The sequence below is a fragment of the Cnephaeus nilssonii genome, assembly GCF_951640355.1.
Source record: "Cnephaeus nilssonii genome assembly, chromosome: 5".
Taxonomy (NCBI): Eukaryota; Metazoa; Chordata; class Mammalia; order Chiroptera; family Vespertilionidae; genus Cnephaeus; species Cnephaeus nilssonii.
In genome coordinates, this window is record NC_137076.1 from 18247895 (window position 1) to 18309813 (window position 61919).

At 52.8% G+C, this 61919-nt stretch overlaps 3 protein-coding genes across 3 annotated transcripts; all 3 read left to right on the top strand.

The window, feature by feature from the left end:
* The first annotated feature begins 10009 nt into the window (after positions 1-10009).
* On the top strand, positions 10010-20930 carry LSM4 (LSM4 homolog, U6 small nuclear RNA and mRNA degradation associated). The gene is made up of 5 exons (XM_079770554.1): positions 10010-10126; positions 13882-13923; positions 15261-15359; positions 18135-18318; positions 19740-20930. Exons 1-5 carry the CDS (start codon positions 10124-10126, stop codon positions 19829-19831), a joined length of 420 nt encoding a protein of 139 aa, XP_079626680.1. The 5' UTR covers positions 10010-10123; the 3' UTR covers positions 19832-20930.
* Positions 20931-34211: 13281 nt separating this feature from the next.
* JUND (JunD proto-oncogene, AP-1 transcription factor subunit) lies at positions 34212-36087 on the top strand. Its single transcript, XM_079771910.1, has one exon. It carries the CDS (start codon positions 34377-34379, stop codon positions 35415-35417), a length of 1041 nt encoding a protein of 346 aa, XP_079628036.1. The 5' UTR covers positions 34212-34376; the 3' UTR covers positions 35418-36087.
* Positions 36088-50740: 14653 nt separating this feature from the next.
* IQCN (IQ motif containing N) lies at positions 50741-59313 on the top strand (the record flags this gene model as incomplete). Its single annotated transcript, XM_079772437.1, has 2 exons — positions 50741-53899; positions 58387-59313. The coding sequence occupies 2 exons, from the start codon at positions 50741-50743 to the stop codon at positions 59311-59313; spliced, it is 4086 nt and encodes a 1361-aa protein (XP_079628563.1).
* Between the last annotated feature and the right edge of the window lie 2606 nt (positions 59314-61919).

The window sequence follows — 61919 nt, forward strand, 5'->3', positions numbered from 1 at the left end:
GTTGCTAAGGAGGCTGATGTGGCCCAGAGACCTCAGCCTCTCCTCCCTCTTATCTCCCCACACTCACCCCAGGGGCTCTACATTTGCTGTTTCCTCTGCCTGGAACACGCCCAGCAGTTACCACAAACCTAGCCTCTTCCTCCCCTTCGGGGCTCAGCTGGAATGTCACCTCTTCCTAGAAGCCCTCTCTGGCTGTCACCTCCTCCTAGGGGCCCTTCTAACGGGCTGAACTCACCACCACCCAGGGGGTCCATCTCATTTCCTTATTTCACTAAAAGAAATCATTCCTTTGATGGGTGCAGCTTTCCTGGTTTATTTCCCATTTCCTATAACATAAGGGTTAGAACTTTCATGCTAAGAGTGTGTCTCTATTACATCTGTGTCCCTGCACTCAGCACAAGCCTAGCACACAGTTGATCTCCCACCAACCTTCATCAGAGGTCACAATTCCTCCAAAAACAGCCAGAAAAATAAAGCTGTGTTTCTGGCCACATCCTCAGAAACAGGGCTGCACATTAGACATGGGTCACTGATGTCTCATTCCAAGCAGCTTGGCTCTGATGAGCCAGGGTGCTGCTCAAGTACCAGCTGCCTCTGGCCCAGGCCTCAGACTACCCAGGGCAGAGGTCTGTGGATGACCCAGAGCCCTGTTTGCAAGCTCAGACTGGAGGTCACATTCTCGGTGACTATTTGGGTCTCTGGCAGCTTCAGGTAGAATTCAGAAAATTCAGAGCAGGTCTGGTCTGACCTGGGGAGTGAGACCCAAACCAAGTGGGAGAAGAGAACAGAATGAAAATCTCACCCAGAATCCAGTTTTATAGTTTAAACATGTAGTAAGTGTCTGGTAGAAAGTGCACATGTTGCTAGAAGCCCAGGATGTGAAGAGAGGGAAGTCACAGTGGGTTTCATTTTTCCCCAACAAAGGGAGGAAACTGAAACACCCAGCCTCAGCCCTGATGGGGGAAACTGAGTCCCATGCTGCTGCCAAGAGTGATTGGGGGTAAAGGCTTGGGTTCACTGGTACCTGAACCATCCATGGATCCTATTCAAGTGGATAACTGGAATTCTCTTTTTAAACCTCCCAAAATCCTTAAAGGGACTAGTCTTATGCCATTTTGCAAGTGAGAAAACTGAGGCCCACGACAGCTAAGCCACTTGTCCCAGGTCACATATGGGAGGGGTTTGGGATTTGGATTAAGAGCATATGGGCATATCCTTAGGGGAAGGCAAGCGCGCGCGCGCGCGCACACACACACACACACACACACACACACACTCCTGGCTGGAGCTGCCAAGATGTGTGCTCAAGGATGGGCTTTGCAAAGATGTAATCACTAATGCAATGCCCATGCAGGTTAAATGAAGGCTCAGAGAGGAGGATGGAGAACTAGAAACGAGAGAGAGAGAGAGAGAGAGAGAGAGAGAGAGAGAGAGAGAGAGAGAGAGAGAAGATAGTTACATTGGAAAGCCAAGCGCAATAAAATGGTACGGCTTCAGTGAAAAAATGTTTTTTGTTTGTTTGTTTTTTAAATATATATTTTATTGATATTTTTACAGAGAGGAAGGGAGAGGGATAGAGAGTTAGAAACATCGATCAGCTGCCTCCTGCACACCTCCTACTGGGGATGTGCTTGCAACCAAGGTACATGCCCTTGACGGGAATCGAACCCCGGGACCCTTCAGTCCGCAGGCCGACGCTCTATCCACTGAGCCAAACCAGACAGGGCTCAGTGAAAAAATGTTGGACAGCCCTGGCCAGTGCGGCTCAGTTGGGTGAGTGTCCTTCCGTGTACCAAAGGGTCACTGCTTCCATTTCCAGTCAGGGCACATACCTAGGTTTCTGGTTCGATCCCTTACCAGGGCATGCACCAGAGGCAACCGATGGATGTTTCTCTCTCACATCGACGTTTTCCTCTCTCTCCCTTTCCCTACCTCTCCTTCTAAAATCAATTTTTTAAAAAAGTTTGGCAGTTCCTCAAGAAGTTACACATAGTTACCACAGGGCCTAGCAATCCAATGCCTAGGGATAAACCCCAAACAATGGAAAGTATTAGGTGTTGAAATAGTTGTAATGAATGTTCACAACAACACTATTCACAATAGCCAAACCATCCAAATAAAATGTCCATCAAGGGATGAATGGATAAACAAAATGTGGTTTGCCATGAAATATTACTCAGCCATAAACATGAACGAAGTTCTGATAAATGCATGGATGAACCTTGGAAACACTGTGCCAAGTTAAGGAAGCCAGTCACAAAAGGCCACATAGTGTATGATTCCATCTACATGCAATGTCCTCAACAGCAAATCCATAGAGACAGAAAGCAGATTAGTGGATGCCAGGGGTAGGGGAAGGGGTATGGGGAGTGACTACTAATGGGGACAGGGTTTCCTTTTAAGTTGATGAAATGTTCTGGAACTAGCTAGAGGTGATGGTTTGCAGCATGGTGATTATATTTAATGCTACTGAACTGTACACTTTAAAATGGTTTAAGTGCTGTTTTATATTATGTATACTTTATCATAATTTTTAAAAAGCCAATGTGAAAGCATTTATGAATGAGAAACAAATGCAAGAGAAAGACAGATACACACAAATATAATTGCAAAGGCAGCAAAAATCTCAGGAAGGAAGAATAAGAAATTGATAACACTGGGTCCTTTGGGGAGGGAACCAGAATGTGGGAAGGGAGGTGAAAATGGGGGTGGAGGGGAGATACCGCCAACATTTCTTGCACCATGTACACATATCAATTACCCAGAAATAAAGACAATACACACTTTCTTTTTTAAAACAAACAAACAAAAAACCCCACACAAAACACCACTAGAGTTTTAAAAATTGTGGTAAAATACCCATAACATAAAATGTACAAAGTAAGTATACAGTTCAGTGGTATTAAATATATTTACATTGTTGTGCAACCAATCTATAAAAAGTTTTTTCTCTCATAACGGTTAAACTATAAAACTTTTTTTCTATAAAACTTTTTTTTCTCTCATAACGGTAAAACTCTGTCCCCATTAAACACTAACTCCCTAGCCCTCAGCCCCTGGCACCCACACTTCTACATTCTGTGTCTATGAATCTGAATATTGTAGGTATCTACACTAATAAAAGAGTAAGATGCAAATTGACCGTACCTTCACAATGCCCACCAGCCAATCAGGAGTGAGTATGCAAATTAACCCAACAAAGGTGGCGGGTTAATTTGCATTCGCAGGGACCAAGTGGCTGGGGGTGGGGCGGGACACTTGTGTCATCGCCATGGCGATGACACAGGCGTTCCACACTGCCCCAGCCGCTCCGGGCCTCTGGGCAGCGTGGGAAGGCGGAAAGGTGGCTCTGGGCCAGAGCGAAAAGGTGGCTCCAGCTGGAGTGAAGGTGGTGCTGGCAGCCAGGGGAAGGAAGGCCCATTCTTGCACGAATCTTCGTGCATCAGGCCTTTAGTCTCATATAAGTATCCTATATAATTTGTCCTTTTGTGACTGATTTCACTTAGCATAATGTCCTCAAGGTTCATCCATATTGTAGCAGGTGTCAGAATCTCCTCCCTTTTTAAGGCTGCATAATATTCCATCATATGGATGGACTACATTTGCTTCTCCATCTATTCATCAGTGGACACTTAGGTAGATTCCATGTTTTAGCTATTGTGAATAATGCTGCTATGAACATGGTTGTGTAAGTATCTCTCATAGACCCTATTTTCAATTCTTTTAGTCACTCAACTTATATGACTTTTTTTTTCCAAAACAGTGTAAGACTGATCACAAAGATGAAAAAAAAGTAGTGCAGTTTCCATAAACCCTCTTCTCAGCTTCCCCCAGTGAAATAGTTTATCTTACTAAACCATTGTCAAAACCAGGAAATTGATACAATGTAATGGACTCGGGTAACACAACTTATTCCCCAGAGTTGTAAAAAAAATTTCATTTGGCCCTAACTGGTTTGGCTCAGTGGATAGAGCATCGGCCTGCAGACTAAAAGGTCCCAGGTTTGATTCCGGTCAAGGGCATGTACCTTGGTTGTGGGCACCTCCCCTGTAGGGGGTGTGCAGGAGGCAGCTGATCGATGTTTCTCTTTCATCGATGTTTCTAACTCTCTGTCCCTCTCCCTTCCTCTCTGTAAAAAAAAAATCAATAAAATGCATATTTAAAATTTTTTTTTCATTTGTAAAGAACTGTTCCTTTTCAAATTTTAATGAGTTTTCTTAGGGAGAAAATGGAGGGCAGCAAGTATGGTGGTTAGAGCGGGCTTTGGTTCAAATTCTGCCTGACTCCCTATGTGGCCTGTACCCTCAGATGAATTATTTTCCCATTTCAAGCCTCAGTTTCCTCAACTGTAAAATGGGGATTAAAGATTACTGCAGGCTTTTTATCCTATATAATAAAACCCTAATATGCAAATCGACCGAACAGCAGAAGGACCAGTGAACAACCAGTCACTATGACATGCACTGACCACCAGGGGGCAGACGTTCAATGCAGGAACTGCCCCCTGGTGGTCAGTGCGCGCCCCCTGGTGGTCAGTGCGCTCCCCCTGTGTGTATTGTATTTACGTATTTCTGTGTGCTCAGCCTGAAGCTGGGCTCACAGCTGGCGAGCACAGCCACGGTGTGGGAGCCTCTCTTGCCTCTGCTGTAGGCGGGCAGTAAGGAGCAAGGGGTCCTGGACTGTGAGAGGTGCAGGCCGGACTGAGGGATCCCCCCCACCCCCCAGTGCACGATCGAATTTCATGCACCGGGCCTCTAGTATTGTAATAAGTTCAGATCTACAGAAAACTTGCAAAGATAGTACAGACTCCCCTATACCCCTCACCCAACTTCCTGGAATGTGAATATCTTACATTATCAGGTGCATTTGTATAACTAAGAACTCAACACTGGTACATTGTTATTAACCAACCTCCTGATGTTATCCAGATGTCACCAGATTTTCCACTCGTGTCCTCTCCCTGTGCTAGGACCCTTTAGAGGAAACCCTGTTGCATTTTCTGGTCACATCTCCCCAGCCTCCTCTGGTCTGGGATGGCTCTTGGGTCTTTCCTTGTTGTTCATGACCTTGGCGGTCTGGGGAGAACTGGCCATGCATCCTGCGGGATGACCTCTATCCTGCCTGTCGGTCTAATGTTCCTGTCATGATTAGAATGGGGTTATGGGTGTTTGGAGAAGACCACAGAGGTGAGATGCCTTCCTCATCCCATTATATCCACACGACTTATCACAGAGATGTAATTTGGATAATTTGGTTCAGTTGATGAATGTCCTGGGGCTGCCATAACAGATGACCACAAAGTCGGTGGCTTGAAACAACAAATTTATCCTCTCAAAGTTTGGGAGGCTGGAAGTCCAAAATCAGTGTCAGCAGGACCACATTCCCTCTGGAGATGCTAAGGGAGGGATCCTTCATTGTCTCTTCTAGATTTGGGGGGTTCCTAGCATTCCTTGGCTAGTGGCTGCATCACCCTAATCTCTCCTTCTGTCTTCTCTGTGTCTCACATCTCCCTCTGCTTTTCTCTTAGAAGGATACCAGTCACTGGGTTTTGACTCCATCCTAAATCCCAAGTGATTTCATCTTAACTTAATTACAACTAAAAAGACTCTTTTTCCAAATAAGGTCACATTCACAGGTTCAGGGAGTTAGGACTTGGACATATCTTTAGGGGGGTCACCATTTAACTCACTACATGTGATATCTGCCAGTGTCTCTACTATTCAAGTCTCTATCAACTTACTATTTTCCCATTTCTCTATTCTTTTTTTTTTTTTTTAGAAGCGATACACTAAGTCCAGAATGGAAAATATTCTGTCTAGTGGATGAAGCAGAGCTTACTCAACCAGTCCACTGTTATCAGACCTTTGCGTTTTTTCTGCTATTTTAGGGTTGGCAACATTGCTGCAAGGTCTGGCAGAATGGTTCCCTACATTTGCAAGACCTCCTTAGTATAAATTGTCAGAAATGGATTACTGAGTTGAAGGATGTGACACTTTTATGGATTCTGAGACATAATGCCGTTTTTCCCCCACTTAAAATATATGTCCACTGGTTTCACCACCACCTCGCTAGCACTGGGTTTTACAATGTCCCCCCCACCTCCTTTTTTTTAAGTGGAGGGTAGGATATTTTTGTTAATTTGATAGGCACATTGGTCCTCTTTAAGTTTTTGCTGTCAGAAATACAATTTCCACTGGAATGAAAAAATTAGGAGTATTGGTTCAAGAGATAAGGAAGGACAGGGATTCATGAAGCATCAGGTACAGCCAGATCCAGAATTAAACAGGGCCAAGACTCTGAAGTGGAGAGATGGCCATGTCCGTACCTGAATCACATCACTCTAACTGCAATTCCAGCACCAGCCTAGGGAAGCCCTCTAGTTGGCTGAGCCAGGGACATGTGTCCACGATGAGAGGGGAGAAGGAACTATGCTGACTCCCTCAAATGGTGGCCCATGCAACCTCTCATGGTTTTGCTCCAAGTCAGAGTCCAGAAGGCCTACGTGTGCAAAAGCACAATGAAATTTGCCACACACCAGGTAATGATGAAAATCTATGCAAGGCACTAAAGTTCAAAGTATAAGACAGGGAATGATGAGATTTTGGGGCCAGTCATTGAAGAGTCCATGAAGCAACTATGCATGAGTGCAGGTTCTGACCATTGCCAGGGACAGAATCCAAACTCCAAGTGGATGAAGCAATAATGAACTTCTTGGGCTCACGTAAATGGAAAGTCAGACCTAATGGCTTTGGGCATAGCTGGATTCAGGGGCTCAAACCATGCCACCCTGTCCACCAAGCAGCTCTTATGTATGTTGCATTCTTGTGTATGTTGGAACCTCATAGCACTGGGTTTTCACTATCGCACTTGTAAATCTCACTATTTCAGTAAATAGGAATATCTCACTATTTCACTTTTAACAACCTCCATGGAAAACACTCTTCTCCCTCCTAACCCTCAGTGTCTCTCTCAAGGGAGATTCTATATATTTTTTAATGTTTTTATTGATTTTTAGAGAGGAAGGAGAGAAGAGAGAGAGAGAGAGAAAATCATTGATCGGCTGCCTCCACCCCACACTGGGGATCAAGCCAGCAACCCAGGCATGTGCCCTGACCAGGAATGGAACTGTGACCTCCTGGTTCATAGGTTGACCTCACCCACTGAGCCAAGTCAGCTGGATTCAAGGGAGATTCTAATTGGCCTTGCTTGGTCATGTGCTTCTCTTTTATTTTTTAAAAAATATATTTTATTTATTTTTCACAGAGAGAAAGGGAGAGGGATAGAGAGCTAGAAACATCGATGAGAGAGATACATTGACCAGCTGCCTCCTGCACCCCCCCCCTCCCCACCGGGGATGTGCCCGCAACCAATGCACATGCCCTTGACCGGAATAGAACCTGGGACCCTTCAGTCCGCAGACCGACGCTCTATCCACTGAGCCAAACCGGTTTCAGCTGCTTCTCTTTTAATTAATCACTATGCCCAGGGGGTTGGAGAACTCTGTCCACCCTCTGTTGAAAGGACCTACAAAACCCGCAGTGACCTCAGTCTACCACACGGGGTCACCCAAGTAGAGTTTTCAAGGTGGAATAGGCGTTTGCCAATTGGGCAAAAGAAGAAAGCCTCCCTCCCCCAGCTGTTGTAGCTGGGTGGTTGAGCGTTGACCTATGAACCAGGAAGTCAGGGATCCCCAGTAGGGGGCATGCAGGAGGTAGAGGATCGATGATTTTCTCTCATCATTGACATTTCTCTCTCTCCTTTTCCCTTCCTCTCTGAGATCAATAAAAATATATCAAAAAGAAGAAAGCCTCTGCATAGGAAAGTCAGAAAGGAGTAATCCAGCACAAGACTTTTTCCTACTTCCACCACCATATTAATGCTGGGACACTTCATGCACCCCAGTTTCTGTTGTTTACATCAAGTAGCCTTTACCCTAACAAACCAAGTTTGGCAGTTCACCCTGATCCCTCTACAACAGTGAGGGCATCACTCTTGGCTGCCTGTCAACGTCCTGCACACATCCCAGACTTCGCCAGCTCCCCTGAGGGAAGCCCTGAACTGAGGATAGATGGGACTTGGAGAATAAATGCCTCAGCTGCCCTGACCCTGGATGGGACCACAATGAGCCATGAGCTCTTATGCTGTTGTCCCCCGCTGGACTGACCTCCGGTTGCTTTCTGTCATCTTCTTATTGGTGCCCCCTGCAGGATGCTTCCTTTCCTGTATCAGGTCTCCACCTCCAGTGGGGGCATCCTGGAGTCACCCCCTGAATACACTATGTGACCTTGAGTACTCATCTCAGGACCCCCAAACTAAAGCATGAAGGACAACTGTTGCCAACAAGTGTCTGGCACTTTATATGGGGTCAGTCATTGGCCAATCCACTAGCATAATGACAGATATGTTCTAAGCCCCGGTACCTGTAAGTATGACCTTATTTGAAACGAGTGACCCAGTGCACAGATTCGTGCACATTGAAAGGAAATTAATCAGAAGAAAGATTCGTGCAGTAATTACATTACTGCAAAAAATTACATGTCATAATAGTATACATAGTATTATAAAATTAAAATACAAAATATTTTAATATCACTATTCACCCTTTCTCTATAATAGAAATGTCAGAGATGAAAGAAAATTAGTAAAATGTATATGAAAATAATAAATTGATTAATAAACAGTAACAACATGATATAAAAACAACATGGACAAAAACAATGATTGGTAAATTCGTTAATAAATAAACAACAATATGATATAACAACAACAAAGTGCCAATAGTTGGTCTTCAGATACATGCTGGCGTCGCATGTGATTGGCTCGAGCAAGAGCTTTATATGTATCATGCATGTGCAGTCAACGTTTATTTTTAAATTGCCAGTGCGCGTCCTATGTACCGGTGGGTCAGACAATCGGACTTACATATCGTTGGTCACTTAGCCTTTTATATATATAGATAAGGTCTTTGCAGATGTAATTAAGGATCTTGAGGTGACATTATCCTGGATTTAGAGTGATTCTATTAAGAAAAAGGAGTGTCCGTGTAATAGAAAGGAGAGATTTAGACACAGGCACACAGAGCGAAGAAAGCCGTGTGAAGAAAAAGATACTGGAGTGATGTGTCCGCAAGCCAAGGAACTACAAAGCTTGCCAACTAGCAGAAGCTGGGAGAGCAGCACGGGGTGAATTGTCTCTCTGGGCCTTCTGTAGGAAGCAAACCTGCTGACACCTTGATTTCAGACTTCTGTTGTGTAATTTGTTACCCCAGCCCAAGGAAAGAATACATTTACCTACTCATTTTGTTTACCGTCTGTCTCCCCAACCATCTCCTAAGCCCGAGGAGAGCCAGTTTTGTCAGGTTTGTTCACTTGTGTTTCCAAGAGTAAGCAAGTAGTAGGTGCTCAATAAATATTTATGGCATGCCCATGCATTCATTGTGCTTCGTAGGTGCCGGATGTTGTCCAAAGTGCTTTCATATGGCTTAACTCGTTTCATTCTCACTGAAACCTTCTATGGAGCAGACACTATCTTTACACTGGTTTTATAGGGTGGATAAGTCTCAGAGGGGCAATTTACCAAAATATGTGCCTTGATGAGGACCAACTACAATAGTATCAGAAGCCAACTACAATAGTATCAGAAGAGTAGGAGCCCCCTCAAAAAAAAAAAAAGAAAAAAAGAAGAAGAGTTAGGAGCCCGAAGGCACTTCCTAATAACCATGGAGCCTCGTTTCTCCAATTGCAAGGTGTAAGGAATAACCAGTTTTGCCCACAGTGGGGAGCCCAGATCAGCGAGGGTTTCACATAGGCATGCGCTCTTACCCACAAGGCCTCCAGTGCCGGCGCACGTGGTCCGCCCCGTTTTGCAGCACTCACCGCGGCACTTTACGGCTCTTTCCCTTATTCCTTCGGCGCGAACACGGCACCGCCCGCCCCTCGTGCCGAACAGGCCCCGCCCTATTCCACACGGATTGGTTGCCTTACCTTTGAGCCCCGTGCGGACTGGCTCTCGTCGCTGCCATTCCATTCAGTCTAGTGGCGCGCGGCGGGGCCGCTACCGGCGGGCGCGTGAACGGAGGCGGCCGCGGCGGAAGTGACCGGCGGGCCAGGTCCCTGCCGCCACCATGGTGAGGGCAGGGTGATGGCGTGTTCTCGCCAGGAGACGGGGGCGCGGCCTTCAAGGCCCCTCGGGGCTAGCGCTGGGGCAGGGGCGACGCGGAGTGAGTGTGTAATGGGGCCTGCCCTCGGCCCAAGGAGGAGAAACTGAGGCCAGGAAGCTCTCCTAGGGTACCCAGCGCGTCGGTCTTCGAAAACTTAGGGTTGAACGAACGTGTAACCATAGTATAGCGACCTAGCCGCCATCCTCCCACTTTGTAGATGGGGAAACAGGCTGGAGAGGAAGGGGACCCGCTGAAGGGCCCGGTGAATGCAGCAGAGTGAGTTTGGCAGGGAAGTGTCCCCGAGTGCATCCGACCCACGCTACCTCATATTGGGCAGCTGGAATGCGAGGAAGTAGGGGGCCCGTCTGAGTTCTCAAATTAAACCAGTTTCGGGGATTTCGGGGTTTGCAAGGCCCTTCGAATGCTGCAGCACAACTTCCTGTGCCTCTCGTTTTCAGGCCGAGAAACAGATCCAGAAAAGGGTTTTTCTTCTCCCTGGATCACAAAGCCGGGGAGAGAGGGTATTTTGAGCCAGGAGTGGACTAACTGCGTTTCCCTTGTATTTATTCACAGAAGAAAAAATTGAGACCCTGACAGGGAAACGGAGGCCCCCCACAGAGGAATTCAGAGTTGGGCTTCCTGGGCGAGTGCTTGGCCTTTGAGCACCTGAGTCACTCAGACCATTGCTGCATGTTTCTCAGGGTTAGTGAAGGTTCCCACAAATGTTGCTGACTAGTACAGGAGAGAAGGGATCAGGTTCCTCCCTGCTGGAAGGCAGAGTCAGCCTGAGGAAACGAGCAGAATGATCCCTCTTTTAAGCTTCATGGAGGCAAATCTTTGTATTTATCCCTGACATATTCTCAGAGTCTAGAACCGTGCCTGTGCAAAGTGCAGACTCATTGCTTCAACTGGAAGTGCCCAGGAGTAGACAAGGCATGACACCTCCCCAGTTCCCTGTGGTCCTGGCGGCTGGAAGCGGAGGGCTGGGTGTGTATGTGGGGATGGTCCACGCCGGCTTTCTGAATTGGGAACCTCAGGAGCCCATTGGGTCTCGTCCAGGATTGACCCAGACCTGACAACCGGACTCCAAACGTTGTGAGAAAGCCCAGAGAAAGGAATCCTCTTTCCTTTAGCTTTTCTGACTTGCCCAACTCCAGTCTCCCCCGGAACTGAGTGTTTGGCCCCTCCCATTTCTTTTGACACCTTCACACATCTTCCTCTTTTCCATTGAGTTTTAAGTTCTCCAGTATCCTCCCCTTCTTTTTTTCCCCTCCATCTCCAGCACAGTTTGGGGATGAGGATGGAGATGGCAAGACAGGGCCACTGCTCCTGGTCGTTGCAGCAGTGGAGGGCTGTCTGGATGCCACCTCTCCCTTGAGCTTCTCCTTATTTGTGGGGCGGGGCAGGTGGAATGCATGTACCTTCCTGGGCAGTATGTGTATTTCCCTTGTATTTATTCAGCAAATATTTTCTTAGTCCACCTGGTGTGCCTGGCCCCATGCTTGGCATTGGACAAAGACCACACCTTCTGAGTTTTCCAGTCTAGCAAAAGGCGTGGTGTTTCAAGTCTAGCCAGGGAGACAAGTAAACAAGATAATTAGAGACTGGCTAAGTGCTATAATGGAAACAGCAGAGGGTGGCCCAGGTGGAAACCTCGTTTCCTAAATGGGGTTATTATGAGGTCCTGGCAGAGGGAGGTGGTGTTTGAGCGGCAACCAGCCTGGGGGAAGGCACCCCAGGCAGAGGGAATCGCAGGAACAAAGGTTGAGCAATAGGAACCTGCATGGTGTGAAGAGCAGAATGGGCTTATTTGCTGGAGCCTTGTCAGGTCTGGCCCTCCTGGGGAGTGAGTGAGAGGGAAGTCAGGGGAGGGCTGGGAGCAGGTGCTGGTCCCTTATGTGTTTCAGACATCCTCAGCTCCTTTGTGGATAGGGCACAGCCAGTGACATCTGTGGAGGATGTGGGTCCTCCAGAACTGTGCTGCCAGTAGCTGGGGCAAGGTGGTGACCTGAGAGAGGCCATCGTCAGCGTAGGGGTTGTATATGTCGTAAAAGACATCTGTGGATCCCTTGCTGACGGGCATCGGCCTACTTTCACTGGCTTATGACCTTGCTCTGTTTCCCTGGGCAACTCCTTCCTCTGACCCTCCCTCTACTTCTTGGCAACTGAGTCCATTTTTCATTCTCACATTCCAGGACTAGCCTGACCCTGTCCCCTTTCCAGTGATCTGGGAGCAGAACCCAGGTGTCTCATCGCCTTGGTTCAGATTCCCACTTGCCCAGGAAAGCCCACAGCTTCTCCATAGTAAAAGGCAATCTGGGCGCGTGGCCCCAAGTGCCATTCTGATCCTCCTGGGAGTTTCTCCTTCACGGCCTGGTGCCGTGTCACACAGATGCACCCAAAGGAGAGGGCAGGAGCTGTGGGTTGGCCACGTTGGTCTCCAACCTGCCCATCCTCCCTAGAGCAGCTGCCTCTCCTCCACGTGGCTCGTTCTTATCTTGCCAGTCCAGGAAGCCAGTGCAGGAAGTGGGCTTGGGCCTGGCTTCCTGTTGTCGCTGGACCTCCCCTGGTGACTCTTCTGGGGAAGGCCTGTGGGATATTGGATTGGCCCCCAACCCAAGCCCTTCCATGGAGAGCCACACTGTGGGGGTTGAGTGCCATTTCCAGCCTCCACAGGAGATGCTTTCCATTCTACCACCTGGAGAAACAGCTGCCCCATATGGAATGAGTAGTGTGAGGCCAGGGCAAGATGAAGCAAAACCTCTTGCTCCCTGAGGCAGTTTCCTGTCTGCAGGGTCCTTAGTCCAGAACCTTCATCTAGCCATACTGATTGGGCTGCCACTGGACCTGGCCCCAAGCACTACCACCTTAGTCACTTTCTGGAGAGCCAGAGGTGGCTCCAGTGTATGGGTCCTGATTTGTGTTCCCAAAATGAGAAGAGCTGAATTTTTTCCAGTTGCACCGTGTTGGTTATTAAAAAGAAATTCAGTAATGATGGGAAAATATCTTAAAAGCCTACCTTATCTGGGTGAGCTTTAAAAGATTCCACCCTTTGTCTGCCATCTCTTGCAATAACCACAAACTTTTTCTTGAATGTTTCTTCCTCTTACCTGTGAATTCCTGTCTTTGAAAACCCAGTTCAGATGTGGCCTCTTCAGATCAAGGTGGACTCCCCATTGTGCTTGGCTGAGTCACTCTTGGTCCAATTGGGGCTGCCCTCCGGCTTCCGACAGACAGAGTCAAACCAAGCTCTCTCTTACTAGCTCTAGGGCTGGGCAGCATTCTCTGAGCCTCAGCACCCCCATCTGTAAAGAGGGTGTGACAATAGCCATATGCAGTGCTGGGAATGAGACCTGGAGTTGGGTGTATCCATGTGGATGCATCTTAAATATCGAGCAAAATAGCAGCAGAGGGACCTGTATACTGTGATGCTGCTGATAAGCATGGTGGGTGTGAGGAAAATGTACAGTGTGAGTTATAAAAAAAATACCAAATAAACAGCACTGGGCCTAGGTGTTGGCTGCCTCTGGGAGGAGAGAGGGCCTTGAGAGGGAGGCAGGTGTGTGTCCTGGGGTTGTGCAGAAAGGAGAATGCCTCTCCCTTAGGGCGTCAGGCATATGTGCTCCTGTACTCCTGGTGCTATTGTGGGACCCTGCCCGGAGGCCTGGGGCTCCCAGGAGCTGATGAAACAGACAAATCTTGTACTTTTGCTTGCATTTCAGCTCCCATTGTCACTGCTGAAGACGGCTCAGAATCACCCCATGGTATGTACCATCTGGGACAGCAAGTTTCAGTGGGGACCAGCCTTAGCACAGGGATGGGGACACTGGGCAAAGGGTGAGGTGCCTCTAGCCAAACCTGCTTTCCTGCCTGTCCACAAAACAGCAGCTGTTCTCTTACTTCCCACACGGGTCAGGACCAGTGTCATTGCTGCTGCTTACAAAAGTAATAGTGCTTATTAAAAATGTCAAACGCAAGAGAGACTTATAGTGGAAGCCCCCTCCATTCATTTTCCCAGCAGGTTAACTAATTCTGTGATACATGTGTGTGCTTTTTATTCAATGTAATTCAGATACCTTAAAACTCAGCCATTTAAAATGAATAATGCAGTGGCCTTTAGTAAATTCACAATGTTGCACAACCATCACCTCTCTCTGGATCCAGAACATTTCCATCATCCAAAAGGAGACCCCATGGTCATTAGCAGTTCCTCCCCACGCTTCTTGCCCAATCCCTGAGAACCACAAATCCACTTTCTGTCTCTATGGATTTGCCTCTTCTGGACACTTCATATAAATGGGGTCGTATAACATATGGCCTATGTGTTTGGCTTCTTGCACTCAGCATGTTTTCAGGATTCATCCATATTGTGGTATTTTATGGCTGAATAATATTCCATTGTGTAGATGGACCACAATGTGTTTATCCATTCATCAGTTGATGTACATTTTATTTTTTCTATCTTTTGGCTATTTGTGGAATATTTGGCTATTATGAATGTTCATGTATGCCTTTTTACATGGATGTATGCCTTCACAAATATCTGAGTTGGTTCTTTTTTGTTGTTGTTAATCCTCACCTGAGGATATTTTTTTCCATTGGTTGTTTTTTAGAGAGTTTGCAAGGGAAGAAGGGAGAGAGAAACAACAATGTGAGAGAGACACACAGATTGGTTGCCTCCCTCATGCGCCCTGACTAGAGGCTAGGGATCAAACCTGCAACCCAGGTATGACTGGGAATAGAATCCTTGAACCTTAGATACTCAGGCCGAGACTCTAACCACTGAGCAACACGGGCCAGGGCTGAGTATTCATTTGTTTGTTTTTAAATCACAGCCTTTGTTGTTTTTACTGGGTTTTGGGTCTTTTATCCTCACCCAAAACGAAAGGTTTCCTTGTAGAAATGCCCAGCAAAGTGTACAGAGAAAGCGGAATATGTCCCTGAAAGATGGGCCTCTCTGGGGGCCTAGACACTGTGTGCAGTGGCCCCTGGGCACTGAAAGGAGCTGAGGACGTATCTGAATGAGGTTAGGGCTACTCTTACTGGCAGGGCTGCACCTCCTTGGGGACCCCTGGCTGACTTGGGACCCGTTTCTCTCCAGTTAGTGGAGCTTAAAAACGGGGAGACGTACAATGGACACCTGGTAAGCTGTGACAACTGGATGAACATCAACCTGCGCGAGGTGATCTGCACATCTAGGGTGAGTTACCTAGGGTGAGCTGGAGTCTGTGTCTGACACCTGGGGGCCATTGGGTGGGGCGGGCAGGCATGGGGAGTAGGGGCAGTGTGACCAGCAGTGCTCGCTGGGACTGGAGGCTTACAGAGCTTCAGCATTCTGGCTTCCAAATGAAGTGAAGGCCCTTCCTGCACCTTTTGGGAGGAGTAGGGGGGCGTCCTCAGCCTACCACAGGTCATCCTACCCAGGGTGGGGCCTGAGGGAGGAGCAGGGCCTCCCAGGGTCCTGGACTCTGCACCTGTGAGGACTTTGCACCTGTGGGATGTTTCCTGATCAGGTACTGATCTGCTATCCCTCTCCTCCTGCCCCTGCTTCCACCTCTGTCTTTGTTAGGCCTGAGGGGGTGCTTCTGGCTACAAGTCTGTGGGCAGGCAGACCCTACCCTCCTGTCAGCCTTGGCTGCTGCTCTTCCAGGCTGCAGGCCATGGTGGTGTGGCCAGAGGGTATCTGGCGGCAAGGACAGAGCCTCGCTCACCTCCTCAGGCCTGAAGCCAGGAACTGCACGGCCAGAGCCTGAGCTCCCAGGGCTGGGGAAGTATCCCTGGGGTCACAGGCTGGGGAGACCCCAGAGCCATGAGGACAAAGATGGCAGTGGAGGCAGGCGCTCTCCCACTGACGTGCATGGGCTCTATCCTTCTGCCTGGATTCCAGTCTTAGTCCCCATGCCCGCAGTAGCCCCCCAGGTTACAAAGGAAGAAGCTGCTGGGGGCCTTAGCCAGGTTGGAGCTGTCTTGAGCCTGAGGGTAGCGTGTCCCTAGGGTTTGCCATGCCAGAGTACAGCACAGCAAGAGAGCCCCCCTACCCCTGGTCCATCCTTCTGCATGGTTCACACCCCAACGGGCAGACTAGTGGGCATGACCCCTTCCCTCACCTACACAGCTCCATGACCTGTCTCTTGTAATGATACACCGTGGGGCTTCCACATCAGCTAGAAGCTCTCCCCTGATTTTCTTGCCACATGCCAGGCAGCAGGTGTGTGGGCAGTTCCATTATGGCTTCAGCAGACAGTGCTGCAATGCATGGCCTGGCTTGCATGTCTTTCTGCGCATGCCCAGTAGGTCTGTGTCCACTTATAGAACCACCCACGGGGGCTGGGGACAGTTTGGTCCAGCCTCCTAGAAACATGGCTCCTCTGGGCAGTTCCCTCTGTGACAGGGGGTTGGGAGGAGAGGCTGGGATGCGGTTTGAAATCCCTTGGGCAGTGGGTGGCAGAGTCCGGGGAACCCGGGTTGGCGGGCGCTAAACTACTGCCACGGAAAGCAGAGTGAGGTTCCTGCAGGGAGCATTCTGAGCCTGGCCTGTCCTTGGCTGAGGGAGAGCCAATCAAGGAGCAGCCAGCCCCAGCCCTGGCCTCCAGCTTCCATGGAATCCTTCTGTTTCTATCTGGCTGTACTTTGCATCCCCATAGACTTGGCCCCTTGCCCACTCTTTCTGGGAAAGGAATGTGCAGGGCCTCGTGGGGTTCCTGTGTGGGATGGGAGCTCATGTATGTTCCTGGGAAGAGTTAGCCCTCGAATATTCTGTCTGACCCTCCGAGTGCTTGTGCTGGGCCAGACCAGACTGCTGGTGAGTGTCAAGTGAGAGGACTGGGGATTTCAGGGAGCCTGGAAGGCAAGCCCTGTCAAGGACCAGAGTTAGCTGGACAAGGAAAGGTGGGAATGGTGTGTGCAAAGTCCTAGAGGCAGGAAATCCCTCCTTGTGTGTTCCAGAAAGTTTCATCTGGAAGGTGTGTTGAGTACCCAGAGAGGGCAGCCAGGGTGGGGCTGGATCTTGGGCGCTCAGGAGCCATACTGTGTTTGGACCTGGTCCTTGGCCAAGGGGACCCTGACTGGGTTCTAAGCAGGGAGAGGTCTTGGTCTGATTTCTAAGGGTGTGGGGGGAGGAAAAGGCTACCCGGGCTTCTGGCTCTAGGCAATAGGGGTGGGGCTGGGAAACTTAATAGGAGGCCCTAGGCTCCTGCCCAAGGACAGCAGGAGGGGACTTCAGGGGAAGGCCTTGAGCTGGTTCCAGGATATGGGGTTGGGGGAAGGGCAGTCTGCATCCTAGGAACCACAGGGTTTTTACTTTGCAAGCCCCCTTGTCTCTCCAGCCTCAATGAGCTCCCCTGAAAATTGGCATCTTGGGGAGCTAACGCTGGCCAACGCCAAACCTGCCTCCCCATTTTCCTCCTGGACTTCTTCACCTGTCACATAGAGTCTCTTTCTGCTGGCCTGTGTCCCACACCAAGCTCAGCCTCTGCCTGGAGATAGTTGGATGAATAAATGAGTCAGCTATAGGTCCAGCCCAGCAGATTGATCTGGTGCCCACACAGACCTAGGCTTTAAGCCCTCGTCTCCATACCTACCTGTGTCTGGGCATGGCATGGCACCTCTCTAGGAAAGGTTCCAGAAGGTAGGTTCTAGAAGGCTGGGGACAGGTGCAGACAGGAGGTGGGTTGTGGCAGCACCTGGTGCATGGGGCAGCCCCCCACCCTGAGCTTTGGGCTGCAGGTAACAAACCCCATTCCACATTGGAGGACAGGTTGACGCCATCTTCCATGTAGCTCTGCTGCTCTTCCTCATGTGCCATGGGTGCTGAGGGTCTGTTGAGACCCCTTTGGAGGGGTCTCGTGTCATATCTGGGACTGTGAACTTGGCAGCCTACAGCGGCGATACCAGAGATAACAGGTGGCACCCAGCTGTCTGTACCCACTCTGAAGGGACCTGCATGGATCTGAGATCCCCACCCCCTCTTGTGCAGGATGGGGACAAGTTCTGGCGGATGCCCGAGTGCTACATCCGTGGCAGCACCATCAAGTACCTGCGCATCCCCGATGAGATCATTGACATGGTCAAAGAAGAGGTGGTGGCCAAGGGTCGTGGCCGTGGTGGCCTGCAGCAGCAGAAGCAGCAGAAAGGCCGTGGCATGGGGGGTGCTGGACGAGGTAGGTCCTACACACACACACACACACACACACACACACACACACACACACACACAGCGAGTGGCTGCAGCACGTGGCATCTATTTCAGCCCAGTGTTGACATTCTTGGCTGGTGCTCTCACAGTGCAGCAGGCCTGGCTCTGAGCCTCTCCCCTAAACTCCACCCCTACCCCTACCCCACCCCCTACCCCCGCAGCAGAGCCAGGGGAGCTGTGACTCACAGGGTTCTTCTGTGCAGTGGCTTTTGCTGACTGCCATCTGTCCCAGGCCCCAACCCGGGGTCCTAGCTGAGTCCTTGGTGCCCAGCGGATTGATCTGGTGCCATGCAGACTTGGGCTTTAAACTCTCATCTCTGGGCATGGCATGGCACCTCCCCAAGTCTCAGTTTCCCCTCTGTAGAGAGGATCTGGCAGTGCCCGCCTCATCAGGCTGCGGGCAAGGACCCCAACTCAGGGCCTGGCACAGGACCCTTCCCTGCCCTGACTCCTTGATGCCAAGGTCACACCTTTTTTATAGACTCCCCTCACTGCCTCGACATGACAACCCTGGCATACAGTTTAAATTTGTTGTGCAGTCAGCTGGGGCCTGAGCCTAGAGGCCATCTGTAAGCCCCACCTTCCTGGTTGGGTTCCTGTTCTTGGAGTGGCCTGGCCTTTTCTCTTCCTTATCTGTGGACCTTCTGAATGCCAGGCTGGAGCCAGCTCTCAGCCAGACTCGGGTGACAGAGTGAACCACAGGAAGAGGGCAGGAGGGCACTCCAGGGGGAGGGTTGACAGAAACGGGGGGTTAGTGGGCCCTGGGTTCTCAGGGCCTGTCTGATACCTGAGGCCAGGCTCTTTGCACTGGGGGGTACCAATGGTGACTAAGCTGCAAGGAGGGCAGGGGAGTGGCCTGCGCAGGCCACTCTGAAGAGAAGCCACCTTGGCAAAGCTGGTCTTGACCATGAGAGGTGAGATGGGGCAACCCATGCCAGCATTAGTCTCTGGACCTACAGGATGGTGTTAAGGAGGTCCTGTGTGAAGGAGGTCCTGAGTCCCCAGTGTACACCTCAGCCTCAGAGTTGGGGGGGTCTCTGCTCCACCCCTGGCCAGAGTCCTGCCCCTGTCCTGGCTCCTGCTCCCCTCTCCAGTGACCACTCACCCCAGCCCCGGTCCCTCTCTCCCAGGAAGCCTGACCCAAGCCCCGATGTGACTTGTGGTCCTCCTCTGTCCTTCCTCATACCCTTTGCAACCTGGGGGATCTGGTCTCTTCTGTCACACTGAGAACATTCTCCAGCACCACCCATACCCAGCTCTGGACAGACACTCCATCCCAGATTTTCAGCCTGCTTTTCCCCACTTTACATAGGGGGGCCACGAGACTCAGGGGGTTAGAATGCCCTGGAGCCTGGCTCCCATGCAGCCCCCACTTCTGTCCTGCAGGTGTGTTTGGCGGCCGTGGCAGAGGCGGGATCCCAGGCACTGGCAGAGGTCAGCCAGAAAAGAAGCCCGGCAGGCAGGCGGGTAAACAGTGAGCTGGCCCTGCGACCCCCAGAGACTTCAGCCCTTCCCCAACAGGCTGTATATCTGCTCCAGTCCACGAGTCTGTTCAGAACAGAAAAAAGAGGCAGGTGTTGGGGGACCCCACCTGTGCATTTTGTGGTCCTTTTTATGTTTTTTTTATTTTTTATTATTGATTTTTGATAGAGGAAGGGAGAGAGAGAAACATCGATGTGAGAAAAACATCTATCTACTGCCTCCGGCATGTACCCTGACTGGGGATGGAGCCCGCAACCTGGATATTTGCTCTGACTGGGAATTGAAACTGCAACCTTTTGGTGTACAGGACAGTGCTCCAACCAACCAAGCCACGCCGGCCAGGGCATTACGTCCTTTTTTTTTAAAGCCAGCATTTCTACAGTTGGAAATATTATTTGGTTTTGATTTTGTGAAGTCGTAGCCAACTTGATTCTGGGAGGTTCTGTGTGTTAATGCATCTGTAGAGCCTTCCCCCTTGTGTTAATGGGGGCATTTTCCAAACGGGTTTGTTTTGTATCTCTTGTTGGACCCCTGTGTGGAAAACAGATGGGAAGTTTTCATTTTAAGGTCTTTACACTGAGGTTGACAGTCCAGGGAGTTTTCCTGAGACAGACCTGAAACTGTCTTTTCAAAACAAATCCGCACAGACATGTGCCTCAGATGCTGTTGTGGGGCCTTGGTTGGGCCCTGTTCCTTTGCCTTTCTCCCTCTTTTGTGTTACAAAAATAAAAACAAAACAACTACAAGCCACAAATCCGAAGTTTCTTTTGAACCACTGGGCACATAATGAGAAGTTTCCTTTCTAGGCCTGCAGCACATCTCGCCGAGGGTAAGCATTTTCAACAGGACTTCTACCATGTCCTTCTACATTTTCTTATGAAAGGCAAGAGTTTCACGCAATGTGGATGGTGGTGCCTTGGAGAAGAGGGAAGAGGCTTAAGAAAATCCAAACATTACTTGAGTCAGTTGCCTTCTCTGTTTGGGTGAACTCTGGTGTGAATGGTTCTTGCAAAACAGCGGAGTGTTGGTGGCAAGGCTGGGCCTTGTGGGTGCCTGCTGGCTCCCACCCCCACCTCATAGCATCATCTCTCTCTGCAGAAGGCCTCTGGGTTCCTGGTCTGAGGGGCTGGGAACAGGCTCCTGCCACAGTTGTTCTGTCTGGTGGAGCGTTGATGAAATGGGGGCTCTGGGATCGAGTAGCCCATGGGCTGTGATGGGAAGTCTTTTGGAGGCCTGCTCCTGGCAGTTTAACTGTGATTTGGACTAAGAGCGTCCAGAGGCCCCCAGCACCTTGTATCCTTCTGAAGTTCAGGGCTATGAGCCTGTTTCTGGTCACCACATTGTCCTTAGCCCCAGCCCATGCCAAGTCTACGTAATTTTGCTGTGCCCACCCGGCCCTCACCTTTCCAAAGGGCAGCTTGGCTAGCTGTCCTGTCATCTTACATAAGCCACTGCACTTAGGTGTCTGGGCTTCCTGAATGCCCTGTCTTGAGCTGGCTGTTAGGACAGCTGTTTGTCTTCTTCCTTATTGGTTTCAAGAAAAGTCAAACCCTCAGTAAGAAGAGAAACCAAAAGTAAGGGGCCTCAATCTTTCTGTCTTGGTGATCTGTCAGCAATGCCTGCGCCCTCTCAGCAGACAATGCAGGATCCTCAACTGTGGCGGTGACCTCCTCCCCCTGGAGTTTGCTCCTGGTGGCCATCAGGGAGCCTCACTTGCTCAGGTGTGATTTAGCCTGGGGCCAAGAGCCCATTTCTGGGACATACCAGTAGATCCAGCTGTTTGGGAGGTGTCTGTTGCTTTTCTGTATCACCATTGCCTGCACACACCTCCAAGTCATTCCTCCTTGAAGCCTGCACTGAACCTACCACCACCACCACCCCCAGGAGGTGTGACGGCAGCTGTCCTTCCCACCTTGCAGTTGGACCTTGGTGCCAGGCACCTCCTGGCATTGGCAGTAAGTGTCTCCAGTGGCTCAGCATGTGCTCCAGGGTCCTCTGCCATCCCCCTGTGGACAAAGGGCTGGCTGCTTAGCCAGGGGAGGGAGGTTCGGGAGAAGGCCTGCTGTCCACTCAGTGGGAGAGGCCACCTGCCACAGCAGGAGCAGAGGGCTGGCTTAGGACAGAGGCCACAACCCATCCAGGTGCTTTTGGAGGAGAAGAAAGAGGTGGTCAGAAGGCAAGAAGGTGATGTGTGAGAAGGGCTTGAGGGAGGCAAGGGAGCCGGCTCTCTTGGGGAAGTTCAGATGGAGGAACAGCCCATGCAAAGGCTCTGTGCAGACTGGTGATGGGAGCAAAGTGAGGGGGCAGGAAGTGGGTTGGGTGCAGGCCCTGACTGAGATGGGAAGCAATAGAGGGCTCTGGAACACAGGGCCAGGGTGAAGCCAGACCAGGAAGAGGTAGTTCTGGGGACTCGGAACTTCTTTATTGGTTTTAAGAAACCAATAAAGCCCCTCATGGAGGCCATGAGGTGGAACAAGGAGCAAGGCTGCCATGAGGACCCAGGCAAATGAGCTGCCCCTTCCACAGTAAGTCCAGGACCCTGAGGGACCTTTCCATAGAGTGGAGGGGGAGGCCTCAATGAGGGGACACAGTCAAACCAGCTCTGGAAGGACAAGGAGGCACTGGGTCATGGGAAGAGAGTAGAGAACAGGTTGTAGGAACAGCAAGTGCAAGCTCCCTGAGCTTCTATGGCCTGCTCCCATACATAGGCACAGAGAGGATGGGTTCCTGACCCTAGTCACATAGCTCCTCCCTGTTTCATCCTTGAACTTAGAGGATCCATTTACCTTCTCAGTTCTGTTGTGTCAAGCACAGTCAGGAGTCTCGAGTCAGTTGGGGCAGGGAGCAGGCAAGATAGCCTCCTGCTTAAAAATTCACTCCCCTTACTGTGGTTTCAGCTGAGGGACAGGGTTCAAGGCCCATAAGGGGCCCTGCAGGTTTAACCCCGCCATGCCTTGCTGGTTACGGGTCTGAGTCTACCTTACGGGGTTGTTGGGAGGGTTACAGGAGGGAATGCTTCGTATACAACAAACACTTTATTCATGCTTGAAGCTCTGTGGTGCTTCAGTGAGCACCTGTGGAGTGCCTGAGCCTCCCCCAGGACCCTCTTCATCTCTGTAAATCTCCAGGTCAGGAAGCTTGGCCCATTGTCTGGGTGGGCGGGGGTGGGAGCAGTGATGCCATCTGGTGGGCAGTGGCCAGGCCACTGTCTTCTATGCCCCAGAGGCTGGCACCAGATGCCTGGCCTGGTGAGCAGTCACCTTGCAGGCCCCTTCGGGTCTAGGCCCAGTCACCCAGAGGTGACTCATCCTTGCCCCGCCTCCACTGGAACCAGGCACTGAAATAGTCACCCAGCTCACTCTCGGGAGTGGCCGTGGAAATATTTCAGGGCTACATTCAGTGCCTAAAAATACTCTGCGGGTCCTCATGAGCCTTCCCCTCCCTCATTCCCTTCTCTGTTCCTTTGAAAACCATTCCTGTGAGCACCCCAGGTCCTGTCCCTCCATGTTGTGACCCTCCAGCACATTGAATGTCCCTGGTGACCAGGGTTGGAGGTTGTCTCTAAATGCATGTGGACTGTGGCGCAGTGGCCTCCCTCCACTGTCACCATGGAGACCAGGATGCAGTTTTCCCGGAACATTCTGGAAAAGCAACCTTTTCTGAAACCCCTAGAAGTCTATTCTTGGAGGGGGATGCCTGGGTGCAGCAACACTATCCAGGGATATCTTACTGTTTTCCTTAAAAACGAGAAAATTGGTTTTTTAAAAATATATTTTTATTGATTTCAGGGAGGAAGGGAGAGGGAGAGAGAGAGAAACATCAATCATGAGAGAGAATCATTGATTGGCTGCTTTCTGCATGCCCCCTACTGGGGATTGAGCCCACAACCCAAGCATGTGCCCCTGACCAGAAATGAACTGAACCCGGGCCCCTTGGGTCCGCAGGCCGACGCTCTACCCACTGAGCCAAACCAGCCAGGGCGAGAAAATTATTCTTGCTGTTTGTGTCCACAAGTCTGCAGAAAGCAGGCTCCCCAAAAGAGCCCTTAGCTAGACTGAACCCCATAGCCTCCCCTACTTGCTGTGAGACCCCACGTAGATTGTAGATCCTTCTTTCTCCCTCTCCCCTGGGAGGCAGACTGTCTGTCCTCTTCAAGGCACCCAGACGTCCTTGACGTCATCCCAGCCATTCAGCCTCCTGTCACACTCTGTCCTGACAGAGAAGATGGGAGGGAGGGAGAGAAATAAGTGGTTACCTCCTGCACGCCCCCACCAGGATCAAGCTGGCAACCTCGGGATGTGCTCTGACCAGGAATCAAACTGGCAACTTTCCGTGCACAGGACGACACCCAACCAGCTGAGCCACATCGACAAGGGCCAGATTTCCTGTTTTTACCCAATGTCCTTTTTATTATTTCTAAGTGAGTAACATTCACTAACGTAAAATTAACCCTTTTAAAATAAAGTTTGGTGGCATTTGGTGCCCTTCACAGTATTGTGCAACCACCTCTATCTAGTTCCAGAACATTTTCATCCTAAAAAGAAACCATATCTATTCCCACCTCCACCAGCCCCTAAAACACGAATCTCTTCCTGTATCTATGGATTTGGTTGTTCTGGACATTTCACATAAATGAAATCATACATGTGGCCTTTTGTGTCTGGTTTCTCAGCATCATTTTCGAGGTTCATCCACATTGTAGTGTGTCACTCCTTGTGGCTGAATAATATTCTACTGTGGAGATGGACCTTTAGCAGCTCATGGAACTTGCACTGTTTCTAAGTGCTTACTGAATGTTTACTCTCTGCTTGGCACAGTTGTAAGCGCTTAATCTGCACCTTCTCCATGAGGTCATACTGACCACCTTGCCCGCTTGCCCATTTCCCAGTGAGGGAAATGAAGGCAGAAATTGGCAGACCGGCCTCCAGAGGAACCACAGACCATACTCTGGAGATGGGGGTAGAAACAGATAATAAGGAAGCCAAGAATCAAACAAGATAAATGCCAGGTGGAGACCCTCAGGGTCTTCCAGGCAGACCAGTATGTGCAAAGGCCCTGAGGTGGGCGTGGGCTGATGTGCTGGAGGAAAAGCATAGGCTAGTGTGCCCGGAGAACAAATGACCGGGAGAGAGGAAGGTGGAATGGACAGCCGCTACAGGTTCTGGGCTGTGTGGGGAAGGGTGTGGACTGTACTCTGAGATAGAGAGGCAGGAAGAGATGCAGGAAGAGAGGCTGAGAGATGGGAACAGGAAGGAGAGACCGGCTCAGATCTCACACCTTTCAGCAGGTGCTGGATGGGTTGATGCAGGAACTGATCTAGCAACCCCAGGGTCTTACCATCCTCGCCTCAGAAGCCACTCCCAGAGTGGGCCCTGCAGAGTAGGGGCCTGGCAGGGTGCTGTGAACACAGGGACAGGCCAGTTGGGTACCAGATGCTGCTACCTGCCTCTGCCTGAGTCAGCATCGCCATGGCAACGTGGATCCTACCAGATCCTCCTTCAGGCACATCCCCCATCACTGCAGCCACTTTCACGTCATTGCCGGGGCAGGGGCACAGTTATTTTTACCCAGGCTGCTGACAGCACTCAAGGACCAAGATGCCCATTCCCCGCTGCCTCTCAGCCCTTTTGCCTCCTAAGCAAACAGCTCCCTGCAGAATTTCCAGGCTCTGCGTGGAAGGGGGCAGGGACTGTCTAAAGCAGTGGGGTACTGCAGGTGAGGAAACATCCTGTGGAAGGGCTGGCAGTCGGCAGCTGGAGCGGGCAGAGCTAAGGGGTGACAGGGAAGCAGTAAGCCAGAGTGTGGGGAGGCCAGGGTGGCACTCAGAGGGAAGAAGATGGCCCCTGAGCCTCCCGGGCATGGGCACTGCTGGGGAAAATGAGGTGGGGAGAGTAGGTGAGGACTCCAACTACCCTTCACCCCATCTGCTGATGACCTGGGTGCTCCTGTGGTCCTCCCACCCTTACTTCCCCCATCTCCCCTCTTCTTACCCCACCTCAGGCCTCGTCCTGGATTCTCCTCCAACATACTGTGCATTCCTACCTCAGGGTCTTTGCATGTGCTGCTACGGCTTTCAGGTACACCTTCACAGCACCCCCTTTGAAGGTGGATCCTCTGCACTCCCTCCACTCTCCCTCGCTGCAATTTCTTCATAACTCTTAGCACTACTTGACATTACATGTTACCTATTTTTCCAGCTGTCCCCCCCCCCCCAAGAATGTGGGCCTTAGTTTACCCAGCTTGTGAATGGCAGTAGCCAGTGTGCAGAGTGAAGGGGGAACCAGGCAATGAAAGGCCAGTGTCTGGGTCCTCTCCATCTGATCCGAACTGCAAGGACAGAGTGGGACCTTGGAATGACCTACGGCTCCCTGGGCAGGGTGACCCTCAGTTCAAGCCCACAGTGGGAACAGAAAGGCAGTGGGCAAGCCAGTCCAGGGTGTCTGCCATGGAGCCTCCAGGACAAGTTGGGGTGGCCTATGAGCCCTCCCTCCCCCCATACACACACCATCGCCACATACAAATCATCCTGATCATCGGTGCATGTCACCACCAGCTCCAATTGTGCTGCCCTGGGAGACAGTCACTCCATCTTCATTGAAGACTGGTTCGTTTCAGTCCCAGCCAAGAAGGATGGATCCCAGTGAAAAACATGATGAACATGTTCTTCCTGTCTCCAGCCTTTCCCAGCTGTCTCTCCTTCCTCCTTTCGCTCTAGGTCGCTGGCCTTCTCCCTCTGGCTCCACTAAACTTTTCTTCCCTCTCTCTCCGGCTCTCCCCCTCCCTCCATATCTGCCTTTCGCTCTTTACATCAGCTACTCTCTCCCCTTTCTTTCCCAATATTTCTATGCTCCCGGTCCCCCAACCCTCATTAACCCAGCCTTGGAACCGGCCCCTTGGCCTTGGTCTACCTATTCATCAAATAGGCTTTCCTGCACCTTCAGTCCCGGGCGGAGGAGGGTTCAGTATCGGACACTCGTGCCCTCCCCAGACCCGGGCAGGCTTCCAGGAACCAGCGGGGAAGGGGTTAACTGCATGGCGTCCCCTTCCCCCCAGCCCTGCTTTTAATTAGCGGCCCAGCAAAGCAGCCAAGCTTGGCGAGGGGGGGGGGGGGAAGAGGAGGAGGGAAATGGAGGGGAAGGACAGGAGGGGGCGGAGGAAGTAAAGGAGGTGGATAAGGGAGGAGGGGAGCCGACGCTAGCCAGGAATTCGAATCCCGCATCGCAGGGTCCCCCACCCAAGATGTCTGGGCTCCCAGTTCTGACCTTTCCACACCCCGCCCCTTCCACCCCACCCAGAACTTCCAAAGGCTGAGCCGTGGCGAATGTCTGCATATAGTTCGGTTGAGGAAACTGAGGCCCACGCAGATGTGGCAACTAACCGGGACACAGCTCGGGCCGCTCGGCGCCTGTTTGGGCGGTTTTGTGTGCGCGCTGGACGAGACAATGGAACCAGCTGGTTCCAGCCGCGCGGCCTCGGGGGCCGTCTCGATGCGGGCTCGGGCGAGCCAGGGGACGGCGGAGGGGACCGTGGGCGAGCTGGGGGAGGGGCTGGGGCCCGGAGGTTCGGCTCCAGTCCCAGATGTGCAACAGCCCGCCGCCCGTGCCTCAGTTTCCCTCTGTGGGCGTAGCGTCGGGAACCTGGAGGGCGGACCCTCCCCACCAACACACCCACCGCCTCCCGCGCGGCCCCGGCGTCAGCGTTCACGCAGCCCCGCCTCCCCTGACGTCTGCACGGACGCCCCCGCCCCCCTTCGCCTCCCGGTTCAGCAACTGCGGAGTTAACTCTTCCGCCGCCCCGGCCGCGCCACCCCCACGCTGGGCCTGGGCGGGGGGACTGAGGGGGGCAGTCCCGGGCAAAGTCAGGCCCCGCGGGAGGTGCCGTCCAGCCGCCAAGCCTTTGCCTGCGCCGAGCTTCCCGCCTGGAATGCGTCTCCCACCCCATCCGAGCCCTGTTTACTGCAAGCTCCCTCCCGGGGCCCGGCCCAGAACCTTCCAGGCTGGGCGGGTCCGGGTCCAGCTGGGTCTCTCCGCCCCGCGGGAGCTCCTTGAGCCCCGGGCGGGGTCCTCTTACCAAGCAATTCTGTTTCAAGGTTGAGTTTCTGCCCCCCACTTTCCAGATGAGAACCGGGGAACCCCGGAGAATTTAGGGAGGTCACGAGGCCCTAGGGCCTAGCCGATCACCCAGCTCCTGCGGCTCCCTGACTCCCACCCCTGTGAAGGGGCCCCCATTCTCCCCGCGGGGGAGGGGGCCCTCAGGCTCCGCCCTGCCCCAGGGGAAGTGAGAACGAGGGGCCCTCCTCCCTCCTCACCACTTCCTCCCCCGGAGGCAGTGGCGGGGGCCCGGGAGCCGGGGGGGGGGGGGGAATAGGAATGGGGGTGGGGCGCGGGGGAGTGTTGTAGAGCGGCCTCAGGCTTGGAGGGTTTGTCCGCCCCACGCCCGAGTGGGGCCGAGCTAGTGTTTTAAGGGTCTCACTTGCCGGGGGTGGGGGCGGGGCCACCTTCCTTCCCGGGAGCCCCTACGTGATGGACCCGGACTTTGCCTGCTCCCTTCCTCACGCTACCTCTTTCCTGCCCCTTCCACTGTGCTGCCTGCCGCGCCCCTTTTCAACCTACTCCCTTACTGGGGCCCGGGGCCTCTACCATGAGGCCCCGCCGGCAGGCCCGGGGGCCGGCTGCTACTCTGTACAGGCCAGGCACCGGATTCCGGCCTCCCCTTCTCCTGGAGAGATGGGCCTGTATTCCAGTCTGCCTTCCCAAGATTGGAGCCAAGCTTTGCTCAGAGCCTCGGTGTGTCCATCCGAAAAATGGGGGCAGGTGTCCCTCCTTGAGGGGCTGCTGTGGGGTTTTAAGGAAAAGTGTCGAGAGTGGGTTTGCAATCTTGGCAGCATTGATGCAGCCGCTAGTTAATTGCCTCATCCATTCATTACTTTACTAACTCATCCATTACTCCATCCACTCATTCACTTAATTGTTCAAATTTACTGATTCACACAACCCCTCCCCAAACCCCAGATAGCCAGGGAAGGACATCAGGGGCCCACAGCTCCTGGGAGAAGGACGTCGGGGTTCATCAGGGGCCCACTGGAGCGTGGGTGGGGACAGCCCCAAGGTTCTGAGGAGGAAGTGGGGGCGTCTACTTAACAACCAACCTGAAGCCTCCCTTCAGCAGCCCTGTGGGGTCGCTGCCTGCCACCACTACCTCCATCTGCCCCTGAAATGGGTCAGTACCCCACAGGGCCTTGGGAGGGTGCTGGCTGGTGCAGGCAAACCTCAAAAATAGTAGGTGCTCTTGTTGCTGAGCTGAGGCTGGACACATTGACGGAGCATCAACTGTGTGCTGGGGCCCGCTGGGACAGAAACCACCAGTGGGTCCCTCTGGTCCCTCCTGAAGTTTTCTTTGGCTTGGTTTGGGGCTTCCCTGCCTTGACTGCTCTCTGGACATTTGGACATTCCTGATCTAGGCCTGGCCCAGAGTGTCCCTGAGCTGGTGGGGGATGCCTGTGTTTTGCTCTCGTTTAATCGTTTTTTGGATTTCCTTCTATTTATGGCAAGAGAAACTGGTTTTCCATTCTTGGTGACATGAAGGTTCCCCTTTTGAAATATACTCACTGAAGTAAAAACAGAAAAGGGGGTCAAACTAAAGGAAAAATAGTGACGGTGCTTATGTGCTTCTTATGTTGTTTTCTGTCTCCTGTAAGAACAACAGCTCAGGTGGTGATGAGGAAGGCCAAAAACCCATACCCAACATACAGGGCCGGGCACACAGTAGGTGCTCAATGAGGGTGGTGGAATAGATTGATGCTGGGTTTAAGATTAGCCCAAAGGAAAACAAGAAACAAGTTTTCTTCTGAAGCTGGTCTAATGAAAATGAATTCACCAACTCCCAAAACCCTCTGGTTCCCCCAACATCCACCTGTGAAAGGGCCTCATCTGGGCCTGGGTATACAGCAAGAACACATTAAATGTACACCGGGTGAGCCTGTCCTGGGGGGTGGAAGCGGCTGGTGTGAGGTGTTTTCTCTTTGCAGGAGCCCTTGCACCATAGATCAGTCAATCAACAAACACTGACTGGACTGAAGGACTCTCCCAGGCCTGCAGGAGGCTGAGGATACACCACAGCCTCAGGGAGCGGTCAGCAGGGCCACCAGTCATATAGCCGGTTCTGCCAGATATCAATCTGGCCCCATCCTTGCTGCAGAGGGTTGAGGTGGGAATTGCAAAATGGCCTTGTGAAAGACAGAGATAGAGTGCCAGCCCAGAGGGCAGGGCCTGGGTCCCCTCCTGCGGCCGGAGAAACACCTGCCCTGGACTGGGGAGGTGGCTGCCCATCAGGCTCCAGGCTAGGACCGGAAGGGAGGGAGGGGCTGCGGTCTTCGCCAGTAACCCGATCCTCAGGAATGCGGCGGGGCCAGACGCGCCCCCTACCCCGAGCCGGTGCCTCTCTCTGGTCGCCCCCGGGGTCCTACCACCCGGGTCTCCGCCATCCCCGCCCTCTCCAACCCGTGGAGCCTAAGCTCCCCGGGACTGCCCCTGCTAGCCTCACCCGGACCTGCGGGGGGTCCTGAGCGCCCGGGACCATCCCCGGCTAGCCTCACCCCGGGAACGACCCTCCACCGCGTCACCCCTTTCAGCTTCCTGCTTAACTCCTTTTTTTCCGTTTTATTCAATGGATTTTAGGTTTCTGGGTCTTCAAATAAAGACCAAACATTAAACCGAGTTGCAGGTAGAGGCCAGAGCCGGGGCGATGGGGGTGGGTGGGCTCAGATTAAGACCCTGTAGGGAAGGGGGGAGGGAGAGGGGGGAGGACCAGCTGAGTTCTGGTCAGGTTTGGACCCCCTCTGGACACTGCTCTAGGAAGTGGAATAATGTCCCCAGACTCTTGAAGCTGCTGGGAGAATAAAGATGAAATACAGTCCGGAACAAATATCACCCACCCCAGTTTTAATATATATATGTTATTGATTTTTTTTACAGAGAGGGAGAGGGATAGAGAGTTAGAAACATCAATGAGAGAGAAACATCGATCAGCTGCCTCCTGCACCCCCCCCCCCCACTGGGGAAGTGCCCGCAACCAAGGTACATGCCCTTGACCGGAATCGAACCTGGGACCCCTCAGTCCGCAGACCGACGCTCTATCCACTGAGCCAAACAGATTAGGGCCCCACCCCAGTTTTGGTGGAGACTCTGCCACCTCACTTTCCTGCTCTCCCTCTGTCTCTCTGGCGCCCCCAATCCAGCTCCACCTTTCTCTGCCCTCCATCAATGTGGCCAACTGGTTTCTGCCCCAGGGCCTTTGCACTTGCTATTCCCACTCTGACACTGCCCTTGATTATCTCCTGACTTGCTCCTTCATTCGGCATCACCTCCTGTGCTTCCTCTCCCAGATTACTCAACTCTAAAAACATCCTCCTTTACCCTCCATGGAAGAAGCACCATTTATTCTCCAGAAGCTGTTTGTCACCTTCTTCCTTCGGATCTCGTGCTGGGCAGGTGGGGTTGTTTGTGTCATTCATGTGTGTCCCATCACTGGGCTCACAGTAAGTGCTCAATCAATGTACATGGAATGAATGAATGAAGGAATGGTAGTTATACCTAGTTCACTGGAAGGGGCTGGTTGCTAGACTTAGGGCCTCCTTGATCTGCCCAAGAAGTCCCCAGTCTCAGGGTCAGATCTGGACACAGCCCCTCTTCCCAGCCCTGTGGGGGCAGGGCTGGGGTGTCCCAGAGAGCTCCCTGGCTGCAAGGAAGGAAATGGTAGGGGAGGGCATCAGGTCAGAAGGAATAGTAAGTGCACTGCAGAGAAGTCTGGGGGGTGGGGGGTCAGGCCTTAGAAAGTGGGGCTGGCAAAGTCTGCCGCTGCACTTAGAAGTCAAGGTCCTCCCCTCCCGTTTGGGGTATGTAGAGCCAGACACAAATGGTGGACAGAGTTCAGACAGATGGAAGGGGTCTAGGGAAGTCCCCAGGGGCACGGCATGGTTAAAGAAGGCTTCTTGGAGGAATACTGGAAGGGGTTTTGAAGGATATGTAGGAGTTTGCCTGGAGGCTAAGGAAGGGCACTCCAGGCTAAGGAAACTCCAGACCAAAAAACAGCCGTTAAATTTAGCTGCATAATAATAAAGTAAAACAATGATAGAGAACATTTGTTGAGCCTACACTATTTCTGCAAATCCAGTAAAAAAATCCCAATACACCATGAGATAGGTAGGATTATTTGCTCCATTTTCATGAAGAAGAAACTGGGACTCAAAGAGGCAACCTTCCTTGGCCTCCCTATGCCTCCATTTTTCAAGGCCTGTTTGCTGGTCAGTCTTTCAGCTCGGGCTGGCTCTGCCCACACCTCAGACATTCATCTACCTTTAAGGTAAAAAAAAAAGTTCGGGACCCACGGTTGGGGTGGAGCCTCCCTAGGCCACCCAATCACTCTCCTGCCTTGGAGAGAAGCATGGCCCCTCTTCCAATCTTGCCCCAGAGAGGGGTCCCAGGACAGGGCTGGCTACAGGTTTGGCCTGTACTCCCTTCCAACAGGGGTCCCTTCACGCCCAGGCTGGGACCCAAGAGGACAGGTCAAGAGGGCACAGAAACTTACGTGCCTGGGAACAGACTCGCATATACACAAGGTACCCTGCTCCACACATGAACACACACACAAGCACCGGTAGACAAGTGTGTACACAGACACACCCCCACATGCCTGGCCCTCTGCCTGCCAGGCCAGTCCAGGCCTCTTGCTCATAATCACAGTCTCACTCTTAGCCTTTTTGCTCCAAAGCCATTAAGGACAGGGCCAGGTGAGAAAGGGAGTTGCGGGGGCGGTTTTTTTTTTTTGGGGGGGGGGCGGGTGTGGGGTGCTCTCCTGCCCACAGGCCAGTCACACAAACCAAGGCCAGAGACTGCCACAGCAAATCCAACCAGGCAGTGTTCTCCTTTAACATTCTGCATCCACTGTATGCTAGGTAGGCCCTGTACAGGGAGCTGGGGAACCACCAGGCCCAGGATAGACAAGGTTCTTATCTTCTTGAGCCTTATGACCCATTCCATCTGGATAATTCCAAGGTAATGAGAACAAGGTGAGTAGGAAGGGCCTCTCTGAGGACATACTTTTGCACTGGGCCAAGGAATCACCAGAGGGCATAGCAGGTACAAAGGTCCTGGGGCAGTAATGATCTGGGAAGCCAAGGTTCCGAGAGGGTAAGGGTGAAAGGTCAGAGGAGGAAGAAGGGTGTGGACTCCGAGCCTCCACCACCTGGCTGAGAAGTGGGTTCCCTCCTGAGTGGGGTGGGAGCCAAGGAGGGGTTGTATGCAAGGGCTGTCTGTCAGACTCAGATATCCCACGGATCCTGGGGAGTGTTGGGGGAGTTGTTCCCTCCCTCCTCCCTTCTCCCTCATATCCCATCCCCAGCCAGCCTTTAGGGCGGCTCATTAAGCCCCACCAGTCATGATAATGGTAATAAGCAGGTAATAATTACCAGCTGGGATAACAGCCCAAGCAGGGATAAGGGAGAAACGGGGGGAGGGAGGGGTGGGGAGGAGAAAAACTGTAGGGCACCCTAACCGGAGGACACACAGCAGGCCTTGGCAGACAAAGAGTTAAAATGTATGCGGCTGCCCCGGGGCATGGGCGCTAGGGGTGGTCACAGCACTGGCCCCGCGGGCTGGTCACTCGCTGAGCTTGATTCGCATGTCAGGAATTTGGACCCCGTGCGTTAGAGGGCTCCCAGTGAAAAATATTAAGATCAAAGCGCGTCCAGCAGTTTTGGCAGCCCTCCTTTCCCCTCCTCTGTCTTTTGAGGCACACACACCACCGGACATCGAAGTGAGGGTGGGTGAAGGCAGACTTGGCTCACATCTCCGGCGAGTCACCGCTCCCCCACCCCTTCAGGCTCCAGAGCGCACAAAGCCTGGCCGAGAAGCGTTAGGGAACCACCGTCTGCGCAGTGGAACGGGAGACGCCAGGGAGTTATTTATCCATCTGGGACCCCATATCCCCCACCCCGGTTCCCCGGGACCAGCACCGCCCCCGCCGAACTGGCCCCACGCGCAGACGCGGGGCGGGGCTTTGGAGCAGGCGGGCGCCTGGTGGCCGAGCCTATCACGCCACCCCGGACGTGCCTTGGCGGGAGGCGGCGCTGGGGGCCTTCGTTGTACACAGAGATCCCGGGGCGGGGTGACCCGGCCCAGACGCGCGGCCCACCCCCATGATGTCAACCCACAAGGCAGCGCGCTGTTGTGCCGTTTACCGCGCGTCACCGGGGCAACGGCAGCCGGGGGAGCGTCGACGGCTTGGCCCCGCCCCTCTATGTAAATGAGATACGTCATCCGCGCCCAATGGCGAGCGGGGGCAATGAGCTCATCGCGCTGGGCCGAGGCTATAAGAAGGCGCGCGGGTTGCGCGGCGCAGGAGCCGCCGCCAACGGAGGGCCGGGCGCAGCGGCCGCAGCCTGGGCGGGCTCAGGGCCAAGCGGACGGGGGGGGGCCCCGAGCCTCTCGGGAGGCCGCGGCCACTCCCCTCCCCCCCGGACCGGCGCGGCGGGGGAGGCGGAGGATGGAAACACCCTTCTACGGCGATGAGGCGCTAAGCGGCCTGGGCGGCGGCGTCAGTGGCAGTGGCGGCGGTGGCAGCTTCGCGTCCTCGGGTCGCCTGTTCCCCGGGGCGCCCCCGACGGCAGTGGCCAGCAGCATGATGAAGAAGGATGTGCTGACGCTAAACCTGAGCGAGCAGGTGGCAGCGGCGCTCAAGCCCGCGGCCGCGCCGCCCCCGGCCCCCCTGCGCACCGACGGCGCCCCTGGTGCGGCGCCCCCCGACGGCCTGCTCGCCTCGCCGGACCTGGGGCTGCTCAAGCTCGCCTCGCCAGAACTCGAACGCCTCATCATCCAGTCCAACGGGCTGGTCACCACCACGCCGACGAGCACGCAATTCCTTTACCCCAAGGTGGCGGCCAGCGAGGAGCAGGAATTCGCCGAGGGCTTCGTCAAGGCCCTGGAGGACTTACATAAGCAGAACCAGCTGGGTGCGGGCGCAGCCTCCGCTGCCGCAGCGGCCGGGGGACCCTCGGGCACGGCCCCGAGCGCCGCGCCTCCTGGCGAGCTGGCCACGGCGGCGGCCACGCCCGAGGCGCCGGTCTATGCGAACCTGAGCAGCTACGCGGGTAGTACCGGGAGCGCGGGGGGCGCTGCGACGGTCGCCTTCGCCGCTGAACCCGTGCCCTTCCCGCCGCCGCCCCCGGGCGCGCTGGGGCCGCCGCGCCTCGCCGCGCTCAAGGATGAGCCTCAGACCGTGCCCGACGTGCCGAGCTTCGGCGAGAGCCCGCCGCTGTCGCCCATCGACATGGACACTCAAGAGCGCATCAAAGCGGAGCGCAAGCGGCTACGCAACCGCATCGCTGCCTCCAAGTGTCGAAAGCGCAAGCTGGAGCGCATCTCGCGCCTCGAGGAGAAAGTGAAGACGCTCAAGAGCCAGAACACGGAGCTGGCGTCCACCGCGAGCCTGCTGCGTGAGCAGGTGGCGCAACTCAAGCAGAAGGTCCTCAGCCACGTCAACAGCGGCTGCCAGCTGCTGCCCCAGCACCAGGTGTCCGCGTACTGAGCCCGCGCGCGGGGCGCATGCGCGGCCCCCCTCCCCGAGAGGCGGGTTCGCGTGGGAGGGGGGGCGTGGGTGCCCCGGACTTGGAGAGGGCGTGGCCCCGGGGACGCCCCCGGATGGTGCCAGGACGTGGAGAGGGCGCCTCACAGTCGACAAGCTGGAACCCCTGCTGCCGGGGGGCCAGCGCATGACCCCCCCTGCCCCTCCCTCACGCTGCCTCTACCCTCTGCGCGTGGCCACCCCGAGTTGCACAAACCCGCGCGCCCGGCTGCCCCTTTGTACGCACCGCCGCTGAAGAGGGTTCCGAGGGGGCGCAGCCTGAAGCCCTGCGTTGCCTTTTCTTTTACTTTTTTGCATTTGGAAGAGAGAACAGTGTTCGATTCTGCCCTATTTATGTTTCTACTCGGGAACAAACGTTGGTTGTGTGCGTGTGTGTTTTTTTTGTGTTGGTTTTTTTTTTTTTAAAGAAATAGGAAGAAGAAAACGACTCCTCCCTTTCCTTGCTTTCTGCCCCCGCCCCCTCCGTTCTTCCGACAGACACCCTTCCACCTTTCCTCCCCACCCTTTTTGCTTTTTTTTTCCTTTTCAGTTTTGTTTTGCTACGAGTCTACATTCCTGTTTGTAATATTTGGTTCGCCCGGTTTTCTGTTTTCAGTAAAGTCTCCTTATGCCAGCTCGGCTCTCCGCCTCCTCCTTCCCCCGCCGGGGCCTGACTGGCTGTGCGAGGCCTGGCCCGCTCCCCTCCCCCCGCGCCTCCTTCCCTCCTCTCCTTCCCAGCTCAAAGGAGGGGAACTGGCGCCGGGGAGGGGCCCGCACCTCTGGCGCGGGGCGAGCGCCATCTAGGCGCGCCTGGGCGCCGGGCCGACGACTGTCCGCGCTGGGTGGGGGAATCGCTGGAGACCAACCAGTGATTGGAACTAGCAAGCTTTCGGGTTGGGAAGGGGACAGCCCCAGCCTGAGGTAGGAAGAAAGAGGCAGAAACTTGGACTTTCTGGGCCTGTGTTTCCCTGTTTGTGAAATGGGCAGAACAATCGTATACCTCCATAAAATTGTGAAAATTAAGTTTGTTTACAGAGCATTGTTTGGCTTACAGTCTGCTCAATTTGTTTATTATTGATTAGGGGCTGGAGAAACTGAGTCTTGGGGCCAGAAGGAAAGTAGCCCAGGGATCTGAGCCAGGTGGTCTTTATCTAGAACTGGAGGTGGGGGTACTTTCTGTGGGACCTCCCTTTTATGGCTCTAACTGGAAGTCCAGGATTTTCCAAATACTTCCTGAAAGCACCTTCCCCCAACATTATATTCTCCCATTTTGAGGAAACTTAAGTTTTAGAGTGGTTGAGTGACTGGTTTTTGAGATCACACAGCCTTTTTGTTGTTAATCCCCACCTGAGGATACTTTTCCCATTTATTTTTTTTTAAGAGAGAGAGTGGAAGGGAGGGAGGGAAGGGGAGAGAAAGAGACATTGATTGCTTGTCTCCTCCACGGGACCTGACCTGGACCTGGGATCAAACCTGCAACCAGGTATGTTCTCTTGACCAGGAATGGAACCTGAGACCCTTAGGTGAGCAGGCTGACACTAACCACTGAGCACACAGGCCAGGACCACAGCCTTTTAAGAAGACTGTACAGGGACATTTGGAACTGGGTTTCTCACCTCCAGAGCCCTGACTGCCAGGCTGCCCTCTTCCCTGGCCTCATCTAGGCTTTGCTATTGGGTGGGCCAAAGACCTGGGCTTGGGCGTCTGCCTTGGGGCCATGGGGGGATGTGAGCATTGGTGGCCCAGGACACAGGGCAAGCTGGGCTGGTAGTGTGTTGGACCCTGACTCGACCCAGCCCTGCTCAGAAGGTGACTGAATTATGCCTGATGTACAAGTACAAAGAAGGGGTGGTATATGCCCACAGTCTCAGCCGTCGAAGAGGGGTACCTCACCATCTACACGTTCCCTCTAGCCCCTCGTCACCCTGTCTGCCTACTTGAGGCTTCAAGAGCTGCTTTGGGGTTTGGTTTTTACCATGTGACTTCACCTGGCACCACCTTCTGGCAGACGTTTCAGGAGGGGCGCCAGAGTGAGAAGAGGGGTGATGCTGAGATGGTGTGTTGACACAAAGTAGATCAAGAGCCATGTTTTGAGGGTGCCCATTTGCCATCTTGTGACCTCAGACAAGTCTCCCCACTTTGGCCTTTACCTGAGGAGCTGTGATGTGGGTGTGTTCACATCCAGGTAACATCTCCCAGGGCAGAAGTTGGAATAGTTTGGGGGATGAACAACAGGAACACAGCTGATACGCAAGTGTGCCCCAGTCTGTAGAGAAAGGAGGTCTAGGGAGGTTGCAAGATTTGCCTGAACTGTTTACTCACACTTCTGATGACAATTGTATGTTTTTTTCCCTACACTAACCAATCCTCCAACTCTGCAGGCACCAACCGGGTCCCTCCAGTTTAGTTCTGACAGGTTACCTGGAGTTGGCATGGACCCCACAGGTGAAGGGCTCAGTCCCACAAAACTGCCCCCTCTGCAGACACCAGCACAAGTCTCAGGTTGCCGCCTATACTTCTGACCCATCAGCTATAAATTGGGGGCTTCCCCCACTACTTCCTCAGATTTGATCTTTTGCTAGGACAGCTCACAGGACCCAGGAAAGCATTTTACTTACTAGTTTAGTGATTATAAAGGATACAACTCAGGAACAGCCAGATGGAAGAGATGCACAGGGCACTAAGCCTCTGTGCCCGCTCTGGGCTGCCACCCCCCAGCACTTCCATGTGCTCACCAACCAGAAAGCTCTCTTGAATCCCAGAGGTTCCATTGTATAAGCACAACTGATTTCATCTTTGGCCTTTGGTGATTAATTCAATCTCCAGCCTCCCTCCCCTCCCAGAAGGTTTGAAAGGTGGGGCTGAAAGTTCCAACCCACTAATTAAGCCTAGATCCTTCTGGAGACCAATCTGCAGCTGGACTCTTGCTCTGGCGACTCCCCTGGGAGGCCCAGCAGAGGCCGCTGGGCCTGGCTGTTGTGGCTTTGGCGGGACCCTGCTGAGCTGAGGCCAAGGTGTGTCAGCCTCGGCCTTGCCAGCAGTGATTCATTCACACCAGGCCTCGGCCGGCCCAGCCCCAGGAGGTGCCTGGGGATGGCAGCTTCGCTTCCTTCGCCAAGACTGTGGCTAAGAGTCAGTGCCCATTTCCACCAGCCCGTGTGTGGATCCCAAGGGGCTTTGGGCCCAGCCCCACCCTAAGGAGCCTTTGTCCTCAGAGCCAGACACAGGCACCAGCTTGCTTTCTAAGAAGAAAGCCTCGCCAGTGTGGCTCCGTGGTTGAGGGTCAACCTATGAACCAGGAGGTCATGGTTCAATTCTCGGTCAGGGCACATGCCCAGGTTGCAGCTGTGGGCTCAATCCCCAGTTGGGGGCATGCAGGAGGCAGCCGATCAATGATTCTCTCATCATTGATGTTTATCTCTCTCCCTCTCCCTTCCTCTCTGAAATGAATAAAAATATATTAAAAAGAAGAAGAAAGAGTTTTCTTTGTTTTAAACCCTCATGGCTCCTAGATGCCTTCTTAATAAAACTGCCCTACTTCTCTCCTAGACCCCCACTGTGACCCCTCCCTGCCCTCTTCTCTTTCCCTTACCTCCATATCAGCTTCCTCTCTGTACCCTCATTATGCCCAGCTTGCTCCCACCTCAGGGCCTTTGCCTGTACTGTGCCCTCCACCTGAAACAGCCTTCCCCCAGTTTGCGCAAGACCAACTCCTCCCCTGTGGGTCAGCCCATCCCACCCCCTCTTTGATCCCTTCCTGGGTTTCGCAGCCCCACATTATTTGGGTTGTGTCCCCAGACTCAGGTCAGATCTCAGCCCAAACTGGGTGCTCAGCAAATGCCCAAGGGACAGGCTATTTGCATGGAGGTGGAGGTGGGTCACTTCTGTGTTCAGAGCCCGAACTTCTGCTCAGGATGGGCTGGTGTCAACCAACATGGCTCTCGGCTCTGACCCAGGTCCTGCCCACCTACTCCTGAGTCTGCCTTCTGGAGCCCCCTCCTCCCAGGAGCTGGCGTTGATTGGCCGGAACATGGCTGTGAGTCACAAAGCCACCCTGGCCCCAAGGCCCCAAGGTTGGCCATTCAGGCTGTTGGGTTCAGCTTCAGGGGCAGGTGAGTGGAGCTTTTAGAGGGCTTAGTGGGGGTACGTGGGGACCTGGTCATTCTTCCCTGGTCCCCAGTGTCCTCAGAGTCCCCTTGGGCCTTCCAGGCCTCTCGGAGGAGGGGTCAGCTCCCCTACCCCTCAGAGCAGAGCACTCAAGTCCCCCAAAGGCCTGATGGTGGGTTTTCTGCCTGGGGGCCCAGCCTGGAGAGTCTGTCACATCTTGGGAGCCTAGGAAAGTGGGCTGAGCTTGTGTGACACATAGGCAAACTGAGGCTCAGAAGAGTTTACTCAGAATTGCCAAGGCAGTCACTCAGCTTGTATGTTTGGGGGGCCCTATTCTTCCTTTATATCCCCTGTACTCCCATTTCTCTTACCCTGTTGTCTGGTTGAATTCACCCAAAAAGGTTGGACCATGTATTTGCTAAAACTCCAGGATGGTCCCTAGGATGGACCAATTCAGACCTTAAAGCTGCCAAATCCAAGTTTTGAAGGTTGGACTGCATCCATTCATCCATCCACTCATCCATTTCATCTATCCATCTATCCATCCTGTCCATCTATTCATGCATCCACCCATCTATAAACATCTCGTAAGCACTTTGTGGGCTGTTCTAGGCTCTGGGGACCCACAGTAAACAAAAGAGACAGATATCCCCACCTGTGGGTAGCTCAGTCTTAATGGGGGAGGCAAACCAGAAACAACATAAAAAAGTAAGACACACAGTACGTTGGCTTCTCCAGACAGCAGGTTCAGTGAAATGGGGACAATGACTGGGCCCACCTCAGGGGAGCTGGCCTCAGGCCCATTTGCTCTTTTTTTAAAAAAATATTTTATTGATTTTTTTACAAAGAGGAAGGGATAGGGATAGAGAGTTAGAAACATCGATGAGAGAGAAACATCGATCAGCTGCCTCCTGCACACCCCCTACTGGAGTTGTGCCTGCAACCAACGTACATGCCCTTGACCGGAATCGAACCTGGGACCCTTTAGTCCGCAGGTCGATGCTCTATCCACTGAGCCAAACCGGTTAGGGCCCATTTGCTCTCTTATGACTCAGTTCACATTGACCCTTGTTCTCTCATTTTTTTTTTAATGTTTTTATTGATTTCAGAGAGAGGAGGTGAGAGGGAGAGAGAGATAGACACATCAATGACGAGAGAGAATCATCAATCGGCTGCCTCCTGCATGCCACCTCCTGGGGATGGAGCTGCAACCCAGGCATGTGCCCTGACCAGGGAATTGAACATGACCTCCTGGTACCTGGGTCAAAGCTCAACCACTGAACCACACCAGCCGGGCATCCCTTGTTCTCAATGGGCCTGGCCATCTTGGGGCTGGGGTGAAGGTTGGGCAGGGTGCTGGACATTCAGACTATCACACAGGTGAAGCCAGAACGTTCATCATGAAAGGAGGGGTTGGATGAGTCTTTGAAAATTAATTGATTCTGGTCAACACTCTTCAAGTGTCTAGTCCAGTGGTTGGCAAACTCATTAGTCAACAGAGCCAAATATCAACAGTACAACGATTGAAATTTCTTTTGAGAGCCAAATTTCATAAACTTAAACTTCTAACGCCACTTCTTCAAAATAGACTCGCCCAGGCCGTGGTATTTTGTGGAAGAGCCACACTCAAGGGGCCAAAGAGCCGCATGTGGCTCGCGAGCCGCAGTTTGCCGACCACGGGTCTAGTCCATTATCATCTGAGTTGATGATACAGCTGAATTTAAGTCCACCATGTTACTATTTTTCTTTCTGCCCTCTCTAAGTTTTAGTCCTTTATTCCCCCGCTTCTGCCTCCTTTTGGATTATTTGAATCTTTAAATGATCCTCTCAGTGTGTACTCTGTGATAAAGAAGTTCCTTTGTCTCCTTCCAAGTGAGTACAATGTTAATCTTTATCAGTAGAAGACAGTGTTGAGACATTGTAGGAAGAAGAGACTCACCTGCAAGAAGTATCAGTGGTGGAGGTGTGGAGACTCCCAAGTGGAACTTGCCTCAGGGGTACAGATCATCAGTGGGTACGATCATCATCCCTCTGTGATTTTTCAGTCTTAACCTGGTGGAAATCTTTCTCCAGTCTTCTTGACCTCCAAACCAGAGCCCTCACGTTGGCCCGTGCACCACGGGCCTCCTGCCCCACCCAGCACCCGGACTCCCCATGTGTGCTTACATCACCAGTTGCTGATCCCCTGCTCCTCCACCTTTTCCATGCCCAGCAACTCCAGACCAGCTCCGGCATGGCCAAGCCAGCAAACATCTCTGCTCTTTGGTAGGCCAAACCACATGTGCTCCGAGGAGGTCCAAACCTGTTCCAGATTTGCCCTTCCTTAGAAACAACACTCCCTAAGCCCTAGGAAACCACCTAGAGTTTCATTTTATCTTATGGTTAGTCTTCTATCATTATCAACAATTCTTTATATTCAACTTCCCTACTTGAAACTGTTGTGTAGTTTCTGTCTCCTGATTGGGCCCAGACTGCTACAGGTGGCTCTCCTGTCTTCTGGATTCCATACTTTCTGATGAAAACTTGGCTGATTCATGAAGTTGCTTGTGTTTTTCTCTGGCTGCTTTCAAAATTTGATCTTTGTTTTTCAGGACATTGACTGGATTGAGCTCAGGTGTGTATTTCTTTGTATTTATCTTCCTTAGGATTTTCTGAGCTTCTTAAATCTGTAAAAAAACTTTTTCAAAAAATTTGGGGCATTATTTCTTCACATATTTTTTTAATGCCCTTTTCTCTTTTCTGGGACCCAATTACATGTACGTCAGACGTTTTGATGTCCACAGATCCCGAAGTCTTGCTTTATGGCCCAGTTTCCTCCTCTGTGTCCTTCAGATTGGATAATTTCTATCTATTTATATTCAAGCTCACTGACTCTTCTGTCATCAGTTCTCTGCTTGTTAGCCCATCCAGAGAATTTTGAAATTTCAGGTATTGTATATTTTCAATTTTAGAATTTCCACCCGTTTTTTTCCTAATATGTCTTTTTTTCTTTTTCTTTTTTAAAATGATTTTTAAATCTTTTTTTTTTTTTTTTTAATTTCAGAGAGGAAGAGAGAGAGATAGAAACATCAATGGTGAGAATCATTGATCGGCTGCCTCCTGCATGCCCCCTACTGGGGATTAAGCCCACAACCCGGGCATGTGCCCTGACTGGGAATCAAACAATGGCCTCCTGGTTCATAGGCTGATGCTCAACCACTGAGCCACACCAGCTGGGCTAACTTGGACTCTTTATCACATGCATTGCAAACATTTCCCCCAGTCTTTTTGTCTTTGACCATGTTTATGGCATCATTTGCCATACATTTTCTTCTCTTTATGAAGTCTTTTTTAGATTTTTTATCTTTTTCAGAATTTTTGAGTTTCCTATTTAGTTTTATAAGAGCTCCCTAATTCACATACTAATAAATGTTCTCATAATTTTTAAATCCCTCTGGAAATTTTTGGACTATGGCGTGAGAAGGGTCCAAGATGCATTGGACCAGATGGATTGCCTCGTACCATTTGTTTAGTACCTTATACCATGACTTTTACCTCCTGAATTAAAATACAATGTACTATTGTTACATTGGGGTCAATTTTGGTTTCATCCTTCGGTCTCAATGATTTGTCTAGTTCTGGGTAGGTATCATGCTATGATTATGATGGCTTTTGAGTATATTTATATATCCATTAAGTCAGGGTCCTCTTTACTAGTCTTCCTGTTCATGATCTTGGCTACTCTCATTTATTCTTTTATTTGAACACTGAAATCCTTCCTTCCATTTTATTTTTTTTTATTATTTTTTTTTAATTTCTTTATTGATGAAGGTATCACATATTTGTCCTCGTCCCCCCATTCCCATCCCACACCCCTCCCCACACATGCCCCCACCCCCCTGTTGTCCTTAACCGCTGGTTAGGCTCATATGCCTGCACGCAAGTCCTTTGGTTGGTCTCCCCCTTTACCCCCACCCTTCCCTACCCTCCCCCTGAGGCCCGACAGTCTGATCCATGCCTCCTTGTTTCTGGGTCTGTTCTTGTTCATCAGTCTATGTTGTTCATTATTTCCCCTAGATGAGTGAGATCATGTGCTATTAGAAATACACTTATAAGAACCGAAAATGAGACAAGCAATAATGGTTATGGTGACAGGCAAATGAATCAGTGTGTAGTGAGTTTTTTTCTGGGCCAACAGTTCTTTTGAGACCCAATTTCAATGTCCAACAGTTCCTTATGTGTACATGTCAGCACTGACATTTCAGTTCTGGATGGTGGACAAATGGTGGTAATGCAGGTCCGACTCTGTCCGGTTTGGTCCTGGGCAATCTGCAGTGATGCACAGCTGCTAACTGCTAGTATGGGAAGGCCACATCAGCGTCTTCCGTCTCTGGACTGCTTCTCTTCTGTCTCTTCCTTCCATTTTAAAAGAACTCCCTATTGGGATTCTAATTGGACATGAATTGCTCTCGGTGAATTGTGACATTGTGTAATACTAAGTATATGAATTCTTTCTTCCTAACCTTGTGGTACATCTTTCAGATGACTTTCGTCTCCTTTCTTGGCCTTCATATAACTCCTTTGACTTCTGTGTAAAATTTGTTTCTGCGACTTGTATAATTTTTGACATTACTCTGAATGGTGTTTCCCCCCTTCCCATTTTAATTGACAGCTTATTTTGCATCAAATGCAGAAAAGCTGCTGGTTTTGTATGCAGCCATGTGCCTTAGGAAAGACAGAAGATAAAAATATATAGATACAGCCCTGGCTGGTGTGGCTCGGTTGGTTGGAGCATTGTCCAGTGCACCAAAAAGTCGTAGGCTCAATTCCTGGTCAGGGTGGGGATCAGAGCGCGTACCGGAGGCAACGGATCCGTGTTTCTCTCCCACATAATGTTTCTCTCTCTCTCTTTTACTCTCTCTCCCCCTTCTGCTCTCTAAAAATCAATGAACATATCCTCAGGTAAGTATTAAAAATGTATATAAATATAGCCCTGGCTGGTGTGGCTTAGTGGTTAGAGTGTGGGCCTGTGCACTGAGGGTCAAGGGTTCAATTCCCAGTCAAGGGCATGTAACTGCATTGCAGGTTCAATCTCCGTGCAGGAGCAACCAATCGATGTGTCTTTCTTACATCAATGTTTCTCTCTCACTCCCTCTCCTTCCCTCCTTTCCACTTTCTCTAGAAAACAATAAAAAAATATCCTCAGGTGAGGATTAACAGCAAATAAATATATATATTTTTACACACACACACACACACACACACACACACAGGCTGTCCAAAAAAATGTATGCACACTTTAACAGCTGATAGTTCAATTTTGAAAATGAAATGTATTTTAATAAACACTGCCTTTATAATTATTCAAAGTGTGTGTGTATACATTTTAAAGGTATACACAGATTTATATAAATTACATTTCAAAATTATAAATATTAATGCATTAATGATAATATATATTTAAATGCAGAATATATAAATATATATTTATAGATATATGTTTGCTTGGCTTTTTAATCCTCATTCATGATTTTCAGAGAGAGGGGAAGGGAGAGAGCGAGAGAGAGAAACATCTATCAGTTGCCTCCCGCACATGTCCCAGCCAGGACCAGGCACCAGTGCTGGGGATCAAACCTAAAACCTTAACATGTACCCTTTTTAAAATATATATATTTTTATTGATTTCAGAGAGGAAGAGAGAGGGAAAGAGAGATAAGAACTTTAATGATAAGAGAGAATCATTGATCAGCTGCCTCCTGCACATCCCCCAGTGGGGACAGAGTCCACAACCTGGGCATGTGCCCTGACTGGAAATTGAACCATGACCTCCAGGTTCATAGGTCAATGCTCAAACACTGAGTCACACCAGCTGGGCTAATTTTTAAAATTAGAATGTCTTGGGTCTTTTAGGTAGACAATTCAGGCACCTGCTAGCTCTCCTTTGAAAATACTTACAGTGTAAATGCACCAGAGCTTTTTATCCACTCATTTACTAATGGGCACTTAGGCTATTTCCAGATTATAGCTATCTACACTAATAAAAGAGTAACATGCTAATTGACCGTGCCTTCGTGGCGCCCACCAGCCAATCAGGAGTGCCTATGCAAATTAACCCAACAAAATGGTGGGTTGATTAGCATATGCAGGTGCCGAGCGGCCGGGGGTTGGGCGGGATGCTTGTGTCGTCGCCATGTGACGACGCAGGCGTTTCACACCACCCCAGCCACTCTGGGCCTCTGGGCAGTGTGGGAAGGTGGAAAGGCAGCTTCGGGCTGGAGCAGAAAGGCGGCTCCGGCCGGAGCAAAGGCAGTGCCGGCAGACAGGGGAAGGAAGGCCCATTCTTGCATGAATCTTCGTGCATCGGGCCTCTAGTCTATATATATAAAAGGCTAAGAGACCATCCGACCAGTAGCTATGATGCACACTGACCACCAAGGGGCAGTGGCTTAATGCGGGAGCTGCTGAACTGCAGTAACTTGGCAGTGGTGGTTCTCGGGTGACAGACCCTGGAACCAGAGAGGAGGGAGCCCAATTCTGAGGTGTGTCACCTGAGAACCACCCTCTCTCAATCTGGGACCCTCGGGATGTCAGAGAACAGGTTTTGGCCGATCCCTACAGGCCAGGCCGAGGGACCTCACCTGCTGGAGGGACCCAGTGCACTCTGCAGACACCTTTTAAGCCCCATGCTGCCGGCCGGGGAGGGACATCAGGAGGTTGGCTCCAGGACCTGTCTAGCCCTTCTCCTCCAGTCCCACCCCACTGGCCACCTTCTAATTAATTTCCTTTTAATGTGCACGAATCCGTGCACCAGGGCACTCGTTGTAAATAACGGTGAAGGCCTGGGATGGGGCCGGAGCTGGATGGAAACGGGCAAATGGGGGACATCTGTAATACTGTCAACAACAAACAAACAATTAATAAAAATATTTACACTGATTATTCAAGTCCTTGTCATTTTGCTTTTAAAAATGATACCTGCAGTGGGGGGTGGACAACTGTGCATCTTTTTAAAAAAATATTTTGATTGATTTCAAAGAGAAAGGGAGAGAGAGAGATAGAAACATCAATGATGAGAGAGAATCACACCCCACACTGGGATTAAGCCCACCACCTGGGCATGTGCCCTGACTGGGAATCGAACTGTGACCACTGAGCCAAGCCCACTGGACCATCTGTGCATCTTGTTCCTTTAGTGGAAACGACTTTAGGATTTCACCATTTAAAGTGGCATGTGCTGTGGTTTTGTGGTTAGCCTTACCATCTTTAATACTATTCTATCTATTTTTATAAGTTGTTATTAGAAACAGCCATTGCAGCCCTAGCCGGTTTGGCTCAGTTGGTAGAACGTTGGCCCGCGGACTGAAGGGTCCCGGTTCGATTCTGGTTAAGGGAACACACCTTGGCTGCAGATTCCCTGGCCCTGGTCAGGGTGCGTGCAGGAGGCAACCAATCAGTGTGTCTCTCACACCAATGTTTCTCTCTGTCTTTTCCTCTCCCTTCCACTCTCCCTAAAAATCAATAAAAAAATATCCTTAGGAGAGGATTACACACACCGCCCCCCCCCCCAAAAAAAAGAAATAGCCATTGCATTTGGTAAAACACCTTTTAAAAATATATACATTTTTTATTGATTTCAGAGAGGAAAGGAGAGAGAAAGAGAGATAGAAACATCAATGATAAGAAAGAATCATTGATTGGCTGCCTCAATCAATGAATCATTGATTCATTGATCAAAGAATCATTGATTGGCTGCACGTCCCCTACTGGGAGGGGGGGGGGCGGGGAGGGGATCGAGCCCGCAACCCAGGCATGTGCTCTTGGCTGGAATCAAACCTGGGACCCTTTAGTCCGCAGGCCAATGTTCTATCCACTGAGCCAAACCGGCTAGGGCGATAAAACACCTTTTTGACATTTTTTGAAAAATCATAGGCTGCCTTTTTAATTTCTAGATATAATGGATTACCTTGGTGATTTATACATATTGAGCCATTTGTACATCCTAAGTCCTGCTTGCCTATAGTATTCTTTTGATAACTGATCATGGTTTTTTTTACAATATTTGTATTTTACCCATGAGTTTTCATTTTCACAATCCACACAAACCCACATGACTATCTCTAAGGCTTATTTTTGTCCCCTCCCAGCCAGCCATGTTTTGAGAGAGAGAGAGAGAGAGAGAGAGAGAGAGGACACCAACTGGTCCCACTTACGCATTCATTGGTTGCTGCTTGTATGTGCCTGACCAAGGGATGACACCTGCAACCTTGCTGTATCAGGGATGACACTAACCAACTGAGCGATTTGGCCAGGGCCTAGACTGACTTCTAATTGAAGAGCTTAACTTCTGTTCCCTTTTATTTTCTATAGTTGGAATAACCAATTTTTTTTTTTAATAAATTTTATTGATTTTTTACAGAGAGGAAGAGAGAGGGATAGAGAGTTAGAAACATCGGTGAGAGAGAATCACGTGCCCGCAACCAAGGTACATGCCCCTGACCGGAATCGAACCCGGAACCTTTCAGTCCACAGGCCGATGCTCTATCCACTGAGCCAAACCGGTCCTGGCCCAATTTTTTTTTTCTTTCACTCAAAATAATATATGTGAGATACACGGATATCGCTGAGCTCATTTTTTTCTAGCTGTGTTGAATGTGGTACATTGATTTACAAATAAGTCAATAATTATATTGATATTTATTTATATTGATACTAGAGGCCCGGTGCACGAAATTTGTGCACAGGTATGGTCCCTAGGCCTCACTGGTGATCAGGGCCGATTGAGGCCTTCTGGCTGCCAACTGGGGCCTTCCTTCCAGCTGCTGGCTGCCAGCCGGGGCCTTCCTTCATTCTGTGCTGCCCCCTGGTGGTCAGCACGCGTCATAGCGAGTGATCGAACTCCCAGTCTCCCGGTCGAACTCCCAAGGGGACACTTTGTACATTAGCCTTTTATATCTATAGATATTGGTTAATATGAAATGTATTTATTAATTTTTCTGTTGATGGGTATAAACAGTTAGACCTCTTGAGTATATTCAGCAGTGTGGATTATGTTGCCTTCAAGATACTGACAGTTTCCCCAAGTGGTCCATATTAAAAATATATATATATTTTTTATTGATTACAGAGAGGAAGTAAGAGAGAGAGAGATAGAAACATCAATGATGCGAGTCAATCATTGATTGGCTGCCTCCTGCACACACCACACTGGGGGTTGAGCCCGCAACCTGGGCATGTGCCCTGACCAGGAATCGAACCATGACCTCCTGATTCATAGGTTGACGTTCAACCACTGAGCCATGCCGGCCGGGCCATATTTTTTATTTTAGCCATTCTTGTGGATCTGGTCACTATTTCTGGTGACTGGATAGCGTACCACTCTACAAGTGTTCTGTTGATGAATTTAAGCAACATCTTGTTGATAAAGCATTTGGATTGTTTTCAGTTTTTAGTTTTCTAAATAATACAGCGATGAACATTCTGGAACACCCTTCTTCATGCATTTGTAACTGACCCCCTAGCAATCACCTTTTTGGTTATTTCCAGTTGTTTTGTTTTTACATACAAAATAACACCAGAATATGCTTTCTTGTGCATTCATCTTTGTGGACTTAAAAGTTTTGGGTTTCCTTGAAATTTTAATTTTTAATTTTTGCTTTTAACATCTCTTATGTTGGTCTTGAGCACAGAGCGAGCCCAGGGCAGTGTTGTTGCACGTTGCATGGGATGAAGGGTGAAGGCTGATTACTCTTGCAAGCTGGCTTCTGAGATTGCACCTTCTCTTCCTCCAACTCTGTGATTCTCTAAGGTATGAAGATGGCTGGGCGAGGGTCTGACTGGTCCAACCAGAAGCGGGGGGTGGGGAGGAGGGACTTCAGCCAGACAGGCTCCAGGTTATGCATCAGGATTGCTTGACAGCATCCCAACCCTCTCTGCACCAAGGTACTTCTGAAAACCACAGTCATTTCCTCATTCTTCCTTCTACCCATCCTTCCATCTGCCATTAATCTATCCATCATCTGTCAGTCATGCACTATCCATTCACAGATCCATTAATCAGTCCACCAATACCTTCAACTCTCTCCATTTGCACACTCATTTACCTACAAGATTTTAGCTATCCATCCACAAATCCATACCTCTATCTTTCCATCCATTCCTCACTCCCTCTACCCACCCATCTATCCCTCCATTTATCCAAATATCTATCCATCTATCTACCCATCCATCCACCCAGTCACCCATTTACGCACTCACCTATCCATCCACCCATCTATCCATCCATCCATCCATCCATCCATCCATCCATCCATCCATCCATCCATATACTCATCCTTCTACCTAGCCATATACCCCTACATCCATGTGTCCATTTCTTTCAAAAAAAATTTTTTTTTCTAAATTGATTTCAAAGAAGAAGGCAGAGGGAGAGAAGGATAGAAACATCAATGATGAGCGAGAATCATTGATTGGCTGCCTCCTGCACACCCGCTACTAGGGATCAAGCTCACAACCCGGGCCTGTGCCCTTGACCGGGAATCAAACCCAGGACCCTTCAGTTCGTAGGCCAATGCTCTATTCACTGAGCCAAACCGGCTAGGGTGTCCATTTCTTTTTGTATTGATCTGTTCATAAATTCATCAACTTCATTTACGCATCCATTCTTTCATCCAACCTTTCAACTATCCCTCCAACTGATCTACCATTCATTCACCCACAGATTTATTTACCTATTCAGTATTAAGTCATGCATTCATCTATCCATTCGACTTTCAATCCACTCACCCACTCTTTTATTTGTCAAGATAGTCACTCACCCAGCACCTACCCATTCACATCCTGAAACCAGACTCTATGACTGTGATGGGGACACAGACGTGACTCAGACCTGTTTCTTGTCCTCTAGGAATTGATAGTCAAATGGGAGAGGGAAATAACAATACACACACAGGAAATTCTCAAAATAGTGTGATCAGTGCTGTACTCACAGTATGCACAGTATGTTCCAGCTACAGGTGGCCAGGAGGCCAGGATAGAGAGGGCTGCAATGGGCAGGAGGAAGATTACAAGGTACCAGGAACAGGATCTAGGTCCTGGGGCAAGCGCTTGCTCCAGCCAGGACCCCTCTTGTCTGCACAACTCCACTCTCTGACTACCTCCCCGCCACTCCACAGGCAGAGTTGATCCACCTCGGAACTAAGACAATGCCACAAGCAACACAGTTACAGTCTTCACCTAGTGGGCAGCGCTCCTACCAACCCCAGCCCACCCCCAGTTACCAAGACAAAGCAGGGACACCTGCATCCAGGGAGACCCTCCTGCAACAGCCTGACAAGGACAAGATGGTGCCTCGCCGCATCCCACGCCTCCGGGCTGTGGTCGAAAGCAAGGTCTTCAGGAACATCCTGGTGGATGAGATGGACATGATGCAGTCTCGCGCAGCCACCCTCATCCAAGCCAACTGGAGGGGCTACCAGCTCCGGAAGAAGCTGACCTCCCACATATTGGCGGCTAAAGGCGTCCAGACAGCCTGGCGGCGCTTCAATACCAAACGCCGCCTCCGGTACGGCAAGGCAACGGAGAAGAAAACGAACGTGGATGAGGAGAACATCCCTTACCACGCCCCTCAGCTGGTGCGGTTCCAGCATTCAGAAGACGGGTATCTTCTGGCCCCACCTGTCATGGTGAATAAGGAGACCCAGTTCCCTTCTGATGACAGCTTGGCTGCCCGCGCCCTCCAGCTGGCCCTGCGGCAGCCCCCAGGTGTCCCACGGCCCGGCCTGCAGGCTCCTTGTGCCACTGGAGGCCCTAGCGTCACTTTCCTGCCACACCAGACTGTTTCCATCAGACTTCCGTGTCCAGTGAGTCTGAATGCCAAGTACCACCCATGTCTGCTAACAAGGACCATCAGAAGTACCAGCTTTATCCACTTAGAAGGGGACAGGACGAAGACCAAGCAGGTGACTGCCAGAGCCAGCAAGGCAGGAGCCCTGGGGCCACCCTGTGAAAGGATTGCCCAGACCCTTCACGGCCCCCTCAAGACCCAGCCCCAGGCCCAGGTGGAAACCGAGGTCCTCAGAGCCCCACCCCAGACGGGCCAAGCCTCTGCGATGACCAAGACTCCACTCCAGTCGTGCTTGGCCTCCAGGATGAACAAATCCGTAGCCCAGCCAGGCCCAACGCCCACGGTAATAGTAGCCAAGACCCCACCTCAGCTGGACTCAGCAGTCCCCGTGGCCAAGACCACACTCCAGTCATGCCTGGCAGCAATCTTGAACAAGATCCCAACCCAGCCATGCCCAATGCCCACAGTGATCATGAAGACCCCGCCCCAGCCGTGCCTGGCAGCCCAGATGACCAAGACCCCAGCTCAGATGCGACCAACAGCCTTGATGACCAGCACTGCACCCCAGACCCAACCGGCTGCCATGACCTCAATTATCAAGCCCCTGGCACAGACCTGCCCGGTGCCTGTGATGGCCAAGACCCCGACACAGACCTGCCCGGTGCCTGTGATGGCCAAGACCCTGCCCCAGATCTGCCCAACAGCCACGATGGCCAAGTCCCTACTGCAGACATGTCCAGTGGCTGCAACAGCCAAGACCCCATCTCAGACGCTCCCAGGAGCCTCAATGACCAAGACCCCTACCCAGACACGTCTGGCAGCCATGATCACCAAGACGCCAGCCCAGTTACGCTCCGTGGCCACCGTCATCAGGAACCTCTGCCTGCCTCCTCCTGCAGATGGAAATCTGAACGCTTCGCCTCCAGCAGCTGGGGCGGATGGGATTCCCAATACCTCGTCACATACAAACCTGAACAGCCCAAAGGCCAGGGCGGTGGTGACCGGGAGGCAGATGGCAGGCACGGTCCAAGTCTCCTCCCGTTCACACTTGACTGAGGCAAAGGTGAAATACTGCCCCCCACCACACCTGGGGGCTGGGGCTCCCAAGGCTCCAGCTATGCCTTTTTCAGAAGCCGAGAAAATCAAGACCTTCTCCCAGAAACAGGTGAAAATGGCAACCATGTCTAACACCAGTGTGGCCAAGGACAGGAGCAAGGTCTCATCGCGGGAACAGCTGAAAAGAGATGTCATGAAGGTTCGGTCCCAGGTGTGTGCGCCTGTGGAGATGGCTGTGGTTCGGCCACAAGCACAGCGGGGCGTGTGCCCAGCCAAGCCCCTGCTCCGAGCACAGAAGGCCACCTGTTCAACCACAGCCTCGCCCCAGAGACTTATGCTTGCAAAGCAGATGAGAGCCCTGCCCCAGGCAAATATCGCCAGGTGTCTGTCCAAGCCCCCATCCCAGGTACATCCACCTGCCAAGCTAACCACGGCCCCGTCCCTGGCCCATCCGGGCACGTGTCTGACCAAGACGCAGTTCCAGGCACATCTGCCTACGAGGCTGACCAAGGCGCAGTCCCAAGCCCAGCTGGTCAGAGAAACAGCCAAGTGCCTCTGTGCTGCCCACCAGGCCGCTGAGCTCAGTAGCAAGACTCGGTCCCAGCCACTCCTGGCTGGGTTCAAGGCCTCCACCCAGCCCTATCAACACGTCGGCTCTCTTGGCACTTTGTCCAGAGCAAAGCCAGAGGACAGATTAACTCAGCTCCCAGCCCATAGCTGTGCCCAGGGCAAAGCCGCCAAGGGCCCATGCCAGGAGCCCTCCAAGACCCAGAGCATGCTGGTGCCTCTGCTGGCGTCCACTGGACCTTCCACATGCAACGTCGAGTCCTGGGGTGACAGCCGGGCCACCCTGGCCCAGCCATCGACCACAAGCCTAGCCGCGCCCTGCCAGGAGGAGCTGGGGGCCTCCCAGTTTGCCTCACTGTGTGCTGAGCTGGCCACTGTGCTGGGCTCCCAGGAGGACATCCGTGCTCTGCTGGCGAAAGCTCTCCCCCAGGGGGAGGTGAGGGCGGCACTGAACCAGGCCCTGTCCAAAGAGGTCCTAGGCACCACGATGGCCAAGGCCCTGCCCCAGGGCATGCTGGGCACAGCACTGGTGAAGTCTCTGTCCTGGGGCGAGCTGGGCACTGCCCTGTCCTGTGCCCTTTCCCAGGGTGAGCTGCGGTCAGAACTCACGAAGGCCATACAGGGCACACTGGTGGAGGTGCTCAGCAAGGTCCTGACAGAGCAAGACCGGGCTGCCCTGAGCCAGGCCGTGTGTCAGGGTGAGCTGGGCACCGTCCTGAGCCAGTCCTTGTCTCAGGCGGCCCTCCGGACTGAACTCGTCCTCCCTAAGGCCACCTCGAAAACATTGGGAAGTGGGATGATGGTGACGCCGGTCCCAGTGGAGGTGGACTCCAGGGAGAGCCGGTCAACTGCGTGGGGGCCCACCATGGGCCGTGTGAGACCACAGCCCAGCAAGGTCAGGGGTCCCCAGGGTGGGGCCTGGGAGGGCTTTGTCACGGGCGGGCCAGCCGGGCTGTTGGAGGAGATGGGGGATGGGCCGTGGTCAGGAGGTCACCCTGCTTGTCCGGGTGCCTCCTTGGTCACTAGGTTGATCACCACCATTCTCCAGTTTCCCCTGACCGCCGTGCCTCTCTGTACACCCAGGGGTGGGCGAATCGGCATCAGCTCTCCACTCAGGGTGAGTGATGCAGGCCCCAATTTGCCTGAGCCGCTTCTCCTGCAGCCACCCCGCCATCTGTGACAGCCGCTCATGGCCAGTGGTGTGGCCCCAAGCTCCCACAAACCACAGGTGGTCAGCAGGATGGCCCCATGTCTGTCAGCATCACTGGGGGAGGACAGGGTGGCCCCAGGCAAGCTTGCCAGCACTGTGGGTGGTGGGAAAACCATCCACTCCCACCAGTTTGTCACCATCTGTGGGGGGTCTGCTTATTGGTGTCAGCCCTCCGGGGTCCCCTGGGGGGACCCCTGAGGTGTATCAGCCATCAGCGGCCAAAAGTCTGCAAGAATCATTCACGGTCCCTGCAGAGACCATGCAGAGGACTCAGTCCCCAAGTCATACACAGGTCCTTGTGGGCCTGAGTGAGATGACCAACAAGGTGGCCTCAGGTCTCCTGAGGGCCACCACAGTGAGCAAAGTCCCCCTAACTCAACCACAGACCCCCAAGGCACCCAAACACAACAGAGCATCCTGCTGCCTGGCTCTATGGCTCCTGGTCATCTCTGGGCATTCAAAAGTCAGGAGACTCTAGTCTGTTGGAAGCCTCGCCAGAAAGCCAGTTAATGCCCACCCTTCCCCATACATCCATTCGAGAAGAATTGAACACGGTGTATCATTTCTGGCACGTGCTGCCCATGGCAGCTGGTGACTAGCCATATACTCAGTGAACTGTTTGCCACAGGGTTCAGACAATGACCTTGACCTGGCCAGAAGCTCCCCCAAGGGCTCTACAGGCTGTGGCCTAAGTTCGAGCAGGTCCCAGAGCTGCTTGTGCCGCTGTAGCCCACTCAGACTTTCTACCCTGCCTGTGGCCAGCTTGACTGTTGTCCACTTGGCGGAGGAGGAGTCCTGGGAGGCCAGCTCAGATAGAGGACTTCCTCTCTGGGGAGGTCCCAGAGGCCTGGGGACCTGGAAGAGATGGAGAGAGTGGGTCATGGGTACATGGCCCCAAACCTCCACCACTCGCCCTTCCCAGCCTCAGAGCTGATCCTCATTCTGTACCACAGCTCAGTGTCCAGTCATATGACCTTGAGCGTCCCCTGGAGCTCAGGTGGTCAGGACAAGAGGGATATGTCCTCAAGCCAAAACTCTCTGGGTCCAAAAGATAGCTTGTACCAGAAACCCTACAGGACAGGACTGTCTGTAGGTCATGTGGTCCCTCCTAGCAGCAGCCATCTTTGATGAGTAAATTGATCCCAAGCCCATCCTAGCCATCAGTAAACAGTAAGGTGGCTCCAAACCCAGGCCAGCTTTCTATGGCCAGTAAGCTCCCCACAGCCTATCTGAGCCTTCTCTGGCCAGCCATCTAAGGTCTGTGGATAAGCCCCAGCCTATCACAGCCATCTATGACCAGTGGGGTGGCCCCTCGCCTAACCCATGCAAGTATGGGCAATAGTGTGGCCCCCAGCCTAGGCCAGCCATCTGCGATGAGTAGTAAGGGTTGTGCAATAATTCAGCCAATTTGGGCCCCCGAGGTGAGTTCAGATCTACTGTCAAGAGTGAATGCAGTGGCCCCTTGTCTGTCATCCTTTCGGGCTGAAGTCACCTGGAATACACCACATCTGTCTGGGCCAGTGGCACCGGCTGGGGGCTGAGCCAGCCATCTCTGGCCACTGGGATGAACCCATGTCAATATCTTCTGATGGGTCATGGGATGACCTCACAGGTCCAGGCCCCTGAACTCAGTGAGGTGTCCCCTGGGTTTCATCAGCCACTCGGTCTTGGTGGGAGGCACCAAACAGAACATTCTGCTGTCACTGTTTCAGCCCCAAACCTCTCCCAGGCAGCTGTGACCAGTGGAGGGGACTCTTGTCTAGGCCAGGGAGCCAGGCTGGCTCAGGGAATTCTATTCAGGGGCTTGTCTACAAGCATGTCTCAGGCACCGTGGCTGCTGGCATGCTCCCAAATGTGTCTTGGGGGACCCTGGATACTGGCAAGTTCCTGAATATGGCTCAGGGACCTTGTCTCCCGGTGTGACAGGGAGTATGTGCCGGAGAAGTGTGGCAACTGCTGTGGGCCCAAGGCAATGACATGGCTCCCGTGGCATCCTGGGCCTCAGTGGCAGGTACCCCTTTGGCTCATGAACAAGCCTCAAGGGTGGGGCCTGGCTGCTCTCAGGCTTTTGTGCCCAACAGACTGGGCCTGAGTCCGTCCAGATTTTCCCTGGCCAGTGTGGGCTCCAGCATACCTCAGGTCAATGTTGATCACTGTGGACCACCAGTGTCTTATGTCCACAGTCACCACATCCAGTTACCAACAATCAAATGCTTTCAGCCAGGAGCCTGTGATGGGCATGGCCAGTCTTCCGGTGCCAGGTTCTGTAGCCAATAAGATGAGCACAGCTGTGGCCCCAGGTACTGTGGTGCGTGGCAAGGCCTCCAGCTTTCCCACAGGGTCTGAGATCCACTGTGTGGCCCCAGCCTTCCACTAGGTTACGTGGTCAATTGTGTGGCCCAGGCCCTTCACCCGTGATCTGTGATCAGCGGCCTGGGCCAGGACCTTCCTCCAGACCCCATGGCCAGGGCCGTGGTCCACAGCCTTTCTCCAGGTTCTGTCATCAGTGGGGTGGCCCAGAGCTTTCCGCCAGTTTCTGTGGCCAGTGACATGGCCAGGACCCTACCTCCCGGTTCTGTGGTGAGTGGGGTGCCCCCCCAGACCGATTACAGCACCTGGTGCAGGTGGGAAAAGGCAAGGTCTCTTTGTAAGACCCTGTACTAGTAACCTCTCCAAGACTGTCCTAGGTTCAGGGGTGCGTGGGGTGGGCCTTAGTGTCTCTTCTGGTTCTGTGGCCTCTAGTGTGGTCACAGAACTTATGACTGGGGGGACTGAGCCAGAGCCTGGTCTAAGGTCCATGGCTAGTGTAGCTGGTCCACCCTCTACGGTCGGAAGTGTGACTCAACCTTCCCCAGGGGTCCAGACACATTGGACTCACCGCCCATCCTTACCATGGAGGCCCCTGAAGACCGGTCTGCACCCCCCTTCCAGTCTCCAGCCCCTCCCCAGGCTTGAGAATCCCATGGCAGAGCCAGAGGCGTGCACCAGTGCCCAAGGTTCTGCGAAGAGCCTCACTGTTGAGCCACGTTCGTGGGACAATAAGCTTTGAGACCAGAGATGGGCAGGCCCTGATGAAACCAGAGACCTGGACGAGGCTCTCTCCCAGGAGTCCTGTTCCAGTAGGGAGTCCGTGGTCCTTGAGGCAACCCCATGGATGTCTGAGAGTCCCCTGTCACCTGATGTGAGTCCCCTGTCACCTGATGTGGACTACGACCATGCGTTCCTGGCAGAGGACAAGACTCCAGAGGCCAAAGGCCGCCGGAGGAGGGGGCAGCTCCCAGCTGAGCCGGGTCTGTGATGAGTGGCGTCACCCCTGCCCTTCCCCAGCCTCCAGGTTTTGCACACCAGGGTCAGCAGTGTCACCCGAACTCTGCAGCAGAGGTCAGCTACCAGTGGGAGGGCCCCTAGTTCCCACTTTGTGATTTCCCATGGGGTCCCCAGTGTGCAGATGGACACAGGGCCCCCTGAGCTCACAGGTGTCAGTGGCTCACGTTGTCCCCCCAGAGCCTCTCGGCTGCTCACATGCCCGGGAATCATTCCCATGGGATGGTGGCTTCTACAGTAACATTGGGGTCGCCCGCGCTGGCCCATGACAGGACTGTGGCATCTAGTTTGCACCTGAGATCTGCGTCTGGGATGGGGGGGATCCCAAACCCTTCCCGGAGGTCAGGGGCCACCCGTGTGACTCCACGTGTGCTGCCGTATAGTCTAAGGCCAGTGGGGTGGCGTCCAGTGGGTGCCAGTGCATTTTGGAAGCCAGTGTCTGGGAACCTGGCTCAGAGCAGCCACCGTGACCTCCTTGGCTAGAGAACCCTACACGTCCTTGCACAGCAGCTCTGCCTCCGGAATGCTAGACGGCCCTGTGGCCAAGGCTGAGCCCTCCCAGTGGGCGGCGGAGCACGCCTCCGGGTCCGCTCAGGAAGGCCCCAAAGGTTCCGTGGGTGCGCTGCCGGCCGAAACGCCAAAGATCCCTACGGCCGTCTGCCGCACCACATGGCCATCCCTGGGCTGCATGGCGGGGTTCGGAGGGGGCTTCTGGGTTATGAACCTTCACCAAGTGGTTCCTGGCGGCCCTTTTTAACCGGGAGTCGCTCCGGGGACCTCGGGATCTGCATGGCACCGGGGCTCCTGTGTACAGTCACAGGGCACCTCTGACTTCCGCTTTACCCCAGGGCTCCGTGGACGCCGGCGTGGCTGGTGGCCAAACGTGGAACTCCGCCATCCCCAGTGTTGCCGTGGGGCCCATGAAGGGGGACAAGGCCCCCTGTGGCGCATGGAAACCAGCCAGGTGCGATGTGCCGCGGGATGCCATGGGCATGGAGGCACTGGTGGACCCCCGACGGTTTGGGGAGCTGGTGACGTCCGTTCAGACCGTGGAGAAGATAATACTGCAAGCCGTGGTCGTCATCCAGGCGTGCGCGCGCGGCTACCTGGTGCGCCGGACCATCAAGGTGTGGCACCAGTGGGCGGTCATCATCCAGGCCGCCTGGCGTGGCTACTGCGTGCGGCGGAACCTGGCCCAGCTCCTCAAAGCGGCCACCACCATCCAGGCCTTGTGGCGAGGCTACAGCACCCGGCGGAACCGCGCCCGGCCAACGCTGCTCCCCCGCAAGTGGACTGAGGTGAGCGGCAGGACCACGCCCACCTCTGACCACCGCTGCTTCCAGTCCTGCCAGCCGCTCACCTGCACCCTCTGCCAGTCGCTGAGTCCCAGGCTGGGGAGCCCGCCCAGCGCCGTGATGCTCATGGGTGCCAGCCCCCGCACGTGCCACAGGTGTGGCTACACCCTGCCCACGAGGGTGGTGCAGGGCATGGGCCGGGGCGCCACGGACCAGGCGGGCATGCTGTGGGGCTATGACACCCAGCTGAGCCCCCAGAGCCCCAGGCAGTCCCAGGGCCTGAATAAGGCAGCCACACTCATCCAGTCCATCTGGAGGGGCTTCGCTGTGCGTCGCCGGCTGATGCAGGAGCAGGTAGCCGCCAAGATGCTTCAAGCCAACTGGCGTGGCCACTTCACCCGGTCCTCCCTCACAACGGATGCGCTTTTGAGGCCAGCGGCGTGGGACAGCCCACAGGACACGCAGTGGCCAGGAGTCTAGGACCCTGACTGCCCGATGGGGGACCTCGGGGGCGGTGCCATGTGGCTCTCTGGGTCTAATGAATAAAGTTCTCCACAGCCTGGGTCCTGGTCTCCCTGTGCTCATAGGGGCATCTCGGGCATGGGGGTGGGGGGAGTGAGGGGAATCTGGAACACTCTGGACTGGGGGGACCCTAAAACTTTCAACCACATCGTTGGCACCCGGGATCTGTGTCTGGGAGAGGGACCCAAGCCTTCTCGGAGGTCAGGGGCCTCCATAGGATCTGTCCATGACTAGGGGGGCGGTGTCCAGTCGGTTCCAGATGGAAGGCGTCCCTGACACACTCCAGAAGCCAGTGTCTGGGCCCTAGTCCCTCGGCCCTGGAAACCCCATGGGTGAATGCATGGTGCCTTATTCAGGAAATGCTAGGGGTTTCCAGCCAGGTACTGATCTGGTGGGATGCTGGGCTCACCCGCGAGGGGCTCCAGTCTGGGTGAGAGGGAGCTGAACACAGGTGTTCCTAGCCTGTGGGGTCAGGGACAGGGCAGGGAGCGGGGAGGGGGCTACAAGCACCCAGAGGGGGCAGCCTGCTTGGAGGAGTGGCAAAGGGGTGGTAGCATGGGTTCAAGCAGCTATGGAAGGGGCCATGGGAGGGGCCACAGAGTGGGTGGGGGCTGCTGTGGGGAGGGGAACCATAAGGAGCAGGGGGGTCCTGCAGGGATGCGCAGAATTTGAGGGCTTCTCGGTCATGGTTCAGGCGGGATTTTTAGGCGAGGTGGGGGTCCAGGTGGAGGGGGGCAGGTATGGCAGCCCTGGGAAACGGTAGCACCCACAGACCCTGTGTCCTGAGGCCCCACCTCCACCTCTCCCCTGGGCAGGTGTAAAAACCAGCCACCTGGCCACGCACCTGGCCACACATCACACCTGTGCAGAGCCCGCCCTTCCCCCGCCCCACGCAGGACTGGCAGGCTCCCAGCTGCTGCCGCCCTGCTGCTGCCGGCTCTGCTGCTGCTGACACCCCTACAGGTGAGAGCAGGTAAGGACGAAGACGGGCCTCTAGAAGCTGGGGGGGCGGGGGGGGGCATTACTGCCCAGCATACACCTGGTGTCTGGGCCCTTTCCTCGGGCCAGGCGCCAGCCCCAGAAGGGCTGCTCCCCCCAGAAGCAAGGTGGGGGGTCATGAGAACAGGGGCAGCACCCCCACCCTCCACCGCCCCCACTCTAGCCCTGAGGATGCCACTTCTGCAACTCCAGCCTGACCGGAGCCAGTGAGAAGCTGGGGCTGCCTCATGTCCAGTTTGAGGTTCCATTTTATTTATTTGTTTGTTTGTTTGTTTTTAAATATATTTTTTATTGATTTTTTACAGAGAGGAAGGGAGAGGGATAGAGAGCTAGAAACATCGATCAGCCGCCTCCTGCACACCCCCTACTGGGGATGTGCCCACAACCAAGGTACATGCCCTTGACCGGAATCGAACCTGGGACCCTTGAGTCCGCAGGCCGACGCTCCATCCACCGAGCCAAACCAGTCAGGGCTGAGGTTCCATTTTAAAGCTGTTCCTATTCGCCAGCCCCCGGGGGAAGGAGGACCCAGGGCCATGAGAAGGGGACAAGGGCTCATTTCCTGGAGACTAAGCATCCATGGCTCCCAGGAGAAGCTCCTGGTGCCCGATTGTCTGACTGTCCCCAGGGTGCAGAACTGAACTTCTTAGTAAGATTTATTTTATAGGTGACATACACTATTACATTAGTTTCAGGAGTTGGACTCTTGCATTGCCTCCCCTCCCACAAAACCGTCACTCTCTGACCTGTGCACCTGCCCCAAACCTGTAATATCAGAGTGGAGGCCACCACGCATATGACGCTTTTTGCAGGCAAGGGCTTCACTCAGAAAGCACTTTATTTATCCCCATTTTATAGCTCAGGAAACTGAGGCTTATGCTAGTCTCCCAGCCTGTGCCAGAGCTGGATTAGAACCAGCTGACTTGGCCCATGCCGGCCTCCTGGCCTAGGACTCATGGCACAGCACATAGAAATAGCCCTGAGCCCTGGCTGGGTAGCTCAGTTGGTTAGAGTGTAGTCCCCATATGCCAAGGTTGTGTGTTCGATCCCCAGTCAGGGCACATATAAGAATCAACCAGTGAATGTATAAATGAGTTGAACAACAAATCTCTCTCTCTCTCTCTCTCTCTCTCTCTCTCTCTCTCTCTCTCTCTCTCATCAATAAAAAACAAACAAACAAACAAACTAACTTCATAAAAAGAAAAATAAAAAGAAACCCACTTTACCTCTGGTCAGCTCTCCAGTAGCTCATGAGCTCCTGCCTACTCTGTGCCAGGCTCCTGCCTACTCCGTGCCAGGCACTCAGCAGAGCTTGTGTCCTCCATTACCTCCTCTTTCAAGAATCACTAGTTTTCCTAAGTTCACTTTAAATTTTTTTAAAAATATGTTTTTATTGACTTCAGGGAGAGGAAGGAAGAGGGAGAGAGAGATAGAAACATCAGTGATAAGCGAAAATCATCCATCGGCTGCCTCCTGCATGCCCCCTACTGGGGATTGAGCCAGCAACCCCAGGCATGTGCCCTGACAAGGAATGGAACTGTGACCTCCTGGTTCATGGGTCAACA

What these genes read in the sequence shown, in the direction of transcription:
- LSM4 (XM_079770554.1), top strand. An exon ending in CGGCTCAGAATCACCCCATG is followed by an intron (nt 13,924 to 15,260) that starts GTATGTACCATC and finishes GTTTCTCTCCAG; the next exon opens with TTAGTGGAGCTTAAAAACGG. An exon ending in CATGGGGGGTGCTGGACGAG is followed by an intron (nt 18,319 to 19,739) that starts GTAGGTCCTACA and finishes TCTGTCCTGCAG; the next exon opens with GTGTGTTTGGCGGCCGTGGC.
- JUND (XM_079771910.1), top strand. Translation starts at nt 34,377, where the DNA reads ATGGAAACACCCTTCTACGGCGATGAGGCGCTAAGCGGCCTGGGCGGC.